Consider the following 72089-nt stretch of genomic DNA (forward strand, 5'->3'; position numbering starts at 1 on the left):
GCATATAATTTCTTATGTCCAGATTTCTTACAATGAAATATGTTTTGACTTATCGGGCTTTGTAGTCCTTTTAAATGTCCTTTAGAATTTGCCTCTTCTTGGGTTTGTTTTTCTTGTGAGGGGCAGAACATTTCTTTCCCTTACCTTGTGGGCCATTTTTCGTCTGACGAGAGGCCCATTAGAAAAACACAATTCCCTGTTTTATATTGATCTCATAAGTTATAAGCGTATTGACTAGATCTTCAGGGCTATCATCTATCTTATTCAAATTGAAGTTCACCATAACCCCGTCAAATGATGATGAGAAAGACAACTAATTGATGTTATCTAGTAACTTGTTAGGAATCGCATATTCCAGACCCACCACATTCTCAATAAGCCCAGTCATATGTACACAACGCTCATGGGGCCAAAGTCTGTCTTGCATGCGTGTAGTCATGAGCTCCTTGAAAGTGGTGTGCATGAAAGGGATAGATTTTAAGATTGATGTTGGCTCCAACTTAGTTTTCAAACAACTAAGCTCTTGAAGGGATGAGTTGATCTACAAGCTTCCTCTTTTCCTTCAAAATTAGGCCCACCACTTGCTAGCTAAAACCCTTCTTACTTTGCATTAGAAAAATAAGAAGGTGCTTTTTTAGAAGTGATTTCTTTCCTCAACAATTGAAAAATAAAAATGAGGGAAAAATTGGAAGGAAACAAGATCAAGGTTTCGGCCAAGTCATAGTAGAATGAAGGGGAGGGAGACTAGTCTTGGTAGTGTAAAAAGCTAAAACACTTTTAGCATGCCAAGCCTTGGAGATTGAAAAATTAATCTTCAACCCTTCACCTCCCATACATGCAATGTTATTTGATTTTTAACAATTAAAAATCCATGGACTTAATTTAATTATCTAAAACAAAATTGAGACTAATTAAACATTACTTGAATTTACTCAAGTCACTAGTTGAATAATTATTTTACTATTGGGCTATACAAGACCCAATATGATTTAATTAATTCAACACTTAAGATAATTTAACTATTTGGACTCTACTAGGCCCACTAGGGTTTAATTAATTAAACACTTGAATTAATTTAATTTAGTCCATAATAATGTTTATGAAAATCACAATTTTCAAATTCATTATTTATTTGGCCAAATTTTAATTTAAGAACACTTCCATAAATTAAAAGTTACATTTCCCTCATATACTTCTATTTTTCCTTATGCTTATAAACCCATTTATAAGCCGTTCAACACATTGAACTATTTTACTTCTCCACGGGATCTAGAAAGCTAATACTTGTGTGGCCCTCAATGGTTCATTGATACAACTAGCCGTGGATTCACATCTCCATGTGATTCGGACTAAACATGTCCTTATATGACCATGCTTCAATTGCTCTATTCTTACTTATCAACTCCTTGATAACAAGAACGTCAGAACTCAAGTCTGATAGTACCCAACCAATCATGTTAAACGCCTAGCAGCATCGCTTACATGATTCCTTAGGTATCAAATGATAGTGCCTACAAGAACCATTCAATTATGGTTAGCGTACAGTACGGTCCCTTCAACTCATATATCCCGACCGATTCGACAACCATTGGTATATCGATACTATGTGCCATGTCGTAGTTGCATCGATGATGTAATCTATGAAACCCCTTTCATAATTACCATCATACTATGATCAGAGATTTCAAACTACATACACATGATATCATATAGGATATCCATATCCGAAGGTAAGCGGTGAATCCCCGACTACAATGCATCGACTCCTATATGTTTTGACAGAACACCCAACCTTGCCACCTGATGACCCCTTGAGAGTCGGTAAACAAGTCAAAGTGTAGTGCTAGCATATAGAGTCTCAATGTTGTCCCAGGTCATAAGGACTAATGGTGTACAACCATAAACTAGGACGTTTCCACTCGATAAGTGAGAACCACTTGGAAAATTCCTTTATGGAGGGTTGTTCAGTGCACTCTACAAGGAGCACCTATCTGCATGCTTGGACTTCACAATGTCCCCTACCAATGAAACATGGTACTCACATCGCAGATACTAGTCTCGAACTCGAGCGGCCTATATCTTTCTTAGCGGCGGCTGAATTGACTAGGAACTGTTTAGAATATACAGTATTCCAAATATGAGTTTCATGATACTCATCATATGAGCATCTCATATTCTTTCTACTATTTGTATATTCAACGACTTTATCTATACAACTAGCATGAGTATACAGACAAAGAAGTGCCAAAATAATAATTTCAAATATTTTTAAAATAAAGACTGTTTATATATAGAGTTTCATTGTGAACACTCAGCCAAAACTTGGCTCGACGTGCACCTACTCTAACAGTACATAGTTTCATGCACCATGCAACTCTTGCACGTGCATTTGAATGTCAGCAGCATTCAAAATTTTCTCAAACTGTCCATACAGTTCATTTGACATAGAAGCGAGCATGTTACACTTTAGTTTGTAAACTATGGTCCTACCATCTTGCATGTTTTTTCAGTTCAGCAGGACTGACATAATTGTGTATGTCATTTTCTCTGAATTCAGAACAATTTTCCCAACCAGTCTTGAAAATTAGATTCGATTAGCTTGTCAATAACATAAATGTATTACGTGACGAAATCGAAAATGTACTGATATGGAAACAAAATAATTGTTGCTGATTATTTTAAAATAATTTTAAGATATAAATTTTTATTTTATAAATTCCCTTCCCACTATTTTGACATTTCCACCACCCTCTGATGAAAAAGGGAAATCAAATTTTCTTAGTGGGCAAGTAGAGTCCAATTAGTCAATTATAATCCAGAATAATATCAGCAAATTATAATTTCTAAAAGGTAGAATCCAATTGCATCCCTATACAACTTTCGCGTGTTTTGCCTCACGTTTAATAAGGACTCAAGAATATGACGCTGTTTATTTTCACGTGTCAAACCAACCCATCAATGTTGAATTGTTGTAGACGGTCGCCATGAGTTCCCCCAATAATATGAGCCGAAGTCATGGGAGTTCCACTCAATTCACATCATATGTCCGGTGGAAGTCACAGCTTTTCAGCGTACAGGCCTCCACAATAATATGAGCCAGACACTGTCTGCGGGTAGCGATCAACATGCAACCACGGTTGATGGAATGCAAGGAAAAATTAAATTATTTTAATTTTTACTTCTTCGTTTTGATATAAATTTTGAATCTTATTCAAAATGAGGGATTTTAATTTTAAAATTGTCTCATCATTTTAATTTTAAAAATCGCGTGCCACGAGTTTGTATGTTTGCCGGATTCATGCAACTATATTATATAATAATATACATACATGCATACTACTATATATCGCATATATCATAATATGACTGTTAGAGTAAGTGCCCATCGAGCCAAGTGTTGGCCGAGGGTTCATGTTTAAACTCTACGTATAAACAATCTTTATTTTAATAATATTTGAAATTATTATTTTGGCACTTGTTTATCTGTATACCCATTCTAGTTGCATAGATAAAGTCCTTTAATATACAAATAGTAGAAAGAATATGAGATGCTCATATGATGAGTATCATGAAACTCATATTTGCAATACTGTATATTTTAAACAGTTCCTAGTCGATTCAGCCGCCGCTAAGAAGGATATAGGCCGCTCGAGTTCGAGACTAGTATCTGCGATGTGAGTATCATGTTTCATTGGTAGGGGACATTGTGATGTCCGAACATGCAGATAGGTGCTCCTTGTAGAGTGCACTGAACAACCCTCCATAAATGACTTTCCAAGTGGTTCTCACTTATCGAGTGGAAATGTCCTAGTTTATGGTTGTACACCATTAGTCCTTATCACCCAGGACAACATTGAGACTCTATGTGCTAGAATTACACTTTGACTTGTTTACCGACTCACATAGGGTCATCAGGTGGCAAGGTTGGGTGTTTTGTCGAAACATATAGGAGTCGATGCATTGTAGTCGGGGATTCACCGCTTACCTTCGGGTATGTATATCCTATGTGATCTCGTGTCAATGTAGTTTGAAATATCTGATCAGAATATGGTGGTAATTAAGAAAGGTGTTTCTTAGATTACACCATTGATGCAACTACGACATGACACATAGTATCGATTCATTGACAACTCTAGATATACCAATGGTTTTCGAATCGGTCGGGATATATGAGTTGAAGGGACCGTAATGTACGCTAACCATAATTAAATGGTTCTTGCAGGAACTATCATTTGATACCTAGGGAATCATGTAAGCGATGCTCCTAGGCGTTTAACATGATTGGTTGGATACTATCATACTTGAGTTCTGACGTTCTTATTATCAAGGAGTTGATAAGTAAGAATGGAGCAACTGGGGTATGCTCGAATAAGGACATGTTTAGTCCGAATCACATAGAGATGTGAACCCACAGCTAGTTGTATCAATGAACCATTGAGGGGCACACAAGTACTAACTTTCTAGATCCCGTTGAGAAGTAAAATAGTTCAATGTGTTGAACGGCTTATAAAGGAGTTTATAAGTGTAAGGAAAAATAGAAATATGACTTCTATGATGGAAATGTAATTTTTAATTTGTGGAAGTGTTCCTAAATTAAAATTTGGCCAAATAAATAATGTATTTGAAAATTGTGATTTTCATAAGCATTATTATGGACTAAATTAAATTAATTCAAGTGTTGAATTAATTAAACACTAGTGGACCTAGTAGAATCCAAATAATTAAATTAATTCAATTGTTGGATTAATTAAATAACATTGGGTCTTGTAGAGCCCAATTAGAAATAATTATTAAACTAGTGGGCTTGAGTAAAATCAAGTAATGGTTAAATGGTTTCAAATGTGTTTCAGACATTTAAATAAAAGCCCATGGGTCTTGTAATTGTTACAAGCCCAAAAAAATTGCATGCATGGGAGGTGAAGGGTTAGAGATTCCTTTTTCAATCTCCAAGGCTTGGTATGCTAAAAGTGGTTTTAGCTTTTTCACACACCAAGGCAACTCATCCCTCTCTCCCATTACACTAGCATGGCCGAAATTTGACACAACATTCTCCTTCATTTTTCTCTCATTTTTCTTCTTCAATTGTTGAGGAAAGAAAATACTTCTCCTTGAAAAATCCTTTTATTTTTCTATTGAAAAACAAAAGAAGATCTACCTAGTTGGTGGTGGGCTTGATTTTCAGCAAGGAGTGCTCATTGGAAAGCTTGTAGAAGTTCATCCTTTCAAGAGCCAAGTTGTTTACAAATTGGTTGGAGCCATCATCAATCCATTGTGATTGATAGGTATATTTCTAAACACACTATGAATGTCATATTTTTGTGTTTTTGTATCTGCTACAAACTAGTAGAGGTGCTCGAATTTTTCCTTGATAAAATCGAATTTTTTAAACTTCCGTTGCACATTCGTGCACTAATCGATCATCTTTCAAGTGGTATCATGAGCTAAGGATACTATTTTGTGTAGCATATACATAATATTATATTTAGATCGATTTCTAACCGCATGAGATGAGTTTTTGCAACAAAAATCAAGACCATCTTGGGGGCAATTTCAGGCAGCATGTTGCTGCACATTTCGGGCAGCTCGGGCTGCCTAAACCCCCACCCCCCCCTTTAAATAAAATAAAAAAAAATTTTGGCCGGAATCCAGCGACGGAGCTCCGGCAACGATGATGACGACTAGGGTTTCCAAAAATATTTTGGATTATCAAAGTGTCATGGTCCTTGATGTTGTTGGGCCATTAGATGGCTAACATATTTGTGAAATTTAAATGGACCAAAATGTTTTTGGTGAAAAATGATCTTTTGGGCCCTTAAGTTTAAATTTACAAAAGTTGCAAATATTTTCTCATGAAATAAATAATTTAAGTTGGACTTTAATTATTTATAGTCAATGGTGATTTACTAAAAATTCGATTATAAATTAATTAGAAAGTATACAAAGGTGTTTGTATACTTTGTTAATTTAGTTTATAATCATGGTCGTTAGTTATTGGATCAAGATATATAATATTGGATCAATTAATTATTGTGATAATTAATTGATGATGTATGATATGTGATATTATGCATGAAAGATGATCAAAAGCCAAGCCCAATTTGCTAGGTGTATGCTAGGATATTTTGTGTTGAATGATTGTAATAATTATCAAATTTAAAGTGGACTTGGTTTATGACCCGTTCCCACCCCATGAGATGTATCCCTATTTGCCATGGATATTTATTTGTAAATATTAGTATAGTGGAAGATTAAGATTGGAAGATTGAGGCCTTGATGACTATGAAGATCGAAGACATGTAAATATTGGAGGCTAATGTAATAGTTTCGTTTGCATCCCATGCATTTCCCTAGGATTGGACCTAGACCCATGCTTAGCTCACACGGGCCATTAGTTTAGGGCGATTGATTATCCTTGTTTTGTTTACTGTTTATAATATATGTATGATATGTTATAAATAATGAGTATGTGCGTTATTATTATGATAATAACAAAGTTGAATGAATCCAGCAAACATAGATCAAACATGGCGAGTTTTTAAAATAAAATTTATGATGAGACCTTTCAAAAATTAAAAAACCCCTCATTTTGAATAAGATTCAAAATTAATATCAAGCTCGAAAAGAGGAATTATAAATTTGTTTATAATTTCCATGTCTTCCTTCGACAATGGGTGCATGATGAACGCTACCCGTGCTCGGGGCTCGGCTCATATTATTGGGGGGGGGGCCCTGGGTGCCGGAAAGCTGTGACATCCATTGACATGGTGATGTGAACTACGTGGAACTTCCATGATTTCGGCTCATATTATTGAGAGAACTCATGGCGCCGTCCATTAAGGTTCAACATCGATGGGTAAGGCTTGACACGTAAAGATGAACGACGTCATATTATTGGGTCTTAATCAAACGTGAGACAAAATTTTACGTATAGGGTTTCATGGTGATGCAATTGGAAACTACCTTTTAGGAATTGTGATTGGCTGATATTATTCGGGATCATAATTCGCTAATTGGACCTTGCATACCTACTAAGGAAAGGAGTTTCCCGTTTTCACTAGAGGGTAGTGAAAGATGTCAAAACAGTGGGAAGTAAAAGTCCATACTTTATATCTTACTAAATATTTTAAAATAGTCATTAACATTTATCTGTTTTACTTTTCAGTACGTTTTTGACAATGTCTTCGATTCGCAATCCGCTATCTGTAATACTCGACAAACAAGTATTAACCAGACCTAATTACCTCAATCGGCTAAGAAATCTGAAAATCGTCTTGAATTCGGAAAAGATAGCATATACACTTACTGAGTCGCCCCCTGTTGAGGCTCCGACTGACTGCACTCCTGAGGAATTGCAGACTTACAAGGAATGGTGTGACCATGACTTGAAAGCCAAGTGTTATATGCAGGCTTCTATGAATGATGAGAAGTAGGTTCTTTATGTGGGTTCTCCATCTGGTACGAAGATTAATCCACGTGGGAAGGGAAAGAAGCGTTCTTTCCAACGTCTCAAGAAGAACGTGCCCTTGAAGAGGCTAGCTCTGATTCTCGTTGTGGCAGCCACACCAGTCAAGGCTGACAAGTCTGTTGATATTTGTCATCACTGCAAGAAGCCTGGACATTGGAGGCGTAACTGCAGAGAATATCTTGCCCATAAAGGTTTTGGAAATGGTATGTTCTACATTGAAGTAAACATTTTAATTAATTCTACTTCTTCGTTATTTGATACCGGCTGTGGCTCACATCTCTGTAATGAGTTATAGGTGATGGGAAGAAGTAGAAGGCTTAGGGAAGGTGAGACCTTCTTGAGGATGGGCAATGGAGCAAGAGTTGCTGTCAAGGCCAAAGGAGATGTTTACTTGCTGTTGAACAATGAATTTAAGTTAATTTTAAGAGATGTTTTGTTTTTGTACCAGATTTGGTGAAAAAACATTGTTTCCATTTCTATGCTAGATAAAGATGGATATTCTTGTTTATTTAGCAAAGATGTTTGCAACATTTACAAGAATGAAAGTTTAATTGGTACTGGAGAACTTGAAAACGATCTCTATAACTTAAAATTGAAAGATATTCCACTAAACAATGTCCAAACTATAACAACAACAAACAAGCAAAAACAAGATACTCTTAATTCGGCACAATTATGGCATGCTCGATTAGGACATATTTCCCTAAGAAGGATGAACAAGCTAGTTGGAGTGGGCATGTTTGATATGTCTGATATTAATGCTCTCACGACTTGTGAATCCTGTCTAAAAGGAAAAATGACCAAAATTCTCTTTAAGGGCCATGTGGAGAGAGCCAAAGGGTTATTGGATTTGATCCATACCGATGTGTGCGGTCCGCTTAGCATCACCACTAAGCATGGACATGCCTACTTCATCACCTTTACCGATGACTTTTCAAGGTATGGGTATGTGTATTTGATGAAATACAAGTCTAAAGCCTTTGAAAGGTTCAAAGAATTCAGAAGTGAAGTAGAGAAACCGTTGGGATGATGCATCAAGAGAACTTCGTGACCCTAAATGAATTTATTCTCTCAACGGGAACAAACGATCCAGTGCTTATGTGACCCTCAATGATTCAGGGATATAGCTAGCCGTGGTTTCACAACTCTTTGTGATTTAATACATAATCCTTTATTCTGGCTTACCCTAGTTAGCCCCATTATTTTCATCAACACATTGATCAAGAATGTCAGAACTCATTTCTGATTGCACCCATCGGATCATGGTAAGAGCGTCTAGTAGCATCGCCCCATGATCCCCTAGGTATCACTGATAGTGCCTGCAAGAACCACTCGATTATGATTAACGTACAGTAGGGTCCTTTCATCTCATATATCCCGATCGAATCTGAAACCATTGGTTCATCGAGGGTTGCATATTAATTCGATAACTATGTGATAACTATAATAGTGGCATCGCGTGTACTATTTGAGAACTCCTTCTCTAACGTACATCTCATACTCTGGCCAGAGATTTCATGCACTATTATTTCGTCAGATCACACAGGATATCCACACCTGTAGGTGAGCGGTGAATCCCCGACTACAATACACTGGCTCCTATATGTGTCACAACTATACCCAACCTCGCCACCTGATGACTCTCCTGGAGCCGGTAAATGAGTCAAAGCACAGCCGTATCATATAGAGCCTCAGTGTTGTCCCGGGTCGTAAGGACTAATTGTGTACAATAATAACCACGGATTTATCCTCTCGATGAATGATAACCACTTGGAAAGTCCGAGGGAGGGTTGTTCGGTATAATCATCATATGACTACCCATCTGCATGTTTGGACATCTCCACGCCCTTACCACGAAACGCAGTACACAACATCACAGATGCTAGTCTCGAACTCAACCGACCTTTATCCATGTTTTAGGCGGCTGAATCGACTAGGAACGAATTTAGAATATGCAGTGTTTACAAATGAGTTCAACATCGAATTACGATTCATTTGTATTAAAGCATAATCAAGGACTTTATATATGCTGATTTAATGGGTATACAGATAAAGTATAACGAAACCATTAAAAGTTAAATAATATTAAAATAAAGATTGTTCATTTCACTTGAGTCAATAAATTCCCTAGCCAACCGTTGGCTTGCAGGGTATCTACTCTAATATTTTGTACCTTTGGAATGACTGCGGAGCGAAAACTATATATTTTTTTCAAATTAATGACCCTCTACGATTAAACTCTCACACGGACTGATCCCGATCACTCTTCATCATAAAACATAACTTTCTCCTTATTCTACATTCCTTCTAATCTTTGTCCGAGTACTCAATTTTTAAAAATTTTCTAAAATATGCTCGGTCTTCATAATTATGATACATAACATTGTTTTACCTATCGATTATGTTCTTAAAGGCATATAAGCTAAACACATGCAGCTCTGCAAGGTTTTCAGCCTATATACCATGTTCAAATAAATATTTTTTTATATGGCTCATCATGCTTTCGTATAATAAATTGAACAGTTTACCTCTTTGACCGGAGTGTCGTCGGGTTGTATCCACCGGGTTTTACAGAGTGCTCATAGCAACCTAACCACGTAGTCACAACAGCTGGTTCCTGACGTAGATTTCTTGAATAGCAAGTACAACCTTGTTTCGTTTTCTACCTCATGTGCATAGTAAAGTAGTTTAATTGAAAATAATACATGAGAGAGACAATAAGCCTTGTTTTTTATTCAAACATATAAATCATTATTACGTAATAATATCCTGTAGAGGATTATGAACTTGTTTAGCTACTAATAGTAGCTGAGAACACAACACATGTAAAGTAGAAAGAGAAAATATTACAATTTATTTGAAAGAAAATGAAGAGGTGGAATGGTGTCTTCATCTTCCTTATATATTGGTATTTATAAAAGTTCTAGTGGATTTGAAATCCGAACTTCAAATCTTGTGAATTAATCTGCCAGTTGCGACCAACAATGTAACGTTCCGAAAATTTAGAGGTCCACGTGAACCACATGCAAGCAAGATTATAAAATTTCTTATGTATTTTAACTAAATTGTTTTAATTGCGTCTAGTAAATATGGTAGGCATATTTATATGTTTAAAGTGTGGTTTTCAACTAGAATGCATAAAACTATTTTGTAAAGGTTATTCGAGTTGCGATCGGGAACGACCGGGGCCATATTAAGGAAAATATTTTATAATAATTATTTTTAATTATTTAATGTGTGGTATATTTTAAAGGAAATTTTCGAAAATGAAGCGTTTTGAGGTGTTTTTACACATCGAGTCGCATTTTTAAACAGTATTTGATTTTCGACGAAAATATGAACTTTTTGAGAACTCGGCTATTATTTTAACAAACTTTCCGAAGCAAAATATTTTAAATAATAAATAATGGGCTATTTGTGCCTATTATACCATGGTAATGGGCCTAAGATTACACTCTTAGTTTTCATTAAATAAAAATCCCCAAACCCTACCCATCCTTCCCATAATCACACGCCGATCTCCTAGAATTTTACTAGGACTCCTACTTCATCAAACACCACACCCACACACGAAATTTGAAGGGAAACACGTGTCTTTTTGAAGGAAAATTCAGCAAGGTCACCTCTCTGCCAACGTTCCTCACATCGCCAAATGGTTTTCGAGAAATGGTTTTCGAGCGTAATATACGCAAATTCATGCCTTAACTTTCTTTCAACATTTTTCACATCATATTATGTGTATTTAATTATCCTTTCATGAAAAACACGATACACATTTTTTATTTTCATTTTTTGACATGTCATGGCCAAAAACTCATGTTTTAATGATCCAAAATTCTTGTTATTGGTGCATAAATGGGCTGCCGTTCTAGGTCAATAAAAAGGGATGAATTTCATAGGTTTAAGATGCTAGACACGGTTGCACAAGGGCTGGACATGGAGGGTACCTAGCTTGCACAAAAATAAGAGTCCTAGTGGCTAAGGGGTATTCAGCTAGGAGTGCTTGTTGGTTGCGGCTCTAGTTATGGTAGGTTCATGTACATGAGATCCAAGGGGATGGTATAAGGGTTCTAGGGTGGCTGTGCAAAGGCTCGAAGCAATCTTGGAGAGTGCCGCTCGGTGTTAGGGGTTTCTACGGCTAGGGCTTGCGGTTTTGCTTCCTAGGTGCACGCGGCTGCTAGCTGCTGTTAGGTCACGTCCAAGGATCAGAAGAGGGCTGCGACATGGTCCTAAATAGGCTGCACGAGTGCTGGTTCAAATGGCAAGGGTCTGGACGCAAGGGCATGGTTGTTTATGGCATGAAGGTGATGGGTTGAGTGGTTGCGGCTCCTAGGGTTGTTAAGTCATGTCCAGAATCTTACCTATGGTTCGGTTAGGGTCCTGAGATGTTTGCCGAGGGTCTAGACATGTGACTAAGAGGCTGGAGTCGAGGTTAGCTTAGGATCGAACCACGAAGGGGCTAGGGTTTGTGTAGAAATTTTCAGCAGCGTGCTAGGCTTGATCGAGGATCTTAATTAGCTTGATTTGGGTTGAATATGGTTTAGTTAGATGTTATTAAGCTTTGGTTCAAGTTTGGTTAAGTTTCTTGAAGAACCCTGCAACTGGTCAAAAAAATCATCAATCCTTGACAAAGGATACTTATTCTTTACTGTGGATTTATTCAACTGTCTATAATCGACACAAAGCCTCATAGACCCATCTTTCTTCTTCACGAATAAAACCGGAGCACCCCAAGGTGAAACACTTGGTCTTATATATCCTTTAGCCAATAGATCATCAAGTTGTTCCTTTAGTTCCTTCAATTCAATTGGCGCCATCCTATAAGGAGCTCTAGAAATAGGTTGTGTACCTGGCATTAACTCAATGTTGAACTCAATCTCTCGGATTGGAGGAAATCCTAGAATTTCATCTGGAAATACATCTGAAAATTCACTAACAATTGGAATATCTGCCAATTTAGGTACTGACAATGAAATATCAATTTCATAAACCAAGAAACATTCTGCTGCTTTCTGAAACAAACGAGTCATGGACAAAACAGATATCAAAGGAATCTTAGCTCGAGAACCATTACCATAGAATGTCCAGTGATCTATCATATCGGCCTAAACTTAACAACCTTCTAAAAACAATCTACAGTAGCCATGTATTTTGTCAACATGTCGATGCCAACTATGCAGTCAAAATCAGACATCTCCAATACAATAAAATCAAGTTCAATGACATTATCCTCATAACAAAATTCACAACCACTTATCATTTCAGATGACCTCATCACTTTGCCCAGTGGAGTAGATATAAATAATGTAGACGATAGTGGCATAGAATTCAACGAATGCAATGTGACAAAGTGCTCAACTATGAAAGTATGTGATGCACAATATCCATCAAAACATAAGCAGGATAACTTGAGAGAAAACAATTACCTGCAATGAAATTATCCGGAGCATTATGTGCCTCATCCTCATTGAGTGCAAAAACTCGAGCATGTTGTCGAGGTGGTTGTCCTACTCTGTGGTTACCATTCTGTTTGTTCTGATCTGACCGGTTTGACTACTGATAGGAATGAACTGCAGGGGTCTGACGGTTCTGGTGAGGTGTCTGTCTCGATGATCCCCCACTCTGAGATATATCACTGCCACGGGTAGGACACACTCGACTGGTTACACAAGCGTCAAGCTTCCGAGAATCCTCTACACTAATCAGTATAATGTCTACCACCACACTGACCACAAATCGGACCTGAATAACCAGTACTCTGAACTAAATCAGACTTTCTCGATCCACTAGAAATCGATACATTACTACCATGCCTCTCAAATTTCTTGCCTCTAGCCCTAAACTTCTCTCTTATGTTGCCACTGTTGCCGCCACTATTACCCTGTCTGAATTGTTGTCGATACTGTGGCTGATGGGTCATTGCATATACGGACAACCTCTTTGTCTAATGATTCTGGTTTCAGCTCCCTTGGCTCGATCAAGAGCCTCAGCAAAAGTATTAGGCCTTCCACTATTTACCAAGGTAAAGATATCAGGTTAAGACCATTTATGCAGTGATCGGCCTTAGCTTCTTCATTGGATGCTACATGGGGAACAAATCTCAGTAAATTCGAGAACTTAGCTCTTAGTCTCTTGATTATGACTTTGTAATCATATGATATTGTGAACACTAATCTTCTAGTATCATTTTGTTGTATATATGACTTAAAAATTTGTAGGAAATTGTTTCATATAGAATTTCAGCTCCTATATCATGAAAGTAAATTAGGGGTTTTTACCTTGTACCAAGGTATTTGTAAAGCACCTCTAATTATTATTTATGTCCTTTTAATCTCTTTAAATAAGATTACGATTCTTTTATAGTAATCTCGTCCAAAAATATGAGGTAATTCTTCTTCCAATTATTTTGGAAAAACTTCTCTTTTTTTGTACATATTCCAGCTCCTGAATCTATATAAGCAGCATTCTATCTTATATTATTCATATAACATCTCTATTGGGATGTATATCGAGAATATGTTTGTGGTCATTGGACTTTCCACATTCTATGCTCTACCACAAACGTCATTCCATTTTTCTAGACGTTGCCAAAGTTTATGTTCTCGAGAAACTCTAGTACAAGAACCAACTGATTTGGTTCTTTTCCTGGGATTTCATTGATATGAACTTCCAATTCTCCGATGTTCATCATTCTTTGGTAGTTCTTATCATAGGTTGTTCTAAATAGTATATGATATTACAAGAAAATTGATTTTTTTTCTTGTAATATCAAATACTATTTCGACTTTCCATCATCCTTCCGGACATCTTAGTTTTCCTATTGTTGAAAAACTTTTTGTTTTCAGTTGGATTTCTTGGACATGGGTTTTTCCCCATTTATGACTTGTTATACTATCTTCTTGAAAAGATACTCTTCTTGATTCCAGTCTAAGACTTTGACTCAAAGGATCGGTTTGTCTTGGATCTGGATATCTATTTCTAATATTAAAGAAAACTCAATTTTTTCTCGATAAATCGCGTGAGTAAATTTACCAAATATTTCTAATATTCAATAAACTTATTTCTAATATACAACTTCGAATGACGTATATCATATAGAGCATATGAAATTTGATATGTAATAGAGTATGGTCTATTACCTTCTTTCATCATCCTTTTTTCTTTGAAGTTTTGATGCAACGTCAAAGTTCGGCTAATATGTCGATCGGCAAGGTTAATCTATTCATTCATTAAAATATCTTTTGTCATCTGGATTGCTTCGATATGAATCCATGACATACTTCATGATACTTATATCTTGATATTTTATAATTCATCCTTTATTTCTTCAGAAGAAATTAATTGCATCACCATTCTATTTCCCGCAAATCCATGTGAATTTCCATTTCCCTTCTGGAAACTTATAGATTAGATGATGATTTCTGCTTATTAAGCCAAAATTTCCTAAGAATTTTTTATATGTACTGTAGAGAATCCTTGAATCTCTGTAGGCTAGGATTTTCTCTCATGATATTTTGGATCATGTTATGAGATATTGTCTGGCTAAATAAATTAGAAAAATTTTCATATCCTTCGTGTGGAAACACTTCGTCTTCGTTCTTATTCTGTTTTTGTTCCATCATATTCTTCCTGACTTAAAACTTATTCTTCTTCGTATATACTTTTTTTTGAGGCAATGTCCTCAATGTGGTATAATTGAACAAGATCTTTGTAATAAAATGATTCTTCAATATCCGGGGTAGGATCAAAGCATTTTATTCCCCTTTTATCATTTTCTGGACAAATGGTCAAAATATGACCTCTTGCTCCATATATTCAGCACTTACAATCTTTAAAACTTTCATTAGATCGGGTATGAGCCTTTCCGAAAGTTTCTTTGTAGGTGTTCTTCCCGTGCTTCAAGATGTGCTCAATACTTGGGATGGCATCTTACTTCTTGATAGTCCACTTCTTTGCCCAACTTGTAAGATCTGATCTTTTTTCTGGACCATACTGTCTTTGATTTCCAAGAACTTCTTCCATTTTTGGCATAAGAATGAGATATAAAGCTCTTTCTTTTCTAGCTTTGTGGTTTACTTTCAATAATGGCTGGAAGATCATTTTATTTACAATATAAAGGAGTACGTTTGTTAATATCTTTTATCCATTTGCAATTCTTTTGTAATACTGCCATATGACACTACTCTGTCAATTTTTCTTTGAGAAAAGAGGCTCTTTGTGTCGAAGTATCTGGATTGTTCGGGACATAAGCGAAGAAAAGTTACATTATTATATTTTCTTCGATCTCCGAATTCTATCTATATTTTGTGAATAACATAATATATTTATCCATTAAACAGATGTCATGTAATTCAAAACTATACAGAGCTTGAGTATATATTTTTTTTCTTTGTATCTTGACTGTTAAATAGCCTACCCTTATAAATTGTGCTTTAAATAGGGTAGTCATTCTTTCAGCTATCACACCGAGAGATTTCCTAGCTAAAACTAACTTTTTGGTTTCTACAAAAGTCAAGTCCCAAGCAATTTTAACTGATCTCATAAGACTTACTTCTAAAAGTTTGATGAATTCTTATCTGTTGAGATCAAGTTTTCCTGTTGAGCCGATATCCAATCATCTATGAGATTTTCTCCATTCTTGAAGTTCAGTATATCAAGATTAAGCTTAACACCATAAGGATATATAGGTTCCAAAACAGATTTCCCGTAAGGTGTTTGGTGCAAGAAAATTTGACTTCACCTCAACCTTGTTCCCGCTTGGTGTGATTTTCCACCAGTATGATAAAATCTGTTTGGGGTCCTCTCATATTTGTATTATGAGATCCCATAGTTTATTTCCATGGTTCATGAGAAGATGATCAAGTTATTGCAGGTGTTTCACCTTAGTTGTGTTCATATTTGGATTTACAACCTTGAGATTTGCAAAAGATTATGCAAGGTCTTAGAGATCATCGAGACCAATTTTTTCTAAAGTTGCTATCAGATTAATTCTTTTTTGAGATAATTTTAATCAAATTGATCATTTTTTATTCGTCGGTTAAAGGCTTTGGCATTATTTTGGCCTTCTCTCTTTGGTGTAATAAAAGTTCAGTACCAACTAATGGTATTAACCTTCCTTCTGAAGACTTTTTACTAAAATTTGGTAGTTGTTCTAGGGTTTGAACTCTTGTTGGTATATCCTTTAATGTTCTAAGAATTTATTCTTTTCTTTCTAGGATTTTCTCTACATTTTTGTAGTACATAATATAACATATTGCCATAATTTTGTATTGTGTTTTGAATTTCTCCAAGATCTATGGAGAGTTTAAAAGAATCTGATACTATTTCTAAGAATCCATTATTTTGAATCATAAATTTATCTTAGGACTCTAATCAGTTCCACTTTGTTTTTTATATCTAACATTGGTTAGATCTTGTTTCAAATATTCCAAAGTTTTGGAATAAATCCTACAAATAATGAAACTCGAACCTGGGTTCGGATCTATATTATTTGAGAAAATTTGAGAAAATTCTCCTTCTCAAATATTTAATTACATAGTAATTTTAATTTTGTATGTTTGAAATAATTTTACCTAGACTCTGATATCATTTATGGCCTAGTATAAATCAATCATTAAAATTAACACATATAAGGATATATTTTTATTTTATATTATTTTAGGGAGTTTAAACAAAGTTTTTTTTTTGGTACAGAGAATTGTGATAAATTTATGTTGGGTTTGAGTATTTATCTCCAATTTACCCTTGAAAATAATTTTTTACAGATTCCCCATAAAATAATCCATCAATTATAATTCTATTTTATTTTTTGAATACAAAATAAATGATATAATAGTTTTTTAATCACTATCTTGTTCAGTTTTAAGTTAAAGTCTTTAATTTTTAAAATTTTGTTTTGACTGATTTTTAATTGAGTTAATATCTTTTTTTGTCTAATAATTTTACCATTTTTGGGTGACTCCACTAACTTTTAAATTTTTTGTCTAGATACATTATCTTTTAATATTTGGCTATTTTTGTCAATTATTCTTTTGTAGGGGTCCATAAAAAGTGACTAGGCGGTGTTTGAAGCTGATCTGACTAAAAATTTGAGGATTTCTTGATTTAATTCATATACATTTCACTAGGAAGGCACATAACATTAAAGTTTATTTAGTTTTTCTGATGAAAATTGACGATAAAATTAACCAAAATAGCCAAATAAAAAAAATAATGTACCAAGATTAAAAGTTGAAAAGTGAGTTGACTCTCATCCAAAAATGATAAAGTTAGTGAGCTAAAAAATATTAGCCATTTTTAATTTTTGTTCAATTACTGATGTGACATCGAAAAATAATGATATGATATTGAGTATGTTGATATAATATTCAAAATTGTTGAATTATTAGATATTATATCACGTCAGTAGTTTGATCAAAATAATCGAAAATAATTAAAAATTAGTGTACTAAAGTTAATTTTAAAAATTTAATGCAAATTAATTGAACAAATTAAGTGAATTTTTTTCCCCAATAAATATAAATATTTTTTTTGGTACTCATAACTCACGTCAATCTATTACTATTATTAAGAATCTTTATAATAGATATAAAAATAATGTCTTGGTCTGTTTTTTAATCTTTCAAATTTGCTCTTATGTGATATAAATATTACAACTTTGTTTTTATTTTTAATTTCAACTAACATTTTTATTTTTATTTTTTTTATTACAACAATTCAAATAGTATTTTAACCCCTCGATAATTTGTCAAATTTTATTTTAATATCTCGATAATCATAAAAAAAAAAACAACTGTACACACACTGCGTGTGCAAAGTAGATAGTCTCAATGGTTGGTGTTGGGAGAATAACTTCCAAAGTAGAGCATGTACAGCTACAAAATTCTAACACGCCTCTGCTATTTAATTCTGGTTTCCATTTATATCTCAGCAAGTGTGTACATTTTACTTTCTCCCAGCTGTGTGGTGGAGCATCTCAACAACAGAAAGAATCAAAGAAATGGCTGAGCCTGCCCGGAATTTGCTGCTGCCCAAAGACGATTACGTCGAAGGCTGTTCGGGATGTGAGGTCGATCGCCTGAAGAAAACACAGCGTGGGTTGCCCGTTAAGCAAGTTCTAACCGTGTGGATTGTCGTGCTTGCCACTGGTAAGTAACGAAATCATGGTATTTTTCAAGGATGTCTTGACCTTCTCTGCATTACTTTGACTCTACAGAAAGATTCATATTTCTATCTGCTCCAACGACCGAAAACATCGATCTCACTAAATTATATATACATGGATTTAAACATAACTTTGACTCTATAAGACTCACCTTTCTTTCTATTCCACACAGGGGCGGAGGCACTAAGGGGGCTGGGTTGGGCTCCAGCCCCCCCTAATTTTTTTTAAAAAAAAATAAATATGTTTTATTTTAAAAAATTTGTTGATTAGCCTCAATCTGTATTTTTTTCTTCTTTAACTTCTCTATTCTTCTCTCTCAAATCATCACAATTTTGATTACTTCAAATTGCCGTAACTTCATAATCGGTCGCCAGTTTTAAAAATCGATTGTAGATTCGGAAAACCCACGGAATACGCTTTTTTCTAATGCCAAATTTTCGAAGTTTCTTTGTCGTCTTGAAATCAGCCGTCGCCCATTGGTCTCCGTTTTCACCGAAAATATGAGAAAATCTTAATGTTAGACTTTCTACTGCACGTTCTTATTGTTCTTCGTTAGATTTCGAATTTTAAAGGTAATTTCAGATTTTAGTATTTCAAAATTTGGGTATTTTGTTTTTTTTAATTCCGATAATTGATATATATTAAATTTTTTATTGTTGTTACTATTTTGATCCGATTGATGATATTGATAATTTTTTAGAATTTATTTGAGCATTATTTCGAATTTCCAGATTTTATATTGAGTATTGTCGATTTTTAGTGTTGATTATTTATTATTTGGATGTTTAGATGCTATAAAAAATATAAATGCGAATTTATGGAATTTTGTAGGAATTTTGGAAAAATTCAGAATTATGTAAATGGGATTTTCGAATTTATATTCAGTAGTGTTTTAGCTCCATGTTTTTGAAGGTATTAAATATTAAATACTCTTGTTCTATGTTTTCATGAAGTCAATGTTTACATATTTTTTATTTTAATTTTTTTAGTTAATTATTTATTTTATTAAATACAGCATGGGACGGAGCCAGCCCCATGTAATTTTAAATCCTGGCTCCGCCCCTGATTTCCACAGACTGAGAAAAATCAATCTTCTAAAGATTTGGCATTAGGCCAACCTTGAACCCAAATCTTCCCTTTTTCATCATCTATCTCGTTTTTTTAAAAAAAAATCATCTATCTCCTTAAACAGAGACGAGTAATCAAAAAAAATAATTTTAAACCATATTTCTAAATGTTAGATAATCATCTATTTTTTAATTTTTTTATTCTCAACTATTATATATATAAAAAAATTAAGTAATTACATAATATATTGTTACTCGAAGTTAATTGATAAATGTTTAAAATAAATTAATGACAAAAACTTGTGTGAGACGGTCTCATGGATCGTATTTTGTGATACGTATCTCTTATTTGGGTTATCAATGAAAAAATATTATTTTTTATTATGAATATCGGTAGGGTTGATCCGTCTCACAGATAAAGATTCGTGAGACCGTCTCACAAAAACCTACTCTAAAATCTAAATTAATAATGTATTAAATAATAACAAAAATTTTTTCAGTGATTTTTTCATTGTGTCTCTTTAGTATTTATTAGAAATAGTAAAATTACAATAAGTTAATAGAAAAGCAACACTTCAAATATATATTTAAAAAGAACAAAAAATTAGCACTAAATTAATCTACCAAAACATAAATTAAAAAATAAAAAGGACTATTTTACAATTTTGTCGGTTTTCAGACTAGTGGGTGGGAAGGTTCGCTCGGAAAATCATAAATTATATATGTGGCAAGACTTGTATTTTGTATTATACAAGGATCCATTTTTTTTTTCTTCCGGAGAATACTAAAATATAATTTATCCTGTTTAGCCTAAAAATAAAATTAATTCTTGATTAGAGCTTCAGTGAAAAGGTGGTTATAGAACATTGCCTGATTTTAAGATATAAAATAACCCATATTGATAAACAATAATCTAGAAAATAAATCACGAAAAGGGTGACAAACTTGTTATTATGGTATATATATATATATATATATATATATATATATATATATATATATATATATATATATATATCCAACTTTTAGATTTTCGAGAAATTGAAATTTAACTCGACACTATGTCGACTCAAAATTAGTTTATAATTTATATAATAAGTTTGGACTCTTAATTATACTAGTAATACGAGTGCGAGTAGTTTGTTTATAGTCCATTAATTATAAAGTTGAATTAAAGATGGTGATCATATTAAATATTTTGAGAATAAATGATGATAAAATAAATATATATAATTATGTCCATGAATACAGTGTTTTAAATTCTTTATCTTTTTTTTACTTTAAGCTAAGACTATTTTTTTCGACAATTTTTATTCGTTATTTTCTCTTCTTCTTGGTGACGTTAGAATCCTTTTCATCATCTTTGATCTCAACGTCGTATGTTTTGTTAGTCATCAACATTTCCACCAATTTTCTTATTTGTTTATATGAATAAGTTAAATCTTATATTTTAGTTTTTGGGCTCGAATAATAATTACGATATGTTTCATATAACTTATTCGTTCTATTCTCTATTTTGCATGCAATTAATTGCTTTGAAATAGTAATATGTTTTCTATACGTGTTCTAAAGTGTATCATGGATTTCTAATATTCATCTATATTAATACTATCTAATTAATTAAGATTCAAGGAAATGCACAAAAATTTATATGGACTCATATAGTCCATAATTTAAAACCGTGAATAACGTCATAAGCATTACAATTTCTCAAAATTTTAAAGTCCTGAACAATAATTTAATATGAATAATATGAGAATGAATACTTTATCATTAATTTTTTTTTCCATGAATTAATTACTAATTTTGGTACATTAATATGTTTGACCAACCCTCATGTCAAAAAATGTTCAACTTATGACTTTAGTTCAAATCGCTATTTTTTTTCCCACCAAATGCCCATGTCAAAAATCTAACGCAACACAACTCAAGGGTAAAATGATAAATTCACAATGAATTTTTTTGGCAACTCGATTCACACTTTTATAGACAAAAGAATAGATTATCTTTCAAATGATCAGATTCAATCATTAGAATTTAACTAGCCTATTTGGATAGATCAAAATTAGTGTTTGTATTACTTTTAATGGTTCAAGTTTAAGTCAGCTGTAGAATATCATCTTTTTGTGAATTTTAGAGTTAAAATGCATTTGTTTTTTGGGTTTAGTTCAATATAACCTAAGGTTATATTGTATTAGAAAATATTTTTATGTAAAGGCAATACCAACACTCTACGCCAAATTTCTTCGTAGATAAATTTGAATATTCTGAAGTAAATCTCAGATTGACCCACTGAATCGTGAATATATACCACATAGTGATATCACGTTATGATAATGTCTACAAGAACCTTTTATTAAAGTTAGAGTAGAGTATGATCCTTTTTTAAATGATCTTGGGGTTCATTAAAACCGTAGTATGACTTCATAAGTAATATATGCTGATGTTCCAAACTAATAGCCCATCCTCACATGAACAGAGTTGATCCTTTATCTAAAGCATATGTGGTGAACTTTCACTAATAGAGCTATGTCAATATTCTTTACATCGATGACAAGAATTTGTTAGATTGCTTCACATGATTAGTACTTTTGCTCACAGGTAAACCAATGGTGCTAACTTCTCCATCTAAAGTTATGATGGTTAAGGGTGTCTAAACGTTAAAATTAGCTGATCTTGATTGAAATTGTATAAACTTGTATTTCCATTTTATTCTCTAATTAAAAAAATGAAAGTAGCATTCATTACTTATCATTTTGTTTTAATTTTCACTGGTTTTCTTTCTTCTTTTTGGTTTTGCATTTTCCAACTGTATGCAATTAACTTATAACATGAATATTTTGTATCACTAGATTTTATATCCAAAATGTCGTTTCCAATTTTCTTTTGTCTCTTATTGCCTTGAATTTACAGCTCTGACAATATCATCACTATTTCCATTCCTATATTTCATGGTGAGTATTTAAATCTCTTGGACTTGCTTTTTATAAAGTATAGTACTACTAGCTTGTTTCCTGTAGTAGTGATTGAGCTGCTTGCTATCTTGGTTGATTTTCTATTGTTTCCCTTGTGTTGAATCAATCTCTCTTCTTTGCACCATAATTTGTTATTTATGTGGATTACCACCAATCTAACACATGTAAATTAATAACAATCTAGCTCCAACAATAAAGTTTTATGTGTTGTTAAAATAGTTATCCCCATGATTCATATATAGAACCTTCGAATGCCGGCTTTGCTTTTCCCTCACACTTCATCCTAGAACTTCTAAACACATGGATCGATTTAGGAGAAATTCTATTATTTTTTTCTATTTCATATTCACAATACCATTGCTGATCCAGCTCTGATGTCAAAACAAATATGCTAAATTTTACTTAACTAATCTAAGTACTAGTTGCATTTGGTTAACTCTTAAAGTCCCAAATACCAACTGGAAGGTAGCTAACCTTTTAATATTTTATGATTTCCCTACATGGAATATTGTCAGAAAAAAGGAACTTCGTACCATAATTCAGTTGCTTGACTTCTAAATTCATGGTTGGGATTGATTAATGTATCAGGGACAATCACCTATGGCCTTGGATAAATTTTTTACTCCATCTCCTGATTAGCCATTTTATCCATCAATGCTAAAAATTTATATACACGTACGCATTTCATGATATTACAATTTCTGAATCTATTCAATGCAATTGTAGTGTTTTAACCAAACGCTTAGACGGAATTTTGCTGGCATTCAGTTGACGCCAACTAGTTTCAGAAATAAGATTGTATGTGGATGAAATTTGGGTCATGCGTTTCAGGAAAAACTAACGTTCAGAATAAGTATGTTGCAGCGTAAATTTAATCAAATATGTTCTATCCTTGCCATTCAGAAAAGAAAAAAACTCACAAAAAGTAGCTTTTTTCATTCAACCGTCGATTTTTTTTCTATTTTTATTTATCATCATAAAGTATGTAAAGATCATTGATTTTTTCTTTGGGAATTGCAAATTGACTTTTTGTTGTTAGGTAAGAGATTTCCACATTGCAAAGAGAGAAGAAGATATTGGCTTTTATGCTGGGTTTATAGGTTGGTTGATTTATGTTTTCTGTTTAATTAATGACAAGTTTTGACTAGCGATTTTGATTATTGTGCTCCCATATGAGTATTCTCATGTAGGGTGCTCATTTATGCTTGGAAGAGCTCTGACATCAGTCTTTTGGGGAACCATTGCCGATAGATATGGTCGGAAGCCTGTAATAATCATAGGCTGTGCCATGGTGTGAGTGAACACATTTGTTTGTCTTTCCTGCTTCTGCATATTTTTCATGTTGGATGTCTAGAATTGATTGGTTACTCATTTACAGTGTAGTTTTCAACACTCTATTTGGACTCAGTGTAAACTTTTGGATGGCCATCACAACGAGGTTTCTGCTCGGGAGTTTGAATGGTATACTTGGACCGATAAAGGTATTCACTATCTTATAATACTTGATGGTCTAGATTCATCATTTTAGTGCCAAAAATTTTCCTTTTAGTTAGTTTTCTGTGGATTTTATGGTTTCGACTTTGACTTTACCCATGATCAATCAGGCTTATGCATGTGAAATTGTTCGTGAAGAACACCAATCTTTAGGACTATCAGCGGTAAGCAGCCATTAATCTTATTCTATTAACACTTATTTATTATATATTGTTTGATCACTGACAAAGTTGGTGTCTCTCTCTAAAGACAGAAAACGGGGCGATGAAATATGTAAGAAATTTTATAACTGGATACACAATTGAGAAATGCATGTAAACTAGAAGTTTGTTTTATAACTTCATGAATTCTCAATATTCATCCCTGAGGTTGAAATGGAAAAGGAAACAGTAATCCATGCTAACATATCCAACTAGTCTCTAGGAAAAACAATAATCTTTCTGTTGGGACATCGTATTTTCGCACCCAAGACACAGCGACAGTTTAAAAATTTTTGTTCTTGGGCGTCGTGTGTTTAGAAACATTCATAAGACGTATAGAATTATATCTTTGCGTTCTCAACGTTGGACTTCAAACCATTCCGGTATTTAGGCGGATATAGCTCTTCTTGTAATTTTCTACGAAGGGCTCTTCTCCTTTGATCGCCATGGTTAACGTACAATATGGTCCCTACCGATCGACTTTGCAACTATTGGTATAACGAGAGTTATAAATAATTCGATAACGATGTGATTTATCTTTGAGTACTAATAGTGGCATGGTATGTGCAAGTAGGAAAACACATTTTCCTAAAGTACATTTCTTGCTTTGGCCAGAGGCTCCTTGCACTATTAACTCATCAGATCACATATGATATCTTCACTCATAGGCGAACGGTGAATCCTCGACTACAATACATTTGCTCCTACGTATTTCGAAACTAGACCCAACCTCGCCACCTGCTGACCCTCAATGGAGTCGGTAAACGGATCAAAGTTTATGCTAGTATGTATAGCCTCTACATTGTCCCGGATCAAAGGACTAATGGTGTACCACCATAACTGCAGACTATTCCACAATGAGAACCACTTGGACAGTTCGAGGGAAGGTTGTTCAATGCATCATCATATGATCACCCATCTGTGTGAATGGACATCTCCATGCCCTTGTCAATGAAATTTGGCGTTTACATCACATATGCTAGTCTCGAGCTCGAGCGATCTTTATCCTCGTTTTAGGCGGCTGAATCGATTATGAACCTGTTTAGAATATACGGTATACTTTCTAATGAGTTTTATGATCTTACGTTGCGACGCAGACCTCATGGTATCTATTGTATATTCAAAGACATTATCTATGCAGCTTGCATAGGTGTACAGATAAAGTATAATGTCATAATCGAATAAAATCATAAAATATTATTAAAATAAATATTATTTTACATTAGAGTCAATAAACCCGAGCCACAAGTTGACTTACCGGACACTTATTCTAACACTTTCTTTGACTATACTTGAAACAATGACTGAATGAGTCGATATACATGCATTATTGATGTGTTTATGTTGGAGCTGACCAAAATGGAAAGTATTTCACTATTTGACTACAGCATAGTAATGCAGGCACAATATAATCAGGGGGATTTAGACCATTTTAATTGTTATTATATTTATTGTCTCCAAATTTCTATTTATATAATAGATTTTAAAACATAAATGAAAAATTACTTCTTTTATATATATATATATATATATATATATATATATATATATATTCATCCTCAAGATGCTTGTGATGTTGCTTGCACCCCCGCCTCTAGGGTGGGTCGTGGATTCACTCTGGAGTACTGCAATCACCTTAACAAGGGTGTCAAATTTCTCATCAGGGATGTAGTATACTTGGGCATTATTTTATGGTAGTTTCTCAGAAATTTGTTTACTTTTTTTTTTTAGGTTAGCACATCATGGGGCATTGGATTGATTATTGGACCTGCTCTGGGAGGCTTCTTCGCTCAGGTACTCAGATAAATATGTTCATTTTCACCCTGTTTTTCGATTTGAAATGGCTGAAGGAAGAGATATGGATTGTCAATTCTTTTAACTCTGGGATCATCTGTCAAATGCTTTTTGTCTGCCTGTTATTCTTTGAACCTTTGTAGACATTTAGTGTATTCCAAAATAAAGAGTTATAGATAGTTCATTTATCGAAGCAAAAAGTTCGCATTCATGAAGTCTGCAATCTACGAACATCAAAGACTAGAAGAACTCCAATTAACCTTATTGCCACTACTTTTCATTTTGGTGAATGGTTGCAATCTTCTACAAGTACATGGAAGAAAGTTTAAATTTATTCAAAGTACCCTGTATCTGTTGAAACTGTGTGTTTAAGGTGAAAGTACCTGTCAAATATATAATTTTCTATAACAATTTTGGAATTGTTTTTTTTGGTTTTGAGTACCTAAATTGGCATGTTCAATTTCAATAATTTGTATTATGTTCTCATTCACAAATATCATTGTTTCATTTATTAGTTATTGCTTATCTGAATCATAATACTTGTGCTCAGCCGGCTGATAAATTTCCTGGAATATTTGCTACAGATTCTTTCTTTGGAAGGTACCTTTTTTCCTACCTTTTAGGAACAACTTATATATAAATTGTGGCGTTTTGATCTCTTGCAAATAACAATTTTGTGCAGATTTCCATACTTCTTACCCTGTCTCATAATTTCAATCTTTGCATTTGTTGTGACCATCGGATGTTTCTGGCTCCCGGTTAGTTTTTTAAACTTATTTTTTTAAGATTTGCAAGCTCTCTGCTTCGTTTAACGTTTCCCAATTTTCGTTCATAAAATGTATATATTAATCACTCGTTAATATAAATATGACACCAAGGGTTGAAATTTTCAAGTGCTTTATAAACTAAAAGATATAAATGAGATACATACTAGTTTTCTTTCATTATGATAACTGATTCAGTGATCTGGTTTTGTATATGATGGACTATTCCAGCCTTGAAAGCTATCAAAAAACTATTTAAATCATAGCAGTAATACGCTAAAATTGACATAAAAAAAGCAGTCCATTCGAATTACATTTGAATCGTGAACACGTATACTTTTAATTGCATTTGAATTGAGTTATCCCCTTCTCTACTATATAAATGCATAAGAGAGGGAGCAATGAAGGAGAAAAAATGGGGAGATTAGATGAGCTTAATCTTTTGGAACTCGATAATGTCAGAATCGAACCAGTTTGAGATTGAGAATCTATTTTTCTGGAGATTGGACATATATCTTTCTATACAATATTTCACAAAAGTAATTGAAGTAGAAGCAACTTAAAAGACAATGTTGTAAAACTATAAAATTGTTGATTGTATGAGCTTAATCTTTCGGGACATGCTAGGAAGTCAGTCACCAAGATCCTTGAGCGAAACCCAAATATAGCTTTAAATTGATCTTGGGTTTTTTTTGCTTGGCATTTGATGTCTAATGTTTGACTAAATGCACATCCAAGAATTATTTTTGGGCTTATATTCATCAGTCTCGGGCTTCACTAATAATGAGGTTAGAGACTTTAAAAGGTAGAGAACATTGAAGTAAGGATTATTTAATTAAATTCATAAATTATATCACCAAAACTACCGGAATGAAAGCAAACAAAAGGCACAATGATATTGGAGTCTGTGGTTCTGTTAGTTTCCTTGTTATTTGAAGCATATTCTTATGATGTAATGAAGGAAAATAATAAGAAGGGACTTGATTATTTCATGAAACAAGTGAGAAACACTATGAAATTTTATCATAAATTATTTCAAGAAAGAAGTTGGGGACTTGAGGTCACCAAAAATACCTGAATGAGAACAGCCAAAAAGGTGCATTAATATTGAAAAGGAGGATTTTGTTACTTGCCATGATATTTATATGTGGCTATTTTATTCTTTCACAATCCAACAATAAAAGGTGAATTATCAGGTCTTTTATGTGTTGTGTTTAGAATATAACCTGACTAAAAAATTTGTGTTTGCGGGTTCATCACAAAATGGTGATTTGGTGTGTCCAATGCATGTTCCGTGGTATCTGGATCTAATTGTAAGAAATGCAGGAAACCTTGCACTCACACAAGTCCGAGCGGCTATCATCTCGAGTTTCGCATGATTCTCTAGAGTCTGCATATAGAGGTTCTGATGAAAAATTGGACGTGCCAGATGGAAGAGAGACGGCATCCAAAAAAAGCCTCATTAAGAACTGGCCACTGATGTCATCAATCATTATTTATTGTGTTTTTTCACTTCATGATATGGCTTACACAGAGGTACGAGTAATATCACAGCCACGTATTCCCTGATTGATTGTATTATCAAGCCACTATTTTTCAGGTGAAACCTGTTTTTGTTCAACTTGTCTGTATGGTATATGTGGAATATTCTCACTTACGTAGTTACCAATTTTGATACCCTTGTCCTACATCTTAAAAATGAAATATTTAAAATGAGTTTATAATGACTTACAATGGACTTTTATAGCAACTTTGGTTAATCATTTTCGTAAAGCGAGGACGAATATGAAGTAGTTGCTATAGGGGCCCATTGTGCAGTCGCGAGCCCGGGCTCGGGGCGTGACACCAAATATGATTTAAGTCCAACTGATTGAAATCTTTATCTATACTCAAAATTATTGCTTAATTGAGAGACACTAGGAAGAAATTTAGAAACATTTTCAAATAATTAGCAAAACGCTCATATCACCTTTTAGATTGACCATGTTCACATAATGCTCATCTTAAACAGATATTCTCATTGTGGGCAGAGAGCTCCAGAAGACTTGGAGGCTTAGGTTACTCAACTGAGGATGTAGGAACAGTTCTTGCCATCTCAGGTTATGTTTCTATCGATGTTTTCTCTCTTCTCTGTTTCCCTTTCTTTCATATTTAGTAATAAATATTGTCAAAAATTTGATAAAAGACATCAGAAATTAAAACATATTGGAATAAATTTAGGAATGATGTTCTTTTGATGATAGAAACCTGTGATGCAAGTCTGCAACATTTATTGAAAATAAAGACTATATAGATACTTTAGCAATTAGATGTGTTGAACTAAGTCTGAACGTGCTAACCCTATGTCATGTAACGGATTGATCAAGTAGATCACTTATATTCACTAGTTTGGTGAAGTTAGAATTTACTACTCGAGAATTTTTTAACATTAAAGTTCTTTACCCTCTCAAATTACTTCACAAAAAGTTCATCACCTTCATTAGATTCCATACATCGAACATGAAATCTCGGAAACAACAAAAGTTTAGGTGTTGCAAGAACATTACAATAACCTGGTTTCATACATTACTACATCCAAATACATATGTTGCTAGCTAATGGCTTCCTCAAATTTCAGGTTTTGGCCTTTTAGTCTTCCAAACTTCTTTATATCCAATATTGGAGAAATTTATAGGTACTATCATGATTTTTCGAGTTGCAGGGGTAAGCATATGGGAATTTTTACAATATTATTCCCATATTGTTTGGAAAATCAAAATTTTCATTGGTTCTCTACTCAACACAGGTTATTTCAATACCTCTATTGACAAGTTATCACTATATAGCCATGCTTTCTGGGATCACACTGTCAATTCTGTTAAATTGCGCATCTCTGTTGAAGAATGTTCTATCAGTAAGTGGGTTTTATAATGTTCGATTAATTTAGTTGCCGTCGTTTAAAAAATAGTGTCACACTACTGCTATTTTATGAGTATGATTTTCAGGAAATGAGCTTGAACAGAAGAGTTATACTTGCCTCTCTTCATGTTTGTTGTAGCTGTAATCGAGCCTTCTTGCAAATATAGTTGCTGCTCCTATCCTATGTATTCTGCATTTTTTTTTCAAAAAGTATATTTAATAATCAATTTTCATTTCTATCAGATATCCATCATTACGGGGTTGTTTGTGTTGCAAAACAGAGCCGTGGTATTTATTCGACCTTTGATCTCTTCAATGTCCTCTGTTTAATGTTTACTTAGTCTTACACATGATTGAGCATTCGTTTAACCTTCTTATATTTCTTTAACAAAATGACGAAAGGTCCAGGACCAAAGAGGAGCAGCAAATGGAATTGCCATGACCTTAATGTCACTTTTTAAAGCAATGGGTCCAGCAGGAGGAGGAATGATGTGAGTTTCTTTAATCGTCACATTTTAATCTTTACAGTTGAAACACATGTTGAATTATGCCAAATTAGAGATCGGACGCCAATTTTTTAAGCTTGATTCTGTTATTAATACTGATGACTTTAGGATCAGATGTTTGTTGATTTACAAAGATTTCTCTAGTTTCAACTTGAATTTAAGTGCAATATGCTTTCGAGAGCTTGTTGATTGCATTTTGACTTTGGCAATCAGCTTTCAACTACTTGACATTCCAAACTTAAGAACCATAGAACCTGGGAAAATTTCTTGCTTTGCGTTGTAACTAATCACCGACAATAGTTAACATTCAGAGAAAGATGGGGTGATTCGTTTTATTTTGTGTCGATACTATATACATGATGATCTTGTTGGTCCCATGTGCGGTAATTTTAGATAATAAATATGAAAATAAATAATAAACTGGACATCGAAATTTATGTGGGAAAGCTCTAAAAATTTTTAGGGTAAAAACTACGGACAAGATGAAAAGAATTCCACTATAATATTTTTATGGTGTACAACCCACTCATTGTGATTCCAAAGAGAACACACATTCTCTTAATACATGAGAACAAAACATCTCACAAATATTATAGAACTAAACACTTAAATGCTATAAGAAGAAAGAAAACTCGAAGAATAGATGATTTCGGAATGAGGGGAGAATAGAGCTTCCTACGCGTATTGTGGAATGCATTTTTCATTAAATAAAACGCGTATCCTTCATTTTTCCAACGATTTCCCCCAACCAATCATCAAATTTCATTAATTGTGTTTGCTAACTTGTTTTGTCGACATTTCTCCCACTTGGAGAATTGATTGAGAATCAAACACATCTCCACGACTCCACACATCTTTTCAATCTCGCCATTTTCTGCTGCTTACGTTTTCACTAGGCAACTTGAGGATCTACACACAAGTTTGTCAATGTTCACTGGTTTGGTCAGAAAATCTGCTATGTTATCCTTTGTATAGATTTTCTGCATATCCACACTTTCTTCTTCTAGTATTTCTCGAACAAAGTGAAATTGGACTTAAATGTGTTTCGTTCCTGAATGAAAAGCTGGATTCCTTGCAATGTGCAAGACACTTTGACTTTCAGAAAACAAAGGAAAATTTTATTGTTTGTGTCCGATATCTTCCAATTACCTTTTAATCCATATTGCCTCCTTGTAAGCTTGAGTAGCTGCCATATATTTTGCTTCCGTTGTAGATAACGGCACAACTGTTTGCAGTTTTGAAACCCAGGTTACTGCTCCCCTGCAAGTGTAAACACATAACCAGTAGTAGATGTCCTCTTATCAGGATCACCTGTATAATTTGAATCGACATAGCCCCTGAGTGTAAAATCCGATCCTACATAACATAATGCAGCATTTGAGGTACCCTTAATATATCTAAGGATCCTTTTGACAGTGCTCTAATACTCTCGTCTAGGATTCGCCATATACCGACTAACTCCTCCCAGTGCTTGAGTAGTGTTCGGTCTTGTACAGATCATAGCGAACATCAAACTTCCCACTGTTGATGCATACGGTACTCGAGATATCTACATCCTCTCCACTTCACTGCTAGGATTTATCTCGGAGAATAACTCGAAGTTAATAGGAAGAGGGTCGATATTGGCTTGCTATCTTACATGTTGAAGCGTTGCAAGACTTTCTTCAAATAATTTTTCTGGGAAAGCCAAATCTTTCTGTTACTTCTATCTCGGTGAGCTTGCAGTCCTAGAATATTGTTTGTTGGTCCCAAGTCTTTCAAATCAAATTCCCTAGCCAACTGTACCTTCAATCCTTGGACCTGATCTTTGTTGGGACCTGCTACTAACATGTCGTCCACATACAACAACAAAATGATATAATTATCACCAGACCTCTTAAAATATGTACAAGGGTCTGCACTCAGTCTGTTGTATCCAAAGCTAATGATGTAGGAATAAAATCTCTTGTCCAACACCTCGGCGCCTGTTTGAGACCGTACAGAGATTTGTTCAATTTGCAAACAAAGTTCTCTTTGCCTTTTTCTGAAAAACCTTCTGGCTGGAGCATATAGATTTCTTCTTCAACATCTCCATGAAGAGATGCTATTTGCACATCTAACAGTTCTAGATGTAGGTCAAACACCGCACATAATTCCAGAACTACTATGACTGTTGTAAGCCGAACCACAGGAGAAAATATCTCATTGAAGTCAATGCTTTCTTTCTGAGCATATCTTTTTACCACCAATCTAGCTCGATACCGTTCCAATTGGTTATTGTCATCACGTTTGACCTTATATTCCCATCAGTTTCCAATGGCTTTCCTCCCTCGTGGTAGTATAACAAGATCCCAAGTTTTATTTCTGTCTTATGCCTCCAACTCTTCTTGCATTGCTATCATACACAACGATACATCCGAGTTTTGAGTATCCTCTTGGAAACTCGATGGCTCACCATCATTTGATAATATACAATATGCAATGTTGTTTTCAGTGACATAATCTGAAGCTAACTTGATGGTCTTCTGTCTCGAGTTGATTGCCTCATATTGGAAACCTCAGACTTTACATGATCTTGTTCTTCGTGCTCTGATACCGTTTCACAAGAAATTTGACGTTCGTTCATCTTATTTTCCACCTGAAATATTATAGTTTCTGAATTCAGTGTGCTTTTTTCTCCATTTACTTTATCTTTCTCGAAGATAACATCCCTGTTGATGAAATCTTGTGAACAGTAGGATCCCACAGGCGAAATATCTTTACTCCATCATCACAACTCAAGAAGATACATTTTCTGGATTTTGAATCCAACTTTGATCTTTCTTTCTTATTGTACAGAATGTACACATGACTTCCAAATGTATGCAAATGACAATAATCTGGCCGGCTTCTCGGTCCACATCTCCATCAGAGTCTTCAGATCAATCACCACTGAAGGAGAACGATTGATAATATAACAAGCGGTTTTGACTGCTTCCACCCAAAATGATTTGTCTAGACCCCCAGTCCTCAATATAGCTCTTGTTCTGTCGAACAAGGTTTCGTTCATCTGCTCTGCCACTCCATTCTGTTGAGATGTGTAAGTCGTCGTAAACTGTCTTTTGATGCTCTCATGTTGACAATATGCATCAAATTCGTCACTGGTATATTCTCCTCTATTGTCAGTCCTCAAACACTTGATTTTCTTTTCAGAATCAAGTTCAACCCGCGCTTTAAAATCTTTCGAGACTTCGAAAACATCTGATTTCTTCTTGATTGGATACATCTAACATCTCCTAGAGAAATCATCAATGAACGAGACAAAGTATCTCGCTCCTCCTAGGGATACAACTGGTGCTTGTCAAACATCCGAATGAATCAGTTCCAGTATGCTTTTGCTCCTAGCAATAGAAGTGTCAAACATCAATCTGTGTTGTTTACTGGTAACACAATGCTCACAAAAGGATAGTGACACTTTTACAAGTCCCGACAACAGCTTCCATTCTGAGAGAATTTTCAATCCTCGTTCTGAAATATGCCCGAGCTTTTTATGCCATAACACTGTTAATTCTTCTCCTCAACCAATTGATGCAACAGCTAGTTCTGGCTCTTTGTGTGTTTCTCCCAAAAGTACAAACATATTTGCAGCAATTTTTTCCGCCTTCATAACCACAAGCGCACCTTTCACAATTTTCATGATCCCGTTCTTGATACTGGTTTTGCACCCGATATCATCCAATTGACCCAAAGACAAAATTTTCTTCGTCAGTCCCTTCACATGTCGTACCTCATGTATGGTGCGAATGGTGCCATCAAACATTTTTATTTTGATAGTACCAATCCTAACGATTTCCAAGGCATGATCATTTCCCATGAATACAGATCCTCCTGAAATTGGTTCATAATGATCGAATCATTCTCTCTGAGACGTCATGTGCCACTTCGCTCATGAATCCATAATCCACGTGTCACAAAATTTATGTATGTCTTCTGCAACAGTTGCTGCTTCGCTGAATAATATTTTCACCACTGCCTGAAGTACCGACCACATTTCCTTGAGAACCTCTTTCGATACCCGTAGACTCTTTTTTGAAGTGCCATTTACCGCCACATTTAAAGCAGTAAATATTTTTCTTCTTACTTCTCGACTTTAATCTACCTCGTCTTTGGCTCCTACTGGAGTCACGGTTCATAAATCTTCCTCTTATCATCAACAAAGCCTCTGTCTGCTTCGAAGTTACAAACATATCTTCATTATTCTTGTGCCGGCTTTCTTCACCGAGAACCGTAGTTAAGACATCATCGAATTTTAGAAAGCCCATAAGAATATTGTTGGTTATATTGATGATAAGTTGATCATATGAATATGATAGACTTTGAAATAAAGGCTCCACACGTTTATTTTCCACTATTTTATGCTCCATGGAAGTGAGTTGGGAAATAGAGTTTTTAGTGTGTTGATATCGTCGATCATCGATGAGAATTCCGCCATCCGAAGAGTATAAAGCCTTCTTTTTAGGAAAATCATGTTGTGTAGTTGCTTGACCTCGTACATCTTTGTTAGAGTATCCCAAATAACTTTTGCTATTTTTATCTCAGAGATACTTTACGATACTTCGTCTGCTATAGCCAAGTGTAAATTGGCAACAACATTGTCATCCATCTCATTCCACTTTCCATCGTACGTAATTTCCACCGGTCTATCTCCAACAGCAGCCAAGCAATTCTCTTTTCTTAAAACTGCTTGTATCTTTATTTTTCACAGCATAAAATTGCTTCCATTGAACTTTGTTATCTCGTACCTGCCCATCATTATGTCTACGACAATTTAGTAGACCGGACAAAACAATCCCGCCTTAAAAAAATCTTAAAAAACTTTTCTGATTTGGAAGATCAGTCTATGATGGAACCTCAGAGCATACTCAGAATTTTAAGAAATTTTAAACCAAGGCTCTGATACCACTTGTTGGTCCCACATGCGGTAATTCGATATAATAAATATGAAATAAAGAATAAATTAGATATCAAGATTTACGTGAGAAACCCCTAAAAAGTATTAGGGTAAAAACCACGGATAGGATGAAAAGAATTCTACTATAATATTTTTATGGTGTACAACCCACTCACTCTGTATCCAAAGAAAATGCACACTCTCTTAATACATGAGAACAAAACATCTTATAAATATCATAGAACTTAACACTCAAATGTTATAAAATGAGAGAAAACTCAAAGAATGAATGATTTCAGAATGAGCGGAGGGAAGCTAAATAGAGCTCCATATGCGTATTGTGGAACACTTTTTTGCGTTCCCTTCATTTTTCCAACGGTTTCCCCCAGCCCATCATCAACTTTCATTAATTGTGTTTGCCAACTTTTTATGTCGACAGATCATACACGTGAATAGACAAAAATCTCAAACTGATAGAAAGAGTGAATTCATGAGGGATTCAACCTTCTTCCATAGCGACAAGGTAGCCAAAAACAAATTGCCAGATTGTGCCATCATTATTATGTAAGAACATCTCTTATAGTTATTGGATACGTGAATAGACATGCGAACTTTCTTCTTTTTATTCATTAGAGACTGCATCGAAGCCGTAAAAACAATATTAGAATTTTATGTTGCGACAAGAAAGTTATATTCAACCATCGAATTAGTAGAAGATTGTGAAGAGATGATAGGATCGTGTGTTGGGAACCATGAGGTGCTTCAAACATAATATTCTCAATGAGCTGTAATAGCTCGTGTACTAAGAATGTAAACACCGATGAATTAGATCGAGTTTGGTTTTAAACCAAGCGAAAAATACTCGAAATAATCATTCGTTAAGAAAGCTAATCAGTTTAAAACTTTTAACTTGTGTAAACTGATATAAGGGGGGTCAGTTCTTGCATATATCAGTTCAGTTATGGTGAGAACTGAACTGATAAGTGCTCGAACTGATCAAATTAGTTTTAAAACAATAGTTAAATAGTTAATAACACAAGATATGTTTATGGATGTTCGGAGACTTCAACTGCTCCTATGTCATCCCTTCTACCACCTCGGGTAGATTCCACTAGTAGAATTTGATTTATACAACACTTTGTACAAACCCACGAAACTTAAAACTTACCCTACTGCCTAACTGAACTCCTAGCCTAGACTGAAGGCAACACCTTGCAGCCAACACTTGTTTAACGTCTATGTGTCAAAGACTACATACACAAGTTTAACGTCTTTGTGCATGACTCACACACTCAATTCTCTGTATATGTGAGTGATTGTGTGTGTGCATGTGTGAAAACTAAAATATGAATACAACACAAAGTATTCTCACACACTAAGAATTTTGCTTCTATACTAAGCAGTTGGCATGTCCTTTTTCTCTTCTATCTTCACACACTTGTGAATTTTCCACACTTATGTATTGATGATCTTGGTTTGACATTTATAGAGGCAATGAGACCGTACACCAAGACTCGTATAATATGAACGTTGCAGTTTGAATCCGTTCCTCGATATTTGTCTTGTACTTTCCGACAGCCATTCTAGAACGTTTTGGCTTTAAGCACTGCTGCAACGTCTATATTGCCCTTTGACTGGACAAAAGTTTTTCCTCAATGCGCACAGCTGGATTCCATTGAATAAGCTTGTCGTGTTCTGCAAACTGATTGATTCCTAACCGATGTTCTGAACTGGTTCGGTGAAATCAGTTGGCTCGTGTCTGAACCGATTTCGCTTCTTCAGTTGAACTGTTTAGCTGGACACTTCATCAGTTGAGCTCTTCATCAGCGGGCCGGGCTTCTGAAGCTCTTCTGTTGAACTACCTATCAGCTGGACAATCAGTTGAACTGGTGTTTTGATATTTCAGTTGAACTGACTGGTTCAGTTTGGGCGATCATTTGGCGCTTTCAGTTTGCGTCTCGATAGATTTATTTTTGGCTCGATAATTGATCAGTTCGAATCCTGATTAGTTCCAGTTTCTACGCACTTACGTAAAATTATTAGAAACAAAATAACAAGTTTTGTGAACATCAAAATCAAGATTGCGAACAAGAAATGTTCCAATAAGAGTGTACATGACATAACTAAGGATTTATATGGTCGGTTAGCATCCTTGGATAAATGCCCGAAGGGTTGTTTTCTTTAGGAACTAAACTCTATTATTGCATGTTGAACGGATGTATTATTTTGGCGCAATACAATTACACCAAAGTTTGGCATTTACTTTTTCCTCTCAATAGTGCTTTTTGTATGAATTTCTGCAGATTCTCTTGGGCACAAAAGCGCCTCCATGCTGACTTTCTTCCAGGTATGCAGATAATATTAACTCTGGGTGGTTTCTTTTGATTCTTTCCTTCTTGTTTCTTATAACCACAAGTTATTATTTGTCCTGGTGTACTTTTAGATCAATATGTGTACTTGACTCAGCATTATCTTATGCATGCTCATCACGTATATGCTGTAATCTATTTAACGCGAACGTTATCAAATGCAGGTGACCTTATGGTATTCTTCATCCTTAACGTAATCGAGGCGATTGGAGTTTTGATGACATTCAAGCCATTTTTAGCAGTGAAATGAATGATTCACTGAATAAAAATAGGATATACTTCAACTGAGTTTCAACCGTCAGGAAAAAGAGTGGCGCATTTATACAAACGAGTAAGAAATACGTGCTTCGCTTATGGGAACTTTGTTTGTGATCAATTAAGTATCATATTGAATTAAAGATACTGTTTATGCTGAAAATTTTAGAACACATACATGTTGTGGTATCCGATTGAATTAAAGATGATATTCATTTTGAATATTTTGAAATATGTATATTGAAACAAATATAGCTAATTATGTCATTGAATACATATTTCAATTTTTTTTTTATTTTTTTTACTTCTATAAATTATTAAAAATTTATGTCTTTCTTGTTATTTGTTAGGTATTTCAATCTCATTTGTCAGGAAATCTTTAGTATTAATCTCAATGTTAAATAGATAATGGCATAATGGACAACTCCAAAGAAATTCATAAAACATGTTTTCGATTAGAAATCAGTCTTCATATCAGGGAATTTTTAGTGTTAATTTCCATGTCAATTTTTTTTATTTTAACACATTGACATTAAAATATTTAAAAAAACATATTAATTTATCACGTGTTTTGCGCATGCACTTCTTTTCCAATAAATTTCAACTAACTCTAATGTGAATCCAATTATAAAATTTAATTTATTTGGTAATCATTGAAGTATTATTGAAGATAAGTTAGCTTAACAGAAAAAAATATAGTATTCTAAAATTTAAATTAAGTACTTATGAATAATTATATATTATTAATTAATTACTATTTGACTCCAAAAAATTGTTTTTTATAAAGCAATTACATATTCTTAATATCGAATTTGATCTAATTAATGTCCATTATTGCTATTTTTCGTGTACTAAATCTTGTCTGATTTGTGAAAACAAGTCTATTATCTAGTTAGTCTAGTAGCATCTTTATGCTTACTATGTTGTGCTTGTAAGATAAAATTAGCAGTTTGGTATGTTTTGAATTTTAGTTATATAATTTGTCAAAATTTGATTTTCATCTTATAACTTGATTTTTTTAAAAAAAATTGGTGTTTTTTTTTGTCTAAAAGCACTAAACCTAGCGAATATTTTACTTATTTGACAATAATGTTTTCCTATGTGACTCATGTGACAATAATAAAACTTATATTACATATATTAAAATCTACATAAATAAAAATATTTTCCTACCATTTTTCAAATATTGAGTAACTTTCTAATTTATTTTTTTAGTTTTGTTTAGATGAATTTTATAGTGTGTAAAGTATGCTTTATTTATATCATATGAGTCATGTAAAAAAACATAAAAGTCAAATAAGAAATATTCAATGGATTAGTTGCTTCACGTGAAGAAGGACGGAAAAAAAAATCTAAGTTACTGTATAAAACCAAATTTTGACAATGAAACGTCTACTACTTCTAGATTTTTTTTTTAAAAAAACTCATTTTCGAAAATATACGTCTTTACGCATGCATGCGATAAAAGCTGAAAATTCATATTTTAAAAATAAGAGTATTCAACTAACCCTAAAAACACTGTAGTTCAAAATATGACGAATCAAACCCTAGACTGTTGAACAAAATAATTTACAAGCGAAGCATGCAAAAATCTTAACAACTAACAACATATAAAACTGAAGCATATAAAATATTCAATTCACTCCTATCTCATAAATATGATGTGCGGAAAATACGGTCCTCGGGTCGCTTGCGCACATCCAACTCTGCCTACTAAGTCTTCGGCACCTCCAATCTACTGATCAATATGCGTACCTGCATCATTCACACCTAGTGAGTCTAAAGACTCAACACACTTGTAATGTTATAACAAATACACATACATAACTGGCAACAATGAAAAGTACTGTAATAAAATACGTTTCATGATCTAATAAAATCGTATGCATAAATCATGACATGTTAAAGCATAAAAATTTTCATAACATATCAACATATTCGTGTTTGTTTTCTTAATTTGAATTTCGTTCATTAGCTGTGACTTTCGTATCATCATACTGGGCGATGGATCCATCTACGTGTAAAATCAGTACCCGGCCGCGGGCACATCAGCGACAATGTTACCCATCCACTGAGCATTGGCCTTACATATCATCATATTATCATATTCGCATTAGTCACAACGAACTCCCTTCCTTCAAAAACATGTCATCATATTCATCACTTAAAAAAACCATGCATATATGTAAATTTTCTTTAAAATCAAGCATGCAACGCATTTTTCATATTTACATAAAAAGTCATATCTATGATAATATAAATGTTTAAAACATGTAAAATCGTGTTTAGGGCGCTTCCAGGACTAAAAACTCGTCTCACGTGCAAAATAACCATTTTGCCCCTTGAAACTCTAATTTACCCCTTGAAACCCTAATTTACCATTTTACCCTTGGGCTTCAAAATTTCGACCCGAATCTAACCAAATTCCTTAAAACAAATAAAATCATATTTATAAACATTTCTAAGACATAAACTCGAGCTCATTTCAAAACTTATACGATTCGTTTTAAAACTTGGACCGGGATCCCAGTTTTAACCGAATCAACCCGAAACTTAACCAAATCTTTCCCGAATTAAACCATGACTCAACCGTGCACTATCAGCCCCTAAACCACTTAGACCAGGCCACTTAAGACCCTCGAACAGCCCGAAACATTGCAAGAAATTTTTTGCATGAGCTCCCTATCACCCTACCCAACTATTAGCACCAACCCTTCGACCCATGCCCCAAACCACCAAGACCAGACCCTAGCTAGACAACCTAGGACCATGACCAACCACATAGGACCCCCATTGGACTAACCCTAATCACGCCGACACACCATGCACGCCCAAGGCTCTGATGTGTCAAGAAAACCCTAGCAGCCTCACTACAAACCCCTCAGCCTTCAATAAACACAAGCAAGTCTCGACTCCAGCCTAGTGACCCCTTCTTCCTCAACGTGAACAGCCCCATAGGAGCATTACATGGCAGCCCCTTGCACATGAATCACAAAAACGTGAGTAATGTATGAAACATTGCATAATTCATGTCAAAACTTTGCAAAAAGGGAAACCACAAGGTAAATGGAAGAGTTCCTCATGAAAATACATATTTATCAGCATAAATAGCATGAATGATTAGAAAACGAATGATACAAGGCGTGCCTTAACGTTTTTGTGGTAAAAAACTCGAAGGTGTGCGCGTAGGATTTTCACTGAAGAGGCGGAGAAGAAGCTTTCTTAAAAACTATATATGGAGGATTTCGTGAGTGGTTGCTGGTTTTTCTTCGAAAAGAGGCTGCTGATGGAGGGGATGGTGACCGTGTATAATGAGTAGGGTTAAGGTTTAGCTTAGTAATGTTTAAGTAGAAAATTAACACATTAATGGGCTCTAATTAAAATTTAAAAGGGTTTTGGGCCCATTAAACCCTAAAACAAACCTATCAATCCCAAAAGCATTCCCGGAAAATATTTCATTTTGGTACATTTTTTGAAAATAATGTCCGAACCCTCAAAAAGTCCTCTGAATCTATAAAATTTGTGTAACGATTTAAAATACGGCCCGACGAGTAAAAATACCCAACCAAGGTCTATTTTAGAAATTGTCCCTTAAATACACCTTAAATTAAATAATTAAAATTAATTACTCAATAAAAATATTTTTCTTGATTATCCCCCGTCTCCGTTACTCGTTTTAGCGCGTAATGCAGCTTAACACCCTAATACATGAAACTTTGAATAACCAAGAAATAAACATCTATCCATGACATACTCATGCAACAAAATACATAAAAATTATTAATCACATATTTAAATAAAACCCTAGATGTAGTGCAGTTTGTTGCACTGCTTGCACGGTTGTACCTCTACCGGCTTAGGAGCCCCTGGTGCCTTTGGTAGCCACTGCTGTCCAGGCCTCATAAACTGTCCCTGGGATTCTGCTATCCCTAGTGCCTTGGTGGCCATATGAACTGCTTTTTCTGTAGCTGTGTGCTAGACTGGACCTGATGCCTCTTCCACTGCATCTCTATATCAATGTCCCTCAGAGTCTGCTCAGCCTGAAAAGCACAAGCGGTGGCCTCGTCATATGGAAAGAAATCAACGACTTGAGAAATATATCTCAGACACATTTTATGACCAACACACTTCAATTAAGATGTTTTGCCATAATTTTGTCATATACAAATTATGTTAAATATTTATCGTGAATAAAAAAATTATTGAAAAATAAATGTAAAGTGTTTATATTAATTATTTTATTTTTTTAAAAAAATTGAAGTTGAATTAATACTCTCTTCTTTTGGCATGGTCATTACCTTGTGTTTACTGAACGATTTAATATTCAACATGATTAGTTATCGTAAATTTTACACCTGATTTTTAAATATAAAACATTTCAAATACATTAAAATAATAATATCGTCTAGCTTCATTTCTCTCTCTTTTTAATTTTAGTATCACCGAACAAAAAATTAATTTTATTTTTATTTACTTTTTAACTTAAACATTTATTCATCTATACTGTTTGTGATAATATTCTAAATATATATATTTTGTATGACGGAGCGTTTGAAGCTTTACAAAATTTTATATTTGGTGTTAACGGTGTAACTCAAATCTTGTAAATCGTATAGTAGTTCAAGCGTCACGTTTCTTTTCTACCCAGCAAGGACATTTATTGCGCCCAACAATCTCCATCTCAATAATTACACTCATTGCAATAAATGAAAATCAACTCATGATCTTTGCTCTCAAACCAATTAATATAGAACCAAAAGTTTGTTGTTTTACTAAAAGTTATAACTGATTGTAACAGTTTAACTCAAATATCTTATGATTCATATGCTTGTTTAAACTGATTGTAACAGTGTAACCACGTTTCTTCTCTACCCAGCATTGAAAATTATTGCACCCAAAATATTTCTTCCTTTTTTTAGTCTATATACATAACATATCCCATAACGTATATATTACAAGAATTATGATTCATACGCTTGTTTAAACTATGAAAAACAAATTTTTCTTTTAAAAAATATATGAAATCCCTTTCTTTTTAATCAATTTTGTTATGAAAAAATAGTTTGACAAAATTATATAAAAAACTTTCCTAAATAAAAAAGTCTAAATAAACTATAAAATTGATGGATAAAATTTTCGTTTTTTCCTAGTGCTTATATATGTTGAATACCAACAATATATATACTACAAGTCTCCACTCAATTATCTCAACAGTTTGCGACTATGTTAGAGTCACACATTTACATATACTTATTCAACTTTAAAAGAAAGAAAAATAAGTTGCAACAAATGAATTTAAAGTGCAATTGCTTTTCTGAATTTTATGTGTTTGAGCATATAATTTTTTTTCTATGAGTGTACTATCTCCATGTTTTCAAAAGTATTTGATGCTTGACAATATAACAGTATTTTCAAGTCACTATTGCATCTAATGTTTTCTAACTATATTTTCATGTATTCATTATAAGTTAATATTTTTTAAATACATAATTTATTGTCATGAGAAAGAGGAATTTATCAGGGGTATATTTATTATTTAACTAGGGTCAACATTTTTTTAAAAAATGACCACAAGTAGTATATTTAAATATACTTGGGGAGATCTATTTTTTTTTTCAAAAAAATGGTTGACCGGCTCATTTTTTCCAATTTACCGATTTTTTTATTGTTAGGCATATATATTTAGCGTAACCTTACTTTGAAAATTATTTTGTTAAGAAATTACTGTTACCCAAGAATTTTGGTTATCGACAAAATCAAGATATCACTTCACTGTTTAATGAAACAGCTGTATATTTTCCGTGTAACAGGTAAAACAAAAGAGTTTAACCACTTAAACAAAGGATCAACCGGGTAATACTAAAGAAGCATGACCGCTTGAATTACAGACCGCTGATAATTCAACCGTTTGAAGTAAAAGAAGCTCGAACTTTGATGAGCTTCCCAAATCGGCTGATTCGAAGATGTCATTAAAAAGTGCTATTTATTGCTTACTTAATGAAAGACATTCTCTGACCGGTTCAGGACATTCAATGTTTTGCATCGCTTCAAAGTCAAGTAGTTCCTATATCAGTTCCGAGAATGATCTGCATTTATATCACTAATGTAAAACCCGGGATTTTGAAGTATCGTGATCTCATCAGAATAATATTAGATTAATAATTTGATGTTGTAATCTTGGATATTAATATTTAAATCAGTCAGAATATAATATATTATTGGGTTATCAATCTAAGGATTTATTAAGGAATTTCGAAGATTTCGCAGATAAATGTCTAAGATTTGAGTTGATATGGAGGTACCGGGATAAAAGATCAAGCAGGAGATAATAAAATCCCTAGAATTCGAAATTAATCAGTGTATGTATATGCAAATTTCGAAAATTACATGGGATAAAAGATTTAAATTTCGAACAAATCACAGATAGATATATCACGATTCGAGATAAAATATTTAAGTCAGATTTCAACGCGATATCACTCGATCCGATAGCAGCCAACCCCTATAAATATGAGGACCCTATAAGCTCAAAAAATTGCACCCAAATTCTCTCAAAATTTTCGAGAATCTCCCCCTAGTCCCCTTAGGAGTTTTCGAGTACAGCGAAGCGCTGCCGCCGTCCAGCCAGAGAAGTAGGAATTTCGAAATTCCAGTGCAAGAACTCTAGTTTTTCGCGTTTTTCTTCAAGAATTTAAGGTAAGTGGGCTGTTTTAAATTTCGGTTTTATGCATATTAAATTTCGGTTTTTGGTTTAAAAATGCGGTCGAGTACCGTCGTTTTGTCTATACGTTTTTACGAAAGTTGGTACGTTTTTGGATTGGCACTGTGAGGATTCCCTGAAAATGGGTGGAATTCTAATATATGGCCCCTAACAGTGGGATAGAACTGTTTTACGGCCTCGCCCCCTTAATGGATCAAAACTTAGGGACTGATATCAGTAAACAATGAAAGGTGAAAAATCGCAGTGTTATTATGTTATGAATATGATGTTACGATTATGAAAAAAATGCTATGTTATGATTCGAAATTGTTATAAAATGTTATGTGGTATTCAAATTCCCCCACTTGCTGAGTATTTCCCAAAATACTCACCCCTTACACCCTTCCCCAGATAAGTCCGAAGAACAGGTTGAAGAGGAAGAATCTGAACAGTTTTGGGGATGGTGAAGTGATGATTTAGTTTAGTTATGTTATCTTTTGAATTTTAGTACTTTAAATTTTATGTTAGACGCTTCCGCAGATTTATTTTAATTCAGTTGTAAAGACAGTTGTTTTTTTTGAAAAATTATGAAATAAATTGGTTTTCGGTTTATACTGACTGTGCTACGAGGCTGGTTGTTTTTAATTGTGTGATTGATAAACAACGCCGATGTCGACTAACCCCGGTCTCGGGGCGTGACATTTTAGTGGTATCAGAGCCGCCAGGTTCATAATCCGAGTGGGAAAAAAATCGAAAAATCGAGTTTCAAAAAAAAAATTCGGAAAATTTTCGGCCAAACAAGGCCTTAGTGCGCGCTGCCGCGTTTCCTCCGATTCCGCCGCTTCCGGTAGTGTTTCTTCAATCGGCGACCTGTTCCAGAATCGTCGTGAAGAGACAAACTAAAGCCCTCAATCAATTTCATATTTCCTGTTCGTGTGAAACCGGAATTTCAGATCTACTAAATTTACGTATGAACCCTAAAACCGAAAATTATTTTGTCCAATTACCCTACCAATCCTACTCCGATTTTCAATTAATTTTACCCAAAAAATCTACAATCCATGGGTAACGTTTCCCAAGAATCAATTTTGCAATCGGATCAACCAATCGGAAACGCCCAATTTCATTGAATTAACCGAGTTGCGTGAGTTTCCGGCCAAATTAGGTAGTGTTCCGACCGATTCTTTCTGTGCCATCACCGGTTCCGTGACCCTTACGCCGTCGCCGTAATACGCCTTTGCTCCGACCATACTCCGGCGAGTCAACTCGACCGAGTCAACGAGTCAACCCGCCAGCATGTGTTCTTCGATTTTTTCGTAGGAAACTCCGAATTCGGTTCTGTCAACTGATCTGAAATCCTCTCGACATACTCTTCGAATCCATATGTCCATCTCAAAACTTTCCATTTTGGAAATTTTCGAAAAACTTTTAATTTTCAGTACCTTACTTTATCCTGATATTTTATTCTGTCATATTTATGATATTTTGAGCGTTTTCTTTTTCATTTTACTTTTTTCGTTGTTGCTATTTTATTCAGTATGATTTTTATTTCTTTTAGATTGATCATGTTCTTTCTTTTAGAAATCAATAAAAATTTGTTTTATTTGGCTCATTGATTTCAATTTATTTCAGCACAATCTATTGTATGAACTTTACTCGTACAACAAAGTCTTAGAACTTGCAATCTGTAGGAAATGGCCGGCAGACCCCCGAGACAGAACCGCAACCCGCGTTATGCTAATAACAACCGTGAAGACGGACAGGAGAACGAGCAAGGGAATGGACCCCCGCCGGCAGTCAACTTAAGCCAAGCCGATCTTATGGCCATAGCCACCATTGTGGCAACAACACTGCAAGGGTTGGGAAATCCAAACGCCAATCAGCCACCACCACCTCCACCACCAAATGGAATCAAGTTCCACTATGAATCACTCCGCAAGAATAGGTGTCCAACTTTCAGTGGAGCCGCTGACCCTGAAGTTAGCCAGAGTTGGCTGAAAAGTGTAGAGACTCAACATCGCCTATTGGAAGTTCCTGAGGCACTGAAAGTGGACGTGACTGTGCCGTTCCTGGAAGATAAAGCAGGAAAATGGTGGGAAGCAATCTCGCCAGCCATGACAGCTGCAGGACCAATGACTTGGCAGCGATTCCGAGAAGCCTTTCTGAAACAGTATTATCCAGTCGAGGTCAGACTGCAGAAACTGAGTGAGTTTGAAAACCTCACTCAAACTCCGGATATGTCGGTTGTGGAATACACCTCCCAGTTCAATTCCCTTGGATCTTATGCTCCAGCAATCATGGCAGACGAAGTTTTGAAATTGCACCGTTTCAAGAAGGGATTGAACAGCAGGATCCAATTAGCACTAGCAGTCTACCAACCCGCGAATTTTTCAGATCTTATGGGTGCAGCTATCCGAGCTGAAATTGACATCCAGCGCAGAGAGAAGGAATTCAAGAACAAAAGGCCTATGAATAATCAGTCCTCACGCAGCGATCAGACTTTCAAGAAGCCTAACCAGTCCAGTGAACCATCCAAAGGGCCTCCGCCTACCTCAAGTTACCAGGATATTAAGCCTTGCCCAATTTGTCACTTACGACACCTGGGAGAATGCCGAAGAAACAGTGGTGTATGCTTCGGATGTGGGAAAGCGGGACACCGAATTACCGAATGTCCTACTGCCGCCAACCAAGCCGCTCGGCCCAACAATGGAACTGGACCAAATACAGGAGCTAACCCCAACAAGACAAAGGAATGCAAGCCTAACGCTAGGGTCTTTGCTATGACTCAAGAAGAGGCCGACGACGCCAATGAAGTTGTTTCAGGTACCATCCTAATTCAAAAAGTGCCTGCTTATGCATTATTTGATTGTGGTGCTACGCATTCCTTGGTATCTAAGAGATTTGCTAAGAAACTAAGACTTAAGCCGAATCACTAGCTGAACCTTTTGAATAACCACACCGAAAGAGAAGCCATGTGGGAGCTAGAAGAAATGATGAGAGACCAATACCCGTACCTCTTCGGAGAGCAAGCCAACCCAAGTTTCGAGGACGAAACTTCCCATAAGGAGGGAGGGATGTAAAACCCGGGATTTTGAAGTATCGTGATCTCATCAGAATAATATTAGATTAATAATTTGATGGTGTAATCTTGGATATTAATATTTAAATCAGTCAGAATATAATATATTTTTGGGTTATCAATCTAAGGATTTATTAAGGAATTTCGAAGATTTCGCAGATAAATGTCTAAGATTTGAGTTGATATGGAGGTACCGGGATAAAAGATCAAGCAGGAGATAATAAAATCCCTAGAATTCGAAATTAATCAGTGTATGTATATGCAAATTTCGAAAATTACATGGGATAAAAGATTTAAATTTCGAACAAATCACAGATAGATATATCACGATTCGAGAAAAAAGATTTAAGTCAGATTTCAACGCGATATCACTCGATCCCGATAGCAGCCAACCCCTATAAATATGAGGACCCTACAAGCTCAAAAAAATTGCACCCAAATTCCCTCAAAATTTTCGAGAATCTCCCCCTAGTCCCCTTAGGAGTTTTCGAGTACAGCGAAGCGCTGCCGCCGTCCAGCCAGAGAAGTAGGAATTTCTAAATTCCAGTGCAAGAACTCTAGTTTTTCGCGTTTTTCTTCAAGAATTTAAGGTAAGTGGGATGTTTTAAATTTCGGTTTTATGCATATTAAATTTCGGTTTTTGGTTTAAAAATGCAGTCGAGTACCGTCGTTTTGTCTATACGTTTTTACGAAAGTTGGTACGTTTTTGGATTTGCACTGTGAGGATTCTCTGAAAATGGGTGGAATTCCAACATATGGCCCCTAACAGTGGGATAGAACTGTTTTACGGCCTCGCCCCCTTAGAGGATCAAAACTTAGGGACTGATATCAGTAAACCATTAAAGGTGAAAAATCGCAGTGTTATTATGTTCTGAATATGATGTTTCGATTATGAAAAAAATGCTATGTTATGATTCGAAATTGTTATAAAATGTTATGTGGTATTCAAATTCCCCCACTTGCTGAGTATTTCCCAAAATACTCACCCCTTACACCCTTCCCCAGATAAGTCCGAAGAACAGGTTGAAGAGGAAGAATCTGAACAGTTTTGGGGATGGTGAAGTGATGATTTAGTTTAGTTATGTTATCTTTTGAATTTTAGTACTTTCAATTTTATGTTAGACGCTTCCGCAGATTTATTTTAATTCAGTTGTAAAGACAGTTGTTTTTTTGAGAAATTATGAAATAAACTTGTTTTCGGTTTATACTGTGTTACGAGGCTGGTTGTTTTTAATTGTGTGATTGATAAACAACGCCGATGTCGACTAACCCCGGTCTCGGGGCGTTACAACTAACCTAAAAAGGAAAGATCATTTATATCTTACGAGGGTTTGAGGATAAAATAGTTGCCATAAACGGTAACGCTGAAACAACTTTTCAAAGAACGGGACTCAAGGCCATGCCAGAAAAAAAGAACATTTAATACATATATGAAGAACATTTAATACGGTTGCAGCTGATAGTGACACAACATCCCTCTGTTACAAGTTAACTTTACTCATTCCTTCCGACAGTTGGAATGATCACTTATATTAACAGAGAAGGTAGTATGCAATATATACATATTCACAGTAGTGAAATCATCACAAACTTGCATACCTTAAAGATTCAGAGTGCACTCAAAAAATTACATACTTCATCGCTCATCAGCACACACTGAACAGAAAGATACCTGATAATCCAAGGATCATCTTCGTGCTACCAAAATAAAATTGTTTATTTACATGAGTAACCTTTTGGTTATTTGATTAAGTTGTGGTGTCTGGTGAACTGAGTGTTCTTAAAATTCAAAATTGTAAAGCGATCACCAAGAGTTCCAAAACAAGAAGTGTGATAAGTCCTGATTGGAGTGGGCTATTGCAAAGAGTTTTTGTAAATCCAAAGTCTTTTTGTGAAATCTTTCATGAAGAGGAAGAATGGGTGATGTAGGAGTTTTAATCTCCAAACGTCCATAAAAAACCCCGTGTCTTTACTTCTTGCAAACACCTACTTTTTCACACTACATTTTTTGATAAGTTCGCCAACGGTCTTAAGCTATCATTAGAAACTATAATCGTTTTCCGAACTTTACACTAGTTCACATTTTTAACAAGTTTGAGAAAAATTTTCAACTGCCTCAAAACGGTTAACAACAATTTTAAAAGAAAAAACTTGAAAGAGTTCATTCATCCCCTCTAAACTCTTTCACGATCCTAAAAAGTGCTATCAGGGCGGGGTCTTCTCAAACATCGATATCTAAAAAAAATTACACACGACATCTTTCAACAAAATTCCTATGTTTTCTAAAGAAGATTATGACTATTGGAAAATTCGTATGCAGGCTCATCTAGCAGCCCATGATGACGATATGTGGTATGTCATCACTGACGGGCCTATGAAGATCATGAAAATAAATACAGCTGTGATTATAACTGAATTTGCTCCCCAAATGGTGGAATAACAACGATCTGAATGGATAGCTCAGGATAAAAAGAAGGAAAATCTCGATAACATTGCAAAGGAAATTTTGATAAGACTTTGGACCAAAATATGTTCGCCAAGATCAAGACTTGCACCATAGCAAAGGAAATATGGAAAAAACTCACACAACTGTGTGAAGGCAACGATCAGACCAAAGAAACAAGTTGACTGTTGATATTCAGAAGTTTGACAATGCAAAGATGAAGCCGGGAGAAACTCTTGCAGAATTTGACGAACGATTGAGCTATATTATCATCGAACTTATTTCTTTAGAAAAAGAATATTCTAATCGTGAAATTGCCTCGAAGGTTATGAGAGATATTCCCAGAGAATGTGACGTATAAACTATAGCTATGCGAGAGTCCAAGGATCTGAACAAGCTGGAACTCCATGATATCTTCGCTGATCTTAAAGCATATGAGTTCGAGCTTGAAATATGAACTGAAGAAGAACCATCCACCTCCTAACAAACGAAGGCTTTGGCAGCTACCACGGTAACTCTTCCTGTCGAAGAGTCCACAAGTAATAAATCAGCTGATCAACTAAGCAATGAAGCCATGTCCCTATTTGTTAAAAAGTTTGGTAAATTCATGCGTAAAAATCAATATCAGATGAATAAACCTTACTTCATAAAGGACCATACTGATCATGGTCAAGCTTGCTTTAACCGTGAAAAGAAGGGGCATTTTATTGCAGAATGCAACATGCCAAGAAGACTCAGATTTAGAAAAATCCATCTATGATGAATCTACGAGTGAAAGTGAAGATGAGACAGTAAAATGTCTCAAGGCCAATGAAGATTCAGAATCCATAGATGAAATTGTATTTTACTTTGACTCTATTTAATTAACACGAGAAGACCTAGTCACGACACTACACGACATGGTAAATGAGTTCAAAGGACTATCGCAGAAATTCGATGAAGCCAAAGCAGAAAAAAAGGACTTAAAAAACAACTTGACTCTCTCTAGCTACTCACAGCAAAAGTAGGTTGGTAGTTTAAAAGTGAAGTTAAATATGCTAGCGGCTGATAATGATGATATGCGTAGATTGTTCCATGCCATGTTAAAAGACAACAAAATGTTGATAAATATAGTCAACACATGGAACAAGTCATCTGCCTCTCTTAATAGGATGCATTAGATGCAAAAATCAGCCGGAGACAGAACCAGGCTAGGTTATAACATCAATTAATTCAGTACTTCAGAAGCATCAACTCCACCGTTACTAGAGAAAGACAATTTAAAATCAATTAAATTTGTCAGATCTACTACGGTATATGAACATGACAAGCTTGAAGTCCAAGGCTTTCAGAATGTAAATCTTGAGAACAATGGAAGGCGACGTGGTTTAGGATTCGTCAAAGTTGAGAGTAATAAATCCAACCGATGATGGCTCAGATGCAGGCCAAATCCAACCATTCACAGCGGTTCAGATTGGTCCTGCAGAAATCCAAGTTCAACCGGATATCACTCAAAAACAAGACCTAACTTTTTCTACAATAACCAACCTGTTCAAAAGAGGTACATAGTGACTGACAATGACAGACGGCCAAGACAACATACTGAAAAAGAAATAACACTGCATACACCAACTGATTATGCACTTAACCGCATTAACCTTGGGACACACCATGGAAAATCCTTTAGGATAATTCAGGTGTGGATTCCTAATGGTCTAATTAGCTCAGGACCCAAATAGGAAAGTGTACCAATTTATCATTTCAATAATTTCAGGCATTGAATAAAAAGAACTTGGAATAATCCATATGGTTCCTGGACAGTGGTTGTTCTAGACACATGACATGGAACAAAAATCTTTTGTCAGAAGTTGTCAACTACATAGGACCAACAATCACCTTTTGTGATAACTCTAAAGGTAAAGCTATGGGTCAAAGTAAGATTATCCATGTCAATATTATTATTAAAGATGTACTTCTAGTAGAAAACTTGTGTTAAAACCTGATTAGTAAAAGCCAACTATGTGACAACGGTTACACCGTTGAATTTCACAAAAACGTATGCACTATTAAATCTGCTGCGGGTAACACTGTGCTAACCGGTTATAAATAGAAAAATACATATAAAGTAAAATGGAATGATGATTGTCTAAATGCGCCTACTTGCTTCATCGCCTTAAATGGTAATAAAAATTGGCTCTGGCATAAACGACTTAATCATCTTAATTTCAAATCCATTGCTACTATTAGCAAGCTTAAGCTGGTATGTGGTTTGCCTAACATTGATTTTGCAAAAGATAGAATATACAATTCTTGTCAGCTAGGTAAACAAGTTCGCTAGATGCCTGGAACTTCTCCACATGGACTTGTTTGGACCTATACTGGTAATGAGATTAGGGGGAAAGAAATGTACCCTTGTGGTAATTGATGACTTCTCCAGATTCACATGGATAATATTATTAAACTCCAAAGATTAAACCATGGCTCAACTGATCAAGCTCCTCAAAAGATTTCAAAATGAGAAAACTAAAGCTGTAACATACCGTATTTTTGAAATAATTGAAATTTGCGGAAAAATAAAAATTTTCTTAAATAAGTAATAAACCTTCAAATCACGATGAAAATAATATGCTCGTCTAAAAATATTTGAAATGAAAACAGTTACAAACAAAGTTTGCAAAAAGGTAATTGTTTAAACATCGTAAACAGTCTCGTGAAAATCAGAGTATTTGAAACATGTATAATGACTTAAAAACGTAGGCGGTCCTCGGGTTTAGCCTCCTGCGCAGATCGAGCCGGCTCATTGGTCCCCACCCCTCGTCTCCTCATACTCGCTCTCACCTGCATCGATCAAGTTTAATGAGTCTAAAGAGTCAACATGTATAAACTGAGAATAATAAAAACCATATGCTTTTTAAAGTAGAGTGTAATACTTGAACTTGAACATACGTACATAAACATAGACGTGCCATCATTTCATAAACTTTTTCATTAACATATTTGCATCATACATAATTGAACATGCATAACATCAGTTTGCATAAAGATATGTTTAAAAGAAAGTGACCCGTAACATAATGCGTCTGATCAGACTAAAACACAGTACTGGACTGGTAGGGATGTCCACTACCACATACATGAGATCTCCGGTCATGCTTTACCAGGTGGATTGGTCCGTGGTCATGCTCTACCACTTTCCAATCCTGATCTAAACCCGATCATGCTTGCCGGGGTGGAGAGGTCATCGACATGTTCACCGACTTCCAAACATGTTCATATTTGGTCACAAGAAATTTAGCATACCTCAAAAAATAAAACATTTTGTTTTGCATGTCGAACATACTTAAAAACATCTAGGGCTTCCTTGGAATGATGGACATGCTGCCCTAACCAAAGTAGCAAAGATTCAGGAGATCCCACGAACCCTGCAACCAAAACTTGAGAAAACATGAAGAACATGCAGAATAATGGACGTTGTATCAAAGCTAGAGGAGAAAAGCTTCCAGAACATTTGTCAGAATTAGAAGACAGGTCCCAAGGAAGCACATGCAGATGGAACAAACACTATTATTGAGTCTTAATGTAAGGTCAGCTGAGCGCCTATAAATACCAGATCAAAGACTATTGAAGACATCACAATAATAATGACACTAACAACATAGAGCGGAACTACAACTAAATACCAATGTGTGAAGAAAACTGAGGGAAATTTTATTTCATATCAGCTTACTAGAAGCAGTTAGCCCAGCTGTGTGAGAACATCTTCGTGTCATACTGATTAAATCAGTTCTCACACATTCACACCCAATCACTGAAATATACATAGAGTTGATCTTATTGTTTAGCTGAGCGAGTCTTCATATAAAGATATTAAAGATTGTTTTTATAGTCTTGGCATAAAGACGTTAAACATTATGCAGATTGTAAGGAACTACCTGCAATCTTGAGTGCTAGGAGTTCTAGTTGGGTGCTGCCTTTCTGGAGTGAGTTTGTACAAGGATTTGTATAAATCATAGACTTCTAGTGGATCCTACCCGAGGTGGTAGAAGGAGTAACGTAAGAGCATTTGAAGACTCCGAAAATCCATAAATATATCTTTTTTCTTTAATTGTTTAACTATTCTTTTAAAACTGATTTGATCAGTTCAGCCAATATTAGTTCAGTTCTTCCCATAAATGAATTGATACAAGCCCAAACTGACCCCCTTATTTTAGTTATTCAGTTTAAACACAAGCTAAAAGCTTTAAATTATTCAGTTTTCTTAACGAAGGATTATTTCGAGTATCTTCCGCTTGGTTTGAAAATCAAACTCGATTTAATTCATCCTTGTATTCATTCTTAGAAAACAAGTTATTTCAGGTTATGGAGAATATTGTATTTGAAGCACCTTCAAGGGTGTGAAAACCGATCCTTCACAATGAAAATAAAATAAAAGTTTATGCTCGAATGAATTGCAAGTACACAAGTCAAGTTATAATATTGTGTACGAAGTACGAGTATCGTTCCCACAAAGATTGATTAGACAAATTTAACTTAAATACAATTATTTAGTTAACTAAAACAAAAATTGGATTAATTACTAAAATTTATTGAAGGTCAAATAAAATAATTTACTAACATGATATAAATAATATAAATCAAATTAATAAACAAACAAACAATTGTTAAAATCTGGTTCACCTATCCGAATATCTTCTAACGATTGAATTTCAATTATTAACTCTTGCTTTTGACTGAATTCCCTAGTCTATCAATATAATATGTAGAGCTCTATTTATTTAATTAACAAAATGTAGTAACCAAGAGTCTTTGTGTTATTTAACAATTGCAATCACATTAACGAACTGTGGAATCCTCTAGCTTTCGACCTATTGGACTATGAATATCAATATGTATCCAACCTCATATGTCTATGCAAGTTGTAGATTCATGAATTATGTTATTATATCATGTTATAAAATCTCCTATCGGTTTCAATTATAACACACAAAATCCCATCGAAGTTGATCTCTCTAAAGTTGCAACAAACATTAACAACATAATCAAATAGGCTTAAACAAAATTTAATCTTCAAAGAATTCACACCATAAATGTTTGGAGACAGGATCTCCTTAATCCCAACTAAAGAAAAGGGAAAAAAACACTCTTATTAAGTTTTTGTTCTTCAGTTGAGTTCTCTTGCTCTCCTCCGTCTTCTTTCTTTCTTTCCGATCCTTCTTGTGCGCCTATTTTCTCAATAAAACAAAAAATCCACTTCCTAAAACATGTATTAGGGCTGCTATCTTTTATTTTTTGTCCAAAAATCTACCACAGAAGGAAATAAATCGTGCATGATACTTTTCCATATTAGGACCTCCTTGCATTTCTTTCAATCAGGCACGCCGAGACTAGAGAAATCACCTGCCCTAGCGCGAGTGATGTTGTAACGTACCGTACATTTCATACTCAAAATTTGCGGAAAAATTAAAAATTTTCTTAAACATAAAATAACATTCAAAGTTTGCCATAAAAATATCCCAACCAAGTCCCCCATAAGACATGGCGGTTGAAAGTACTACAATAAAATTTGCTCACAAAAGTATTTCTCAAAGTGTTTCCCTCAAAACATGAAGTCAGAATCAATTAACATGTGCATAAAAACATAAACATTGCGGTCCTCGGGTTAGCCTCTCGCTCAGTCCAAGCCTGCCCCTTGGTCGCCACCTCCTGTCTCCTCATCCACATACTCACCTGCATCGATCAAGTCTAGTGAGTCTAAAGACTCAACACGTATAAACTGGAATAACGAGTACTACGTAATAAAATCGCATGCACTTTAAAATAGGACATACATAACTCGAAGCTTGAACTTGCATAATAAACTTGGACATACGTACGTACATAACTAGACGTGCCATCAACATAAACTTTCATAAACATACTACATACATAATTTCATCATTTTGCGTAGAGGATGTTTCAAGGCAAGTGACCCATACATAATAAACGCCTGATCAGACAAACCCCAGTACTGGGCTGACAGGGACGTATCCACTGCCACATACATGAGATCCCCGTTCATAATTTAACGGGCTAGTTGGTCCCCGTTCATAATTTAACGCTTTCCAACCACGATCTAACCCGTTCATAATTTAACGGGGTGGAGAGGTCCTCGGCCACGTTCACCGACTTCCAAACCCATTCATAATTTGGTCACGAGACAATTAGCATACCTCAAAAACTTAAAATATTTTCCTTTGCACGTCCACATACTTACTTGGCGTTGAGGGATTCGTTGGACTTCAACTGGGGCCGTTGCTGCACATACTAACATGAATTTGCATACTTAACTTGCATAACTTAACGTAGAAATCATACTTACTCTCGAGTTTGACCACTACTTAGGACATTCTAAAATTTCCCAATACACGACCTTGATAATCCTTGCACTAAACCATGACATCAAACCCCGAAGCATGCTAAAATATTATCCCCAAAATATGCAAGACACGAACCCCGTGCCCAGGTCCGGCCCCGGGTCCGTGTAGGTACTGTAAAATGTGTGTGCAGAAAAGGGGAGACACGGATCCCGTGCTTAGGTCCGTGTAGGGGTCCGTGTAGACTCTGGAAAAAAAGCACTCCGGAAGAACAAAGGCACGGACCCCGTGTCGAGGTCCGGGTAAGGGTCCGTGTACTCTCGGTTTCTCTGCACCTGCGAGGAAACTTATGCAATGTCTATTCACCCAATTTGACACTTAAATGATGTAATTGAACACCTTACGACTCTTCTTAGGACACCATAACATTGCACCAAAACCCGTACAAACTCCCCAAAACACGACGTCCCCTCTACTACCCAACGCAACACAAAAAAAACGGCAATTGACATCAAATCGATTTCATACGTCTTCCCACTAGTTCAAGTGCCTAACGACACGAAACGAAAAAGCAATAACCATCTTAACAACATGCTAACCATACCTAAACGCAGCAACGATCGCCCGTCGATCTCCAACGAAGCCTGCAACATAAAGACTTCAAGACACAAATTTTCGTAAAAGTCGCAGTTTGAGCAGTCTCACGAAAAACGTCATAACTCAGTCAATTTTCATCCAAAAATCTCGAATTTTATATCAGATAGAAGGCATCGAAAAGTTATACAATTTTCTAGATGAAGGGTTTCTCAAAATCTCGACCGAAAATTCGCAGTCTCAACCAAAACAGTAAAAACATGATTTTTAGATCTAAAAAGGCTCCAAAAGCGATTTAAACATGATTGCTCAAACTTCTACACAACATACACACGGTCTTACGCATAAATAACAATGCACGCATAATATGACATGATCGATGCATCAAGAACAAAATATACATGTCTTTTGATATTTAAAAATATCGATACGACGATACCGAAGCGGAGACGGTGCGAGGCTCGGTCCGGGACGAACGTGGCGCTAAAGTCTTGCAATAAAATTCACGAAAACTTGTTGAAATGCTGAAGGGATTGGGGCGGCTGCTTTCTACCTTAGAACCCTAGGTTTTCTTTCTTTTAAAATCTGAAAATGAGATGTGTAGGGTGTGTTGTGTGTTTTAGTGTGTGTAAAAACGTGTAAGTGTGTGTGAGTGTGTGTAACGTGTGTGTATGTTTTTAATTAGGAGAAATTTGTGCTAAATTAACTAAATTAAACACTAATTAAAAGTTAACACACACTAATTAAATCAAACTTCTCATTTAAAAATGATTACACAATAATTTTAAAAGTTCCAAACTCTTAATTTACTAAACACCCAAATAAGGCTTTAAAAATGCTAAAACTAAATAAATTATTTAAAGCGCCTCATCCTTAACTTTAAAATAAAATACCGCATTTAAAATTTCCACCAATCGTCACCGGTCTCTTTTCCTCAATCCCGCCTCGAATAATCGCTTGGAACATGAAACTCGCAAAACATTTTAACGTGCATCACATAAACATAAATAATTTAAAACAACGGATTCAAATAAATCATGCATGGCTTAAAACTCATTTTAAAATTAATTAAATGATTTACTAGTTAAATAAATGCATTGGTTATACGTGTACTGAATTTGAGCACTACAGTTCCTCCCCCACTTATAAAAATTTCGTCCTCGAAATTAAGTCTTATCGAACAACTCCGGGTAGCGAAGTATCATATCTGCTTCTGATTCCCAAGTGGTCTCTTCCACCGATTGATTTAGCCACCGGACTTTGACTACCTTAGTCACTTTGTTCCGGAGCCTACGCTCTTGTCTGTCTTGGATTTGAATCGGATTCTCCTCATAAGACAGGTCTGGATTAAGCTGTAAGGGCTCGTAGCTCAGAACATGCGAAGGATTGGTCAGGTATTTCCTCAGCATTGAGACATGGAACACGTTGTGTACCCCGGCTAGATATGGCGGAAGGCCTACACGATAAGCTAGTGTCCCAACTCTGTCAAGAATCTCGAAAGGTCCAATAAACCTCAGACTGAGCTTGCATCTCTTCCCAAATCTCATAACACCCTTCATGTGTGCTATCTTCACAAAAACGTGATCACTAACGGCAAACTCGAGATCTCTCATTCTATTATCAGCATAACTCTTTTGGCGGTTTGAGCATTCTTCATTCTGTCACGAATCTTGACCACCACGTCTGCAGTCTGCTGAACTATTTCTGGACCAAGTTCTGCTCTCTCCCCAACTTCATCCCAATGAACTGGTGACTTGCACTTCCTTCCATACAACGCCTCATAGGGAGCCATACCAATGGATGCTTGGAAGCTGTTGTTGTATGTGAACTTCACTAGAGGTAGTCTAGACTCCCAAGTTTCTTGAAAATCAATCATGCAGGCTTTTAGCAAATCCTCTAAAATCTGAATCACTCGCTCAGACTGACCATCTCTCTGCGGGTGAAAAGCTGTACTGAAAAGCAACTTCGTTCCCATGGCTGCGTGTAAGCTCTTCCAGAAGGACGACGTAAACCTTGGGTCCCTGTCGGACACAATCAAAACTGGGAACCCATGCAAACGGACTATCTCCCGGATATAAAGCTCCGCATACTGCGTCATGGAGAAGGTCGTCTTCACTGGTAGAAAATGCGTTGACTTGGTGAGTCGGTCCACTATAACCCAAATTGCATTAAAGCCCCTGACTGATCTAGGCCATCCAATGACGAAGTCCATTGTGATGTTCTCCCATTTCTACTCTGGGATGGGGAGTGGCTTAACCAATCCCGCTGGCCTCTGATGTTCTGCCTTCACCTGCTGACAAGTGAGGCATTCAGAAACAAACCTGCGGATGTCTCTCTTCATCCCTAGCCACCAATACAGAATCTGTAAGTCCTTATATATCTTGGTACCTCCTGGATGGATAGAATACGGAGATGCGTGTGCCTCTGTCAAAATATCCTGTCTGATTGAACCACCACTAGGCACCCACATTCTACCTCTGTATCTCACAATGTCGTCTGAAACTGTATAAAAAGCACTGCCCTTGGCTTCATCTTTCAGTCTCCATTTCTGTAACTGCTCATCTGAAGAATGACCTGCTCGGATACGGTCTAGCAAATCAGATTTGACTGTCAGATTAGACAGCCTAGGGGCTCTGGCCTCACGATAAATCTCTAGACCAAACTTCTGAATCTCAGACTTAAGAGGTCTCTGTGCTGATAACTGAGCTATGACGGTAACTTTTCTGCTCAAAGCGTCTGCGACAATATTAGCCTTTCGTGGATGATAGCTAATTTCGCAGTCGTAATCTTTCACAAGTTCCAACCACCGTCTCTGTCTCATGTTCAACTCTTTCTGCGTGAAGAAATATTTGAGACTCTTATGATCGGTGAAAATCTGGCATTTCTCGCCGTATAGGTAGTGTCTCCAAATTTTCAGTGCAAGGACACCCCCTCTCAAACTTTCTGACAAAATCTGCCACACTACTGTCTCCCTGTCTCAGCGTCATAAATTCCCTTGTCAGACGAGAGCGTACTTCTTCAGTGAAGTACTTTGCGTAGAACACCTCTTTGAATCCATTCCACGACAGAGTCTGCAAGTTTACTGCCACTGATGCACTCTCCCACCATAATCTAGCATCCACTGAAAGCAAGAATATAGCACATCTGACCCTGTCAACGTCAGTCAGCTCCATAAAGTCAAATATTACTTCGATGGACTTGATCCATCCCTCAGCTACCATCGGGTCAGTAGCACCCGAAAACTCCTTCGAACTCATCCTCCGGAACCTCTCGTATACTGCCTCTGGTCTAGGCCTCTCCTCGGGGCCTACAACACTCTGGTTCCTCGCAAACTGTGTGAAGAATTGCGTCATACCAGCAAGCATCTGAGCCTGCATGTCTGGTGGTGGTGGTGGAGGATTGGATCTTCCCTCATCTCGAGGCTCTCTGTCCTCCTCCCTAGCATCCTGGTTAATCATACGTCTAGGAGGCATACTGTTCCAATGAATTACCCAACACGTAAACCCAACATGCATGTACATATATCAATATTTTATGATGCACGTAAATCAAACTTAAAACATGCACATACTGAAATCATAACTTGATGCTTACTACATAACATAATGCAAAACTTTAAACTTACAGACTTGATGTGTGATTTCGTTAGCTTCTTGCGACTGGCAGTAGGCGTAACCCTTTACAAGAACACCGCTCTGATACCAACTGTTACGTACCGTACATTTCATACTCAAAATTTGCGGAAAAATTAAAAAATTTCTTAAACATAAAATAACATTCAAAGTTTGCCATAAAAATATCCCAACCAAGTCCCCCATAAGACATGGCGGTTCAAAGTACTACAATAAAATTTGCTCACAAAAGTTTTTCTCAAAGTGTTTCCCTCAAAACATGAAGTCAGAGTCAATTAACATTTGCATAAAAACATAAACATTGCGGTCCTCGGGTTAGCCTCTCGCTCAGTCCAAGCCTGCCCCTTGGTCGCCACATCCTGTCTCCTCATCCACATACTCACCTGCATCGATCAAGTCTAGTGAGTCTAAAGACTCAACACGTATAAACTGGAATAACGAGTACTACGTCATAAAATCGCATGCACTTTAAAATAGGACATACATAACTCGAAGCTTGAACTTGCATAATAAACTTGGATATACGTACGTACCTAACTAGACGTGCCATCAACATAAACTTTCATAAACATACTGCATACTTGAACATACATAATTTCATCATTTTGCGTAGAAGATGTTTCAAGGCAAGTGACTCATACATAATAAACGCCTGATCAGACAAACCACAATACTGGGCTGACAGGGATGTATCCACTGCCACATACATGAGATCCCCGTTCATAATTTAACGTGCTAGTTGGTCCCCGTTCATAATTTAACGCTTTCCAACCACGATCTAGCCCGTTCATAATTTAACGGGGTGGACAGGTCCTCGGCCACGTTCACCAACTGCCAAACCCATTCATAATTTGGTCACGAGACAATTAGCATACCTCAAAAACTTAAATATTTTCTTTTGCTCGTCCACATACTTACTTGGCGTTGAGGGGTTCGTTGGACTTCGACTGGGGCCGTTGCTGCACATACTAACATGAATTTGCATACTTAACTTGCATAACTTAACGTAGAAATCATACTTACTCTCGAGTTCGACCACTACTTAGGACATTCTAAAATTTCCCATGACACGACCTTGATAATCCTTGCACTAAACCATGACATCAAACCCCGACTAAAGAAAAGAGAAAAGAAGAAAAACGCTTATTAAGTTCTTGTTCTTCGGTTGAGTTCTCTTGCTCTCCTACGTCTTCTTGCTTTCTTTCCGGCCTTTCTTGTGCGCCTCTTTTCTCAATAAAACTCGAAATTCACCTCCTAAAACGTGTATTAAGGCTGCTATATTTTATTTTTGGTCAAAAAATTCACCACAAAAGTAAATAAATTGTCCAGGCTACTTTTTCATATTGCGTTGCACTGGGGTGAGCAAAAACACCAGTCCTAGCACAACCTCCTCACATTTTCTTTCAGTGAGACGTGGGAGAGCAAAAACACCATCCCTAGCACAACCTCCTCGCATTTTATTTTAGTGAGAGGTGATGGGGCGGGCAAAATCACTTGCCCTAGCACGAGTGAGGTGCGCTGTGGTGGGTAAAAACACCCGTCCTAGCACACCATGCTCGTACTTTTGCCAATAATTCCTTTCTTTTTAGAAAATCCACTTACAAATCAACCGAAACATGTGAGGGCAAACAACATTCATAAATTATGACTAAAATAGATAAACATTCAGACTCGATACTCTAAACTTATGCAATAATGGATTGAAATTAACATAATAAAATATAAAAAAAACAACACCTATCAGGTCAAAACATTAGACATACCGAAGACAGCCTTCAGAACAGGATATGGACACTATGATTTCACAATAATGTTATTTGGATTTGAAAAACGCTCCATCTGATTTCATGGATCTTATGAATAGAGTTGTTAAACCATATCTTGACAAATTTGTGGTGTTGTTTATCGACGACATCCTCTTATACTTACCAAAGTGAAGAAGACCACATGAAACATTTCAAACAATAAGAGAAAATGGACTGAATGAGATCAATTCAGAAGCACTTTATTTATTCGAGCCAAATTCAATAATTGTGAATTATTGCTAGAAAGCCCTACTTTCTTGGGTCATATCATTTAAGAAACAGGAGTGTCAGTCTTCTCCAAGAAGGTAGAAGCAGCCTTTGATGGGGCACATCTTAAATAGTGATTGAAATCCGTAGTTTTTTAGAATTAGTTGGATGCCATCGGAAATTTGTGGAGGGATTTTGTAATGTCCAAAATTAAGACGACGTAATCCAACTGCATGCAAATCTAGGAAATATGAAAATGAGTAATAAATTTATTTTAATTGCAAATCGATTATGTGACATACATGTTTATATGTTAAATGATATTTTTATCATCATGCATAAAATTTTATTTTTAAGGGATATTCAACTTGCGGTCGAAGAACGGAGATCAAAGGCTGAAAAATGTAAAATGTTCTGTTAAATAATTATTTTTAATTTTTTAAAATATGGTTGATGTATTTTCATATTTTTGAAATTAAGGGGTTTTGAGGTGATTTTATACACCGGGACGTAAATTTTATCGGTGTTGGTTTTTCAACTAAAATATGAGCTTTTTGGCAACCCGACTAAAAAATTCACACATTTAGTTAAACAAAAACTTTTTTAATATTTTATTAAATTCTAATTAAGACTCATGGGCTTAATTTAAAAGCTTAATAAGCCTAAAGCCTAGTTAGTAATTTAATTAGTGTATTTATATTATTTTAAAACACCTAAAACCCTACACCTTGCATCAAACCACACGGCCACACACTTCACAAATTTTGACACTCTTCCCACAACTCTCAAAGATCCCACGGCACACACACATCACAAGTGGAAGGATTTTCCATAAGGTTCAAGCTAGTTCAAGCCGAGGGTTTCACTCCGTTCTTCGTCGCCAACTTTATTTCGTGCGTATAAAACTCAAAGGCACGCCATAAATCTCCTTTTCTCATCCATCATATCATAATATTGTTTTAATTACTGTAAGCATGAAGTGCATGAATTTATTTTCTGAATTTTCGGATTTATGGCATGCACAAGTGGTAAACTCATATTTTTAGGATTTAAATTCACGTTTTATGTTGTAAGGGGCTGCCATGATGTTAGGACTTGACCAAGAGATGTTTTAAACGAATTTAAAAGGTCCTAAACCCACTTAAAACGCTGCATCACAAGCTGCACAGAAAAGTAAAGATTTCTGCTGTCAAGAAGCTTGAGGGTTCGGCTTTCATGTTCCAAGGAGAGGGCAGGCCAGGGCTTGGGTTCAGGGTTGGCTTAGGGTCTGGTTGTGTCAAGGGAAAGTCCTAGCCAAGCTAGGACATGGTTTAGGATGGCTGGGAGGAGTCCTTGCAAGTCGACTCCTACCCGAGAAGTGCACAGATTGGTGCAGACTTCGCACGACTTGTAGGGGCATAAGGGCTCGGTCCAGGGCTTAGGGGCTGGGCTAGGACGAGTCATTAGAGTCTTAGGAAGGTTTGAGGGTGAGTGGTTCGGGGCCTGCTCGCTGGCAAGGTCCTGGAAGCAAAAGTGAGAGTCCTATCACAAGGGCAATTCTCGGCCAGAATAAGAGGCAGTAAGGGGGTCATGTTTTGGCTTTGGGAAAGGTTTTTAAGTTATCTAAGTGTTCAGTAGGGTACTCTAGGATGTTGGTCAGGTTTTGGATCAACATAGTTCGGGGGTGACTCGTGAAAATCAAAAGTTGGCTCGGAGGTGAAGTTTAGGTGTCACAGTAGTGTTTCTAAAATGAAATAAATTGAAAAACGGCTCACCGGGGTCGATTCTTGGTTCATAAGGGCTAAAATAAAATAATATAAAAAGACTAAATTATTTAGGAATTTATATTAAAATTTGGGATTTTTCGGGATTAAAAAACCGTCAAAACGATGAATTAAAGATTAATTTAAAAGCCTAGTTTTTAAGCTAAATAAAATTATGGTAATTTTAATTTAAGTTTAAATAATTATTTGGGACATGTTATGGTTAATGAATTCAATAAAAAGTCAAAGTCAAGGAATTTTACGTCTAGGGGTAAAACGGTCTTTTTACACCTAAAATTAGTACAGGTAATGGTAGTGCTCTAAATGATGTTTTTATTCTATCATGATTATTTTTAAATGTTTATGAAAGTTCACATGTTAATTTAATGTTTTTAAATGTCCATGGATTTTTATGATTTAAAATTGACATTTAAAATATATGTTGCATGCTTGGTTTTCAAAATAAAAGAATGTTTATGCATGTTTTTTTATGAAGTGATGAAAATATGAAAACATTGATGAAAGTGAAGTAATTGTGACTATGAGGATATGAGGATATGATTGAGGATAGGCCAAGGCTCAGTTGACGATCTTGTGTCGCTGATGTCCCCGCCGTCCAGTACTGTGGTTTCATGTAGACGATGCCATCGACTTTTGAGGACTGAGGAAAGTCACAATTAACGATCTGAATTCAATAAAGGAAAGGATAATGTTTATGATCATGAAAAATGTTTTATGTAATGTTATGATTGAAGAAAAGGAAAAAGGTTAAGATTTATGTTATGCATATCATGAAATTGTTATTTTTATGTAAAAATATTTTCACTGTTGCATGTGAATTTTATACGTATACTTGCTATCAAGATTATGGTGTGTCGAGTCTTTAGACTCACTAGGTATGATGGATGCAGGTGAGAATGAGGGAGGTCTAGACACTTGATTTGGCTGGACTGACGGTGCACACAACCCGAGGACCAGCACTTCTACTATTTTCTCACTTATGATTTTGATTATGATTTTACGTTAAAAGATTTTAAAGACCATTTATTTATGCTTTAGAGTGGTTTTAGAGAGGATGGTACGTTTCACGTTTATCGCTTTTTAGGCTTGGTAAAACATTCGGATATTTTACTTGATTTTAAAAATGCTAGTTGATTGATGTTTTATTTTAAAAGGGTAAAATATTTTATGAAAATATTTCATGAGATTATGCATATGATCTAGTACTTTTTAAACTTTAAGAAAGACAGACGTTTCAGTTGGTATCAGAGCAAAGGTCCTGCAAAGGGTTGTACCACCATCAGCGCCGGAAAGATCAGTCGTCAAGCCTCGATTTGTAAGTTTTACATGCATTATATGATTTGATACGATATTACCTGCTTGATGACATGAATAATATGTGTACGTTACAAGTTTACTAGCTTTTTGAGTATAAATGCCTTGCATGCTTAAATTGCTAAATGAATAAGGAAATGTCACATGATTAGAAACGTAGATTAAATGCATGTTGGTTACGTTAGAATTTGGAAAACATTCTATTAAAATGCCTCCTAGACATGTCCTCGTTTATTGAGAATCAGCAAGACAACAACGTGAATCGTCAAGGGAATAACCAAGGGAATGCACCACCACCACCACCACCACCACCAGTTGCTGCTACTCGTGCTCTTGAGGGGATGGCTCGTCTATTCGAGCAACAGTTGCAGCAGCAGCAGTTGCAGCAGCAGCAGTTACAGGTACAGTTACAGCAGTTACAGCAGGCGCCTAGGCCACCACAGGATATCTATGATCAGTTCCGGATGCTAGGGCCAAAGGAATTTTATGGCACCACTGATCCAGTTGTGAGTTGGATACATTCACTTGAGGTACACTTCCGTTATCTAAACATGGGGGACGCTGACCGGGTGAGGTGTACCACTTATCTGCTTAGGGATGATGCTTCACTTTGGTGGGAAGGAGTCGAGCATGGTGTTAACCTTGCTACTATCACTTGGCCTCAATTCAAAGAGATTTTCTATGAGAAATATTTCACTGCGGACGTTAGAGGTCTACTAAAGTGGGAGTTTATGAGCCTCCATCAGGGAAACTTGTCTGTTGCCGACTATGTAAAGAAATTTGATAGGGGTTGTCACTTTGTACCCCTTATTGCGAGAGAGCCTGCGGAGAAACTCAAACACTTAATGGATGGTCTACGTCCTACTCTGCGCAACAATTATGATGATGCACCCATTGGATTATGATACTTCTACTACATGCGCATTCAAGTCTGAGCAAACTTTGAGGGATATTGAGTTTGAGATTAAGTGCAAGAGGCAACGGCACCATAATAACAATCAGCCAAACAAGAAGCAGTATACAGGTCCTCCTAGACCTCAAAGGCCCCAAAAGCCCCAAGGTCAAAACAAGAAGAAAGGACAGCAAAGGCCACAGAATCCAGGAGCACCACAGCCTGCTGAGAGGCAACTTTGCAAGGAGTGCAATCTCCCGCATCTTGGCAAGTGTGAATGGGGGACATACAAGTGTTTCTACTGCAAGGAGAATGGGCACAAAGCGGCTGATTTCCCGAAGAGGAAAGCACATACTATAGGACAAGCTTATGTGATGAATGCTGAAGAAGCGGAGGAGGGAGCAAACACTACGCTTATCACGGGTAATCTAGTCATTTAACTTTTTTATTGTTTAGTATTACATGAAATGTTAAATGGGTTATTAGAATTGATTTGGGGAACGAGATTTAACCTAGTGGAAATTAGGTTGCATGTTCTACTTAGTGAATTTAAATCATGATTTTAGAAACCATAGAAAATGTTATGAATGTTGTGCCTTATTTTATGTGAAGGATGAAATGATTCCAACTAAAAAGTTTTAGGGCCAAAATGAAAGGAAATCATAACTAAGGGATTTATAGAGGATTTCGAAATTGTGAGGGTTAAATGTGCAAATTTCGTAAATATGAGGTCTAAAATGTAATTTTTGATAATTAAGGGACCAAAACACAATTAACCAAATAGATAAGGGACTAAAAAGCAATTACCGACTCCTTACAGACCATGAATGAAATTTTCAAAAACTTCAAGGACTAAAATGAAAATTTCAAAAATATAAGAGCCATATTGCAAATATCCGAAATTTTGGGGATTAAAATGCAAAAGTTCGAAAAATACAAGGGCTAAAATACAATTTTATGAAATGCTTAAGTTCAACACGCAATCTTCGTATAACTTTGGGAAATTAATGATAATAAATCCTTAAGCTTCAATATGAAAAGATTTATAAGACATTTTCACCGCAAGAAGGATTATCATTCAAGGAGTAGCTACCTATGCATTGCTAGATTCAAGAGCTACACATTCTTTCATTTCCGAAACCTTCACCAAAAGACTGAATATTATTCCTCAAGATACGGATTTGGGTTTCAAAGTTTCTATTCATTCCGGTGATCAAATGCTCACGTCCAAAATAGTCAAGAATATGGAGCTTCGGTTATTCAAAGATGTAGTTCGGGCAGATCTTATTGTTCTTCCTATGCCCGAATTTGATATTATACTTGCAATGGATTGGCTATCAGCAAATGGAGCTTCGATAAATTTTAGTCAGCGATCAGTGTCTATACGACCGCCAAGTGGCAAGTCTTTTGTCTTTGAGGCGGCGAGAAACAAGCAAATGCCGCACATTATCTCTTGTCTATGTGCGAGGAAGCTTATTAAGCGTGGATGTCAAGATTATCTAGCATGTGTCACTATTGCACATTTCTGGCATTTCGTCCGATCGTGAAGTGGAATTCTCTATTGATCTAATGCCGGGCACAATTCCTATATCTAAAGCACTTTATCGTCTAGCACCTGCCGAAATGAAATAATTAAAAGATCAAATACAGGACTTGCTAGACAACGGTTTCATTCGCCCTAGTTATTCTCTATGGGGTGCTCCTATATTATTGGTGAAAAAAAAAGGATGGCAGTATGCGTCTTTGCATTGATTATCGAGAGCTTAATAGAGTTACTATAAAAAATAAGTATCCACTGCCCAGAATCGAAGATTTGTTTGATCAGTTGCAAGGAGCATCAATATTTTCTAAGATTGATCTGCGATCTGGATACCACCAATGGAAGGTAAAAGAGTCGGATGTTCACAAAACAACATTTCGCACGAGATATGGGCACTAATGGTCATGTCATTTGGGTTGACCAATGCGTCATCGATCTTCATGGATCTCATGAATCGCGTATTTCAGCTGTATCTAGATTACTTTACTATTGTCTTCATTGATGACATATTGATCTATTCCAAGAGCAGAGAAGAGGATAGCCATCATTTGAGGACAGCAATGCAAGTACTGCAAGACAAAAAGCTTTATGCAAAATTCAGCAAGTGTGAGTTTTGGCTTGATAGAGTGGCATTATTAGGCCACATCATTTCTAGTGATGGTGTTGAAGTTGATCCAAGTAAAATTGAGGCAGTCAAGGAATGGCCAGTACCGAAGACTGTTACCAAAGATTCGCAGTTTCTTGGGATTAACTGGATATTATTGCAAGTTTATCCAGGGGTTCTCATCTATTGCAGTACCTTGGACATCGATGACTAAGAAGAATGCAAAGTTTTTTATTTGGGGACCCGAGTGTCAAGACAGTTTTGACAAGTTGAAGCAAGCCTTGATATCATCACCAATGTTATCAATGCCATCAGGGCAAGGGGATTATGTTCTTTATACCGATGCTTCTAAAATTGGTTTGGGCGCAGTTCTAATGCAAAATGACCGAGTTATTGCCTATGCATCGAGGCAGCTGAAAATCCACGAAAAGAACTACCCTACTCATGATCTTGAGATTGCAGCAGTAGTCTTTGCACTAAAGATTTGGAGACACTACCTTTATGGGGAGAAGTGAAAGATATTCACCGATCATAAAAGTTTGAAATACTTCTTCACCCAAAACGAGTTGAATATGAGACAACGCAGCTGGCTTGAGTTAGTAAAGGACTATGATTGTCACATTAGCTACCATCCAGGAAAAGCTAATGTAGTGGCAGACGCGTTAAGCAGAAAAGCAGCAGTTATCACTCAATTATCACTCTAAAGACCCTTGCAGACCGAGATACAGCGGTTTGAGCTTACAGTGTATGCAAGAGGCGAGGCCCCTAGTCTTGCCACATTATCAGTACAATCGACATTAAGAGATAGAATCCGGGATGGACAGTCCACTGATGAGAAGTTGAAAAAGTGGAGAGCTAGAGACGAAGCCAAGGGCCGGAATCTTTATTCAATAGTGGATGGTTTAGTTCGTTATCGAGACCGTCTATGGGTCCCTAGCGACGATTCATTGAGAGATCTTATTATGAAGGAGGCCCATGACACACCTTACTCCATCCATCCGAGAAGTACAAAGATGTACAAAGATTTGGAGTTGTTATATTGGTGGCCGGTCATGAAGAGGGACATTCTGAGATTTGTAACTGAGTGCTTGACTTGTCAGCAAGTTAAAGTAGAGCATCAAAGACCAGCGGGGAAATTGAAGCCACTCCCTATTCCCAAGTGGAAATTGGAAAATATCACTATGGACTTTGTAGTGGGATTGCCAAAGACCGTGAAGGGATTGAATGTCATTTGGGTAATACCGGATCATCTTACTAAATCAGCGCATTTTATACCTATTAAGAGGACATTCACCATGATTCAGTATGCCGACTTGTATATTCGAGAGATAGTTCATCTGCATGGGATTCCCGTATCGATTGTTTCTGACAGAGATCTGAGATTCATGTCATCTTTTTGGAAAATCTACATGCAGCGATGAGGACCAAGTTATTATTCAGCACAACATTCCATCCTCAAACCGATGGTCAGTCGGAAAGAGTTATACAGATTTTGGAAGATCTACTGCGGGCATGTGTTATTGATTTCCAAGGCAGTTGGGAACCAAAGTTACCTCTAGTGGAGTTCACTTACAATAATAGTTTTCAATCATCAATCGGGATGGCTCCTTTTGAGGCACTTTATGGAAGGAAATGTAGATCTCCTATTCATTGGGACGAGGTTGGGGAAATAAGAGATATTGGTCCGGATGTGATTGAAGAGACTGCCGAGCTTGGGGTCAAAATTCGGGAGAGGATGAAAACTGCACAAAGCCGACAAAAGAGTTATGCGGATAAAAGACGAAGGGACTTAGAGTTTGCACTGGGCGACCATGTGTTTGTGAAAATAGCACCCATGAAGGGTGTCATGCGCTTTGGCAGGAAAGGCAAGCTTAGTCTTAGATTCATTGGTCCATTTGAGATTTTGGAGAGGATTAGGAAACTAGCTTATAGAGTGGCATTGCCACCAACACTTTCTGGAGTTCACAATGTGTTCCATGTCTCAATGCTGCAGAATTACATGTCGAATCCGTCACATGTGATTAATTATGAACCACTTCAGTTGAATCCAAATATGACTTATGAAGAAGACCTGTCCAGATCCTGGCAAGGCAAGAAAAGCGATTGCGAAACAAAGTCATTCCGATGGTCAATGTCAAGTGGCTGAATCACTCGGAAGAGGAAGCTACTTGGGAAAACGAGAGAGACTTGAATAGTCGCTACCCAGACTTGTTCGGTGAGTTCTAATTTCGAGGACGAAATTTTATTTAAGGGGGGGAGGATTGTAATGTCCAAAATTAAGATGACATAATCCAACTCCATGCAAATTTAGGAAATATGAAAATGAGTAATTAATTGATTTTAATTGCAAATCGATTATGTGACATACATGCTTATATGTTAAATGATATTTTTATCATCATGCATAAAATTGTATTTTTAAGGGATATTCAAGTTGCGATCGAGGAACGGAGACCGAGGGATGAAAAATGTAAAATGTTCTGTTAAATAATTATTTTTAATTATTTAAAATATGGTTGATGGATTTTCATATTTTTGAAAATAAGGAGTTTTAAGGTGAATTTATACGACGAGACGTAAATTTTATCGATGCTGGTTTTTCAACTAAAATACGAGCTTTTTGGCAACCCGGCTAATAAATTCACACATTTATTTAAACAAAAACTTTTTTAATATTTTATAAAATCCTAATTAAAACTAATATGCTTAATTTAAAAGCTTAATATGCCTAAAGCCTAGTTAGTAATTTAATTTGTGTATTTATATTATTTTAAAGCACCTAAAACCCTACACCTTGCATCAAACCACACGGCCACACACTTCAAAAATTCTGAAACTCTCCCCACAACTCTCAAAGACCCCACGGCACACATACATCACAAGTGGAAAAAATTTTCGTAAGGTTCAAGCTAGTTCAAGCCGAGGGTTTCACTCCGTTCTTCGTCGTCAATGTTATTTCGTGCGTACAAAACGCAAAAGCATGCCATACATCTCCTTTTCTCATCCATCATATCATAATATTGTTTTAATTAGTGTAAGCATGAAGAGCATGAATTTATTTTCTGAATTTTCGGATTTATGGCATGAACAAGTGGTAAACTCATGTTTCCAGGATTTAAAGTCACGTTTTATGTTGTAAGGGGCTGCCATGATGTTAGGACTTGACCAAGATATGTTTTAAACGAATTTAAAAGGTCCTAAACCCACTTAAAACGCTGCATCACAAGCTGCACAGAAAATTAACGATTTCTGCTATCATGAAGCTTGAGGGTTCGGCTTTCATGTTCCAAGGGGAGGGTGTAACGAACCGTACTTTTCATACTC

At 35.8% G+C, this 72089-nt stretch overlaps 2 protein-coding genes across 2 annotated transcripts; both read left to right on the forward strand.

Annotated features, from left to right (window-relative positions):
• Positions 1-18356: 18356 nt before the first annotated feature.
• Positions 18357-38064, forward strand: LOC140808645 (protein ZINC INDUCED FACILITATOR-LIKE 1-like). The gene is made up of 17 exons (XM_073165781.1): positions 18357-18612; positions 22610-22650; positions 23711-23771; positions 23862-23964; positions 24050-24152; positions 24276-24329; positions 26097-26159; positions 26710-26759; positions 26842-26917; positions 28250-28459; positions 28935-29022; positions 29541-29626; positions 29709-29816; positions 30065-30109; positions 30224-30312; positions 37540-37583; positions 37770-38064. The coding sequence occupies exons 1-17, from the start codon at positions 18465-18467 to the stop codon at positions 37853-37855; spliced, it is 1455 nt and encodes a 484-aa protein (XP_073021882.1). The 5' UTR covers positions 18357-18464; the 3' UTR covers positions 37856-38064.
• An 8190-nt stretch (positions 38065-46254) lies between these two features.
• Positions 46255-47496, forward strand: LOC140810320 (uncharacterized). The gene has a single exon (XM_073168195.1). The coding sequence runs from the start codon at positions 46255-46257 to the stop codon at positions 47494-47496; it is 1242 nt and encodes a 413-aa protein (XP_073024296.1).
• The last annotated feature ends 24593 nt before the right edge of the window (positions 47497-72089 follow it).

Source organism: Primulina eburnea, chromosome 13 (genome assembly GCF_022965805.1).
Source record: "Primulina eburnea isolate SZY01 chromosome 13, ASM2296580v1, whole genome shotgun sequence".
NCBI classification, from domain to species: Eukaryota; Viridiplantae; Streptophyta; class Magnoliopsida; order Lamiales; family Gesneriaceae; genus Primulina; species Primulina eburnea.

Bases quoted from the DNA above. Each gene is read 5' to 3' on its own strand.
- LOC140808645 (XM_073165781.1), top strand. From the start codon at position 18,465: ATGGCTGAGCCTGCCCGGAATTTGCTGCTGCCCAAAGACGATTACGTC. The intron at 23,965-24,049 runs GTGAGTGAACAC...ACTCATTTACAG, and splicing joins ATCATAGGCTGTGCCATGGT to TGTAGTTTTCAACACTCTAT. The intron at 26,918-28,249 runs GTTAGTTTTTTA...TAAGAAATGCAG, and splicing joins TCGGATGTTTCTGGCTCCCG to GAAACCTTGCACTCACACAA.
- LOC140810320 (XM_073168195.1), top strand. From the start codon at position 46,255: ATGGCCGGCAGACCCCCGAGACAGAACCGCAACCCGCGTTATGCTAAT.